Raw genomic sequence first — 72,089 nt, forward strand, 5'->3', positions numbered from 1 at the left:
TGTACATGTTATAAATCCAAATTGACAATAAAAATTTTCTAAACCTCCATGTCTACTTATTTTTGAAAGATGAATAAACAGTAATGTAATAATTTGAAAATTTATGATTACAGATATAAATGTAAAATGTCATGTACCATTACATATATTAAAAATACAAATACATTACATAGGATTTTTTATTAATATTCTTTTTAATATAGAATTTTAACATATATATAACTTAGTATTCCCACTTCATTAAAATTACATAGAAAAATAAAAAGGTGGTGGAGACTTACCCAATGAAATATACTACTCAAAATACAGTCAAATAAATATCAGTGAAGGTGCTGGACACTGACCAAATGTAATTTACTATTCCAACTCCAGTCATACAAATATCAGAGAAGGTGCTGGACAGTCACTCATTATAATTTACTATTCCAACTCCAGTCAGTTAAATATCAGGGAAGGTGCTGGACACTGACCCATTATAATTTACTATTCCAACTCCAGTCAGACAAATATCAGGGAAGATGCTGGACACTGACCTATTATAATTTACTATTCCAACTCCAGTCAGCTAAATATCAGGGAAGGTGCTGGACACTGGCTCATTCTAATTTACTATTCCAACTCCAGTCAGACAAATATCAGGGAAGGTGCTGAACACTGACCCAATATAATTTACTATTCCAACTCCAGTCAGACAAATATCATGGAAGGTGCTGGACACTGACCTATTATAATTTACTATTCCAACTCCACTCAGTTAAATATCAGGGAAGGTGCTGGACACTGATCCATTATATTTACTATTCCAAATCCAGTCAGTTAAATATCAGGGAAGGTGCTGGACACTGACCCATTATAATTTACTATTCCAACTCCAGTCAGAAATGTATCAGGGAAGGTGCTGGACACTGACCCATTATAATTTACTATTCAAAATCCAGTCAGTTAAATAACAGGGAAGGTGCTGGACACTGACCCATTATAATTTACTATTCCAACTCCAGTCAGACAAATATCAGGGAAGGTGCTGGACACTGACCCATTATAATTTACTATTCCAACTCCACTCAGTTAAATATCAGGGAAGGTGCTGGACACTGACCCATTATAATTTACTATTCCAACTCCAGTCAGACAAATATCAGGGAAGGTGCTGGACACTGACCCATTATAATTTACTATTCCAACTCCAGTCAGACAAATATCATGGAAGGTGCTGGACACTGACCTATTATAATTTGCTATTCCAACTTTAGTCAGTTAAATATCATGGAAGGTGCTCGACACTGATCCATTATAATTTACTATTCCAAATCCAGTCAGTTAAATATCAGGGAAGGTGCTGGACACTGACCCATTATAATTTACTATTCCAACTCCAGTCAGACAAATATTAGGGAAGGTGCTGGACACTGACCCATTATAATGTACTATTCCAACTCCAGTCAGACAAATATCAGGGAAGCCGCTGAACACTGACCCATTATAAATTTATATACATTCACCTATTTTTAAAGATATTTTAATTACAAGTAATAAATTGTTTTTTACTTAAATGTAGAAATAATCTGATTATTTGGATACATTTAGTAAAATTAGCAAATGTTTAATTAATTTAAAATGTTGGGAATTTTTCGATATATTTCTTAGAAATTGTATACTATTTCCTCCATATTTTATAAATTAGTGATGATATTATATATTTTTGTATATTTTATTTCTAGTAATATTCAATTAATGTGTTATAATCTTTGTTAAAACATCCAACATTATTTTTATATTTACACTATATTTCATTGAAAACAGTGGACAAAAAACATTATTAATTATACATGCAATATATTGTAGTGATTAATTTAGTTTTGCTATTTAAATATATTTCTAAATTTATTGTTCTAAATCCTAATTTATTAATTATATTTATCAAATGTATATATTGTATAATGTTTTTGTTCATTCATTTTATTAAGATTCGATACCTAAACTAATTTTACAATTTATGCTTATCAAATTTGTTTTAAAATCTTTATAAAATTAAAAAAATAAATGTATCTATCTGTATATTTATTTATGTTATAATTTTTTATTTCTATTTAATTCATTATATTTTGGAATATTTTTCAAATTTAAATATTACATTTATAAATATTTATTTCCCAAATATTTTAATTTTCGAAATTTTAAAAAAATGTGTACATTTTATTTTTTGTCTTTCTATTTAATTCATTATATTTAGTTATATATTTAAAATTTCTATATGAATTTTTGAAAAATTATTTTACTATATTATTTTAATTTATAAATTAAAAAAAAATATTTATAATTAGTTTTTTTCTTTTTCAATATATTATTTAACAAAATGTTTATATTTTTTCTAAAGTATTTTTAACTTACTCCCCACCCTTATCCCCTAATAACCCAACATCCCGCTCCTAAACATTAACGTTCTATTGTATTTTTTTTAAAAATGTATTATTTTAATTATCATAAATTTATTTAAAAAAATGTATAGAATTTTTTTTTAAAATATTTGAATTTCAAAATTATTTTTTAGACATTTTATTAATTACTTTTCCTACAAATTTTTAAATTACTCCCCACCCTTATCCCCTAATAACCCAACATCCCGCTCCTAAACATTAACGTTAACACATTTAAACATTTTTTTTTATTATTTTTGAAAAAACATTTTTACAAACATTTACAAAATTTTCCAAATATTTTTTCATTTTAATTTTTTTTTCAATTTATCAATTACTTTTCCTACACATTTTTAAAGTACTCCCCACACTTATCCCCTAATAACACAATATCTCACTCCTAAACATTAAAATTCCATTTTTATTTTTAAATTTAAAATTTTAAATATTTTGGGAAAAATTTATTAAAAAGTTTGTTTTAATATATATTTTTTTCTTTTTCTATTTATATTTTTATACAAATTATTAAATATTTAGACTACATATTTTTAAATTACTCCCCACCCTTATCCCTTAATAACCCAACATCCCGCTCCTAAACATTAACTTTAACATTTTTTTTTAATGTTATTTTTTAATTATTTGTTTTTAAATTTACAAATGTTTCCTAATTTTTTTATTTAAAAATTTCTTTTTTTCAATTTATTATTTACTTTTCCTACACATTTTTAAATTACCCCCCACCCTTATCCCCTAAAAACCCAATATCCCGCTCCTAAAAATTAAATATCAATTTTTTAAATTTTTAATATTTTTGGAATCATTTTATTAAAAAAGGTATGTTTTATTATTTTTTCATTTTTTTCATTTTCAATTTATATTTTTATACAAATTATTAATTATTTGGACTACATATTTTTAAATTACTCCCCACCCTTATCCCCTATTAACCCAACATCCCGTCCCTAATAGAAAACTTTTTCTAACAAATTACACATTTATTACATTAGAAATATTGACTAAATTAGTTTTATACACTTTTTTATTTTTTGTTTTTTTTTAATTATATTATTAACACTTGATATTATTTCGATATTTTTACCAACACTAAGAAAACGATATTAATACTACTCGATATTTTTGACTAGATATTTTTGTATTCGATATTTTATTACTATTAAATTAAACGATATTTTGCACATCGATATTCTTATTTTCGATATTTACCTATACTCGATATTTTGTACTCGATATTTTGTCCATTCGATATTTTGGAATCGATATTATGACCAGTTATCACAAGAAAGGGCACATACTCTCCCCTCCGGCCACGCACACTGGTCTCCCATTGTGGGGCACTTACCCCGATCCACAATCAGTGGGGGAAGCGTCGCGTTATCCACTGCCCCTTGGAGACATCGTGGTGTGCAGTTGGGTGTGGCGCACTGGCCGGAACACCGCTGCACTTCGCACCCGGAACCTGGGTAGAAGATTTGCCTGATGCGGTCTGTCCTACACGGAGGAACATGGAGGCGGATTGACACCATTTTCTTGATCTATCCTAGGCATTGGAACCCCCTACATCTTATGTAGAGCTGCCTGCGCTATACATTGCCTCCCTGCCTGGTACTAAACATTGTTTCTGCGCGCAGTGTACTCGCCACTGCTCTGGCCATGGGGAAGAGAGATCCAAACCAGAGAAAACTGAGCTTTGACAAGACTTCCCTACTTGCGGCTGATGTTCCACCGGGGCCGTCGACTGGGGCTACCGCGACCACTGATAAAGGGGATGCCATGTCCATGGTCGCCGCCAAGTTGGGCAAAATGCGAGCCGGGTTCAAGGCTCTGGATAGCCGCTTTGACAGCCTCAAACAGAAAATCGCGGATATGGGATCCAAAGTGCAGGCCCATGACCGACACCTGGACGTGGCGGAATCCAGAATATCGGATGTAGAAGATAATGCCACAAACTCACTCAAGCGACTAGAACGAGTCGAAAAAATACTGAAAGAAGTGGAGATCAAAAACGAAGATTTGGAAGCGCATAGTCGACACAACAATATACGCATAATTGGCGTGGCGGAGACGACGGCTAAGGGGTGCTTCGACACTTTTGTTGAGCAACTCCTCATTGAACTGTTCGGCAGGGACACCTTCACGAGTAGCTTTGTGATTGAGCAAGCCCACAGATCATTGGGCCCTAGACCTCGCCCTGGACAGCCCCCTCGACCCATTATCGCCAGAATCATGAACTTTCGCGACCGGGATGCCACGCTGCGTGCGGCGCGGGAAGCGGGAGAAGTGCGATGGCAAGGCAGCACTCTGTCCTTCTTCCCAGACTTTACGTTGATGGTTCAGGAGGCGCGTGGCAAATACTCAGGAATTAAAGCAAGTCTACGCAAACTGGGTTTAAAATACGGAATGCTGTATCCGGCTAGGTCGAAGGTCGATATTGATGGCAGATTCCGCATCTTTGATTCCCCCACTGAGGCCCAAGACTTTTGCCAGAACTGTAAAAAACAGGGCTCACCACGGATGTCCAACTCCGTGCCACACTCTCCGCTTCGTGATGACTCGCAAGCCAGTGCTGACCTCTTTGCTGAAACCGGCCAGGGTTAAATTCTTGACACTATTGGTTCATAGATAATGTTCACTGCTTTGACTACTTGATGTGAACTCTATATAGTCTCATATACTTATTATCACTTCAGATGTCGCTTCTAATTGGGATGACCTATAGGCGTGGCGTTGCTATGCCCTATGGCGAATGCCTTCATGTTTTCCTTATTTGGGGTTGTAAATTTCTGTTTGTTTCAGTGTTTCACCTTATGGCCATTGTTTTGGATATTTTGAAGTTACAGTGTTCGATTGTACAGGGATTGCCTCTTTTGGGGTGTGAGGAGGCTGGGTGGAGGGTGGGGGGGTATTTTTTGTTTTTATGTTCATCCTTTTTTGCGAGTCAATGCTATGCGGTTGAGAGTGGATTGACGGTCACACACATTTCACATCTATGCTCTGGCCTGAATTATGTCCAGGATAGGACTGCAGTATGGGCCGTCAAGACTGATTCTAATGTCCTGGAATGTTCGCGGTTTGAACACCACAAGAAAACGCAAACAGGTCCTAAATTATGCATCACGACACAAGGTAGATGTTCTTTTTCTTCAAGAAACGCACCTGGCACTCATCTTCCATTACCAGGGGATGGGGCGCCCACAGAGTTTTCTCGAATTTTAGCAGGTATGCCAGAGGAGTTGCAATTCTAGTACACAGGCGTGTTCCGTTTGTATTAGTTAGCAGTAACACAGATAGAGAGGGTAGGTATGTGGTAGTCATCGGAGTGCTGATGGGATACAAAATTGCATTAGTGGTAGTTTACGGTCCCAACATAGACTCCCCCGCTTTTTTCCAAGAACTACAGGTGACGCTACTTCATTCCGACATAGATCTGTTAGTGCTGGGCGGTGACTTTAATTTGTTAATGAACCTTGCTATAGACAGTACCTCCCCTTTCCCAGATTGCAAGCCCCGGTCTCGCTCGGCACTTGCAGACATTTGCACTCACTTTTCCCTAATAGACATAGAGGCGCGACTACATCCACATTCGCCCAATTATAAACATCATTCTGGGTTCCACAACACTAGTACTAGGATAGATTACTGGCTCCTATCCCCGGGAGTGGACGGCCTCTCCACACTTCCGCGCATGTTGTCTGACCACTCCCCCATTGTACTGACTCTACAGATTCCCAGACTGGGTGGTTACGAAAGACAGTGGAGATTCCCTGGCAGGGCCCTGGCAGAATAGGCCTTCAAAGAAGAGATCCGCAACGCTATTGATGACTATTTCGACAACAACACAGGTTCTGTGGAAACATGGGCCACGTGTGGGAGGGATTTAAGGCCACCATTTGCGGGGTGTGTATTGATATACATGTGGGAGCTCTGCGGGAGATCCGATCCACCCTGACCCGTATCGAGAGGGAAATCTCCAGGGTGGAGAAAGTCATACTTATTGCCCCATCTGATAGGAAGGTAGCTAAACGCCTGGAATTACTATTGGAATTTTGGGAAACTGCGGACAGGGAGTTAAATTTTTTGAACAAGCATTATACGGCTCGTCAGTATGGAGAGGGTGACAGACCTGGCAAATTGTTAGCGCAACTACTCCGTCCTCCTCGTCAGGCGTCGTACATCACTGACATTCTTGACAATCAGGGCACACAACACCACGCCACCCCCGACGTCTGCAATACCTTCTTGTCGTATTACAAGACCCTTTACACATCCACACTTTCAGGGGAACAGCGTAATCCCGGCCCTTATCTGAATGAGATCGCAATGGTGTATCTAGAGAAGTACATGCAGGAGTTCCTCGCTACGCCCATCCCTCCAGAATATATAATTGAAGCCATTGATGCTTTGAAGGGCTCCTCTGCGCCGGGCCTTGACGGTTTCTTGGCTGATTTCTATAAGGAATACAAAGAGGAACTTGTCCCACGGCTAGTAGATGTTTACGCGGAGGCACTGGAGGCTGGCGTCCTGCCGCCCACGCTCAGGGAAGCGGTTATTGTTCTTCTCCCCAAGCCTGGACGCGACCCCTCCCTTTGCGGCTCCTACAGGCCCCTTTGATTGTTGAATCTAGACTACAAAATTCTGGCTAAAGTTCTTGCGATCCGCCTATCATTATTAATGGAATCTATTATCTCACTGGCTCAGTCCGGATTCGTTCCACACAGGTCCACCTCCTTCAATCTGAGAACATTGTTCTCTGTATTGCACAAGATTGACCCCTCGACCCCAGCCGCAGCAGTGTTCTTGGACGCAGAGAGAGCGTTTGACACGCTGGAATGACCCTTTTTTTATCGGTTATGAGACGGATGGGTATACCTGAAATGTTTGTGGCTACAGTCGAATTATTGTATACTGCTCCTACAGCCCGGCTACGTTTAAACTGCACCATCTCGGAAAACTTTACACTCTCACGTGGCACACGACAAGGTTGCCCATTATCCCCGCTGCTGTTCATACTGGCGATGGACCCTCTGGTTCATCATTTTCAAGAACAACACCTCCATAGGGGGCTTAAGTTCCGCACGGGGCCTCTCCTCCTTTCTTTATACGCGGATGACACGATTCTGTATGTTCGAACACCGCAGACCAATCTGGAACCCCTGTTATTGGAAGTAACCCGTTTTGGAGAGTAGTCTGGCCTTCGCATTAACTTGCACAAATCTGTCGTCTTTCCACTTACCCCCTCCACCTCGCAATGGGAGTGTGCTTTTCCTCTTGAGTGGACCACAGATTCAGTAAAATATTTGGGAATTCATGTCCACCTTGACATGGTGTCCATGATTCACTTGAAATACGGGCATGCCCTTGATTTTGTAGAAGATCACCTGGAGAGGTGGATCCACCTCCCCTTATCCATGGCAGACCGGATCGCCATTATTAAAATGATCATACTTCCTCGGTTTTTATAACTCTTCAACAACATTCCTATTCCTCTCACCAAGATTTATTTCTTGCAACTCCGTTCCTTATTGTTGCATTTGGTGTGGGGTGATAGAAACCCGTGGGTTTCCTGGCGTACCTTAGCGCTTCCTTATGAGAGGGGTGGCTTTGGTGTACCCGACTTTTATCTTTATTATCTGGTCGCGCACTGCTCGTATGCCTACTCATGGTTCCATCCAGATGCTAGAATTTTGTATCTGAGGCCCGAGGCGGACCTGGTGTTGCTTGTTCCGCTTCATGCCATACTCCCCAAGGGGATTCGTCGAGACCCACAGGACATACAAACAGTTTCCACCACATGCTGGGCGTGGGAAAAACTGTGTAGGTTACTACAGATTGAGGTATTATATTCCTCTGCCCTTCCGTTACCTAATGCTCACTGGCTCCCAATCACTGGCGAATCTGTGGTTCAGCATACATTATCCAAATATCAATTACGCACGGTCGGGGACCTGTTCCCGGACGGACATGTGTTCTCCGTGACGGAGGATCAGCGCTTTGCTGATCAATCATTTATGGACTCTTTCATACTGACTAGGCTCCGGTCTGTGCTTCGAGCTGCTTTCCCCATGTTTCCACTTCCCCCCGAGGACACGGCGACTCTCACGTTCATAATACAGAGTCAGACGGGTGCACATGTAGTCTCTAAGCTATACAAACTATGTCTGGCCTCGCTTCCCTCCTCAGACACGGAAGTGCGTGCCGTGTGGGAAAAAGACCTTGGGAACTCAATCACTGACGATCAATGGGCGGTGTGCTGTGTGGCCACCAGGGAGGTATCCATTAATAGCAGACACAAGATAATACATTTTAAGTTTTTGAGACGGATGTATCATACCCCTGCCCTAGCCCACAAGATTGACCCTAATAAACCACACTGTTGCCCTAAATGCAATGCCCCATATGCTGATTTTTCCCACCTTTCCTGGACATGCCATCTGCTTCATGACTATTGGGTTCAGGTTCATCGTATTTTCGGAGACATACTGGACTTGCAGCTTACACCCATCCCTGAGATAGCACTACTGGGATATGTCGTAAATTTTCGCGCGCTACCCGTAGATTGGCAGCCATTGGCTTTTTATTAGCTAAGAGGGAGATTGCACTGCTTTGGGGCTCTAGACGCGCACCCAGCTCTCAGGCTTGGCTTCGTAGCATGGCCTACTGCAATGTCAACAGTGAAGAATTCTCCACACAGGTCCCAGTTGCTTCACGTCCAATCGACATATGGGGGCCGTATCGCACATATATTGCGAAAATTACCCAGGAATCACAGTCCCAATCCATGAATTCCATAGTTCCAGAGGGAGTGGGTTAGGCGCTTGTGCATAGATTCACTGTGAGCGCCTTTGCTACAGCCTGTGCCACGTGCACCTTTACACTGAATGGTGGAGCTTGGAGATTGCAGACACCACGATTGTCACAGAGTTCAAATGCTAGTTCCTAATTGCTGTTATATTCCTATGAGAAGGTATTTATTCTCACACTTGTGTTCATTGCGGACTGTCCTGATTCAAAATTTTATACTGTTTGTCCTTTACCAACAATCTGCTATTCAATGGTTGTTTGTTGTGATGATTGAATTGCTCCCTCTCTCTCGCAACCACACGCGTATACTTTATTTTCTCTCTTTTTAATTTTTTATTATTTTACTTTCTCTTCCCTTTTTTATTCTTTAATTATTTGCATTGCATTTTCATTATTTTGATTTATCTTAAACCATAAAATCGAAATACATCATGTATGTTGCTGTTGATCCCTCTGAAGGATTGTTTACCCTATGTACAATGCTTCGGACATTTGCCAATGCACATTTTATTGATTCTTGTATATGTAAGAGTGGATCGCATATCTGTTTAATAAATTTTTGGAAAAAAAAACCATATTGATTGTAATTTGCTGGATTCATTTTTCTCATTGTTATAAGTATTGTAATATGGATCAATATTTAGAAATATATTTGTAGGTATAAATATATTAATTGTTTATATAAAATATTGTGGCATTTTTTCAACAAAAAATACTTATTTTGTAAAAATCAAAAAATTATTTAGAAACAAAAAACTTGGTGACTTTTTTTTCCCTTTACTGTATTCATATGCTACATACGAAAATAGATTAACAATTAATAATTAAAACTGTAAATATTTGCAAAGTTTACACAGGCCATAAGAGTTTTCGCTCAGGCACACGTACAAATAGCAGCAGCGCTTTAGGGGAGGCATAGACAAAAGCCTGGCAACAAATAAACATGTTGTAGCGGAATTTATAAGCTCCGTAGGGGAAGCGCAAATACAGCAAAGCACGTTATAGCAAGGGAAGACCAAACCGACGGGGAAGATCAGATAGTTAGCTTCGTGCTGTATTTCTAATCTCCCCTCTGACGTAGGGGGAGATCAAACCGATGGGGAAGATCAGCTAGTTAGAACACCAGCAGCCATGAAGCGTTTATTGTTTACATTTACAGAAACGCCTCGAAAGCGTCATGGTAATTTCTCCTTGCAGGACTTTAGGAAGAGTGCCTTGAGTAGCAGGTTGGTTGCTAAATCTCATTGCTGTATCCAAACGTAATTTTTCCAGTACCAATCCGTTTGAAACAGATTTTACACTTTAGTTTGATTTAAAAGAAGCTTTGTGGTTCCATAAATTTCAACCAAATCCACTGGCTTCTTGGCAGCAGCATGACCGAACTTAGGGGTCCATTAGGATGGCGGACGGATCGCCACCGCCATGCAGGCGGTGGCGATCCGTCCGCCATCCTTGCCCGTCCGCTCCTTTCTTCCCCCCCGCCATATTACAATGGCGGGGGGGACCGTGGCGGAAGGGAAGACCGTCCGCCGCTTTTATGGTGGCAGTGTCTATCAGACACCACCAGCCATATTAGGATGGCCTGGGAGGAATGCCTTTCCAGAGGCATACGGTTCCTGCTTTGGGGGCCCATTGTGGGCCCCCAGGTTGAAGGGGGGGTTCGGGGTGCACATGGGGGGTACCTATGGTACACCCCTGCAGTTGCATGCACAATGCGGCAGGCACCGCGCGGTGCCTGCCGCTTTGTGCATGCAAATGCACAGCATGCATTTTTAACTTTGCGGCGGGTGCTGCTTCAAGCAGCACCCACCGCAATGTTAAATATACGGGATGTGACCGCCAGGGTGGCGGTCACATCCTAATTCCAACGGAGGGAACGCCACTGCCCCTGAGGACGGTCCCTCCAACTCGGGGGTGGCGGACGGACGCAGGTCCGTCCGTCATCATAATCGACTCCTTAGACCTCACGATCTTGTGCTATTCAATAGATAACTGAAAACATGAACACCTCAAATGCATGCTTGTCAAAAGTACATTAATACAGGTGGTCATGGTATTCATTTCACAAAATCACTTTTGTGCAAAAGCAAATATATCCTTATAAGTATGTCCTCTTAAGTCAGAATCTAATGATTGTAATAATGATAGGTTTAAATCAATCAAAAATGTAGAGTTCCTTAGTTAATTACATATACCTGAATTGTTGAGAGCACCAATGTAACAAAAGGCATTTATTATTTATTAGTTTTTTTATTTTGCAGAGTTTTATATAGCGCGAACTAGAACGGAACCGAATCAGTTATCAGAGCGCTTTACATAGCACCAGTTACGTTACATGAGGACACACTTTCATTTTAGGCACGGGGAGATTAACAGCCTGATTCATGAAACGAAAATCGGCTCGCAAAGGGCCAGATTCTGAGAATCTGGCCCTTTGCGAGCGCAATTATTGCATTTGGGATTCATCATCCCAAATGCAATAATCGCTATTATAGAATTCGCTATTGTGCGAGGAATTGCATTTAAGGAATCTCTATTAGAGATTCCTTAAATGCAATTCATCAACCAATTTTAAATTGCGAATTCGCTATATTTGGCCGCTATTTACCACGAAGTCTGACTTCGTGGTAAATAGCGAAAAAATAGATTAAAGCACTTTAGTGCATTTTTTTCTTTTGCATGTTACACACACACATGTCCTTTGGACATGTGTGTGCGCAACACCTGTGTAATGTTGCATTTCAGGGGTGCTACAGGGTGTCCTTTGGACACCCCTGGCACCCTTGAAATCGTTTCCTTATGTGCGATTAGCTAATTGCTAATCGCAAATAAGGAATAACTCCCCATTCATTCCTATGGGCCTTTAGGCCCATAGGAATGAATGGGGAGTTATTCCTTATTTGCGATTAGCAATTTGCTAATCGCAAATAAGGAATGTGTAGGAATCGCAATTTATTTAGCAATTCCTACATGAATCCCGTTTTGCAAGTCCTTAATAGCGATTCCTTATGAATCGCTATTAGGGGGCTCGCAAAATGGGAGAATGATGAATCAGGTTGTAAGTGATTTGCCCAGAATGACAGGGGGTTTTTGGCGTCGTTACCGAGACTCGAACCCAGATCCCCAGATCCGAGGTCGAGCGCCTTAGCCGTTAGGCCAACCCCTCTCCCCTTTGTTATTTCCAAGATCATTTAATACCCAGTCCATTCACGTTTTCCTTTCTAAAGCACATGCCAAGAGAAAGTAGCAAGACAGTGAATGCTTTCATCAACATCCAAATTAAAATAAATGTTCTCTGCTTTCGTCTTAATGATCATTCTGGACTCCACTTTCCCTCAAATGTTACTCCCTACTGACTCTTCTACTACATACTGCAAAAATCTCAAAAGGTGATGATCGCTATTGTAATATTGTAGAAAGGACATATCTTATTGGTTACATTTATTGAAGTACTTCAGAACACTGACAGGACATGTAACTTAAGTACTGTTCACAGTTCCACTAATGTAGAATGAACCAGACCTCGTGCAATATATTATGATAGATGCAACTCAATTAGCCAATTTTACTCATATATTTCAATTGTTTTAGTAAACAAGCAGTTGTTCAGCCAGTGCTGAACATCTCCTAACACGTTTAATGCTTTTTATCACCCCTCACAGAAGAACATGCCTTCATTTCATGACACTTAAATACTGTATATAAATAGGTGTGCAGAACTTGCAAAGAAAGGGGCACATTTACGAGAGGCTTACATCAAGGTTGCACCACACAAAATGGTACAAGGGTGACGCAAACCTCTAAGTCAGATTTAGAAAAGCCACTTTCCATGACTCTGAGTGGCTTCATAAATCTGGAGTAATGCAGCACAAGTCGCTGTGTTGTGTTACTCTCCCCTGGGAAGGTGTTCCATGGGCGTTGCATGGGTGTTGCTATGCAACTCCCATGGGCTTGGACGCATTTCCAGATTTACAAGATCTTGTAAACCTGGGGATGTGCCAATATGTTACGCATTACCAGGGGAGGCATAACGAGGGGAATATGTCTATTTCCCCCATTTCTTCCTCTTTCTATGTGTTCTGCATTATGCAGCACACATAGAAATAGGAATATACCTCCAAGGATTGTTTTTGTGCAGGAAGGTGTCCGGTCCTGCACAAAAACAATCATGTCTGCAGAGCAGGCACCCTTGCACCATGGTGCAAGGGTGCCTGCACTGACAATAGGCTGCCAAAAGGCCGCCAGCACAAGGAAAAGGGCAGGAATGTGTCATATTGCCTTAAACATGGTGCATTCCTGTCCTTTCCCTGTGGTGCAGCGCAACGCAGCCAGGTGACTTGCTGTGCAGCACTGTGCCAGTGTCCTACGGGCTAAGACTACAAATTGACTTTCTCCAGCTCAGAGGGAGCTTTTATATATTATAAAAGGAAAATCACACCTACTCTTACCACTGTGTGTAAGTGCAAGAACACTTGGTATCTTCTCAACACAATTAGGGAGGAAGACCTACTTTGAATCATCAGGAAGACTAAACCTTCAAATATTTTGTAGACCCTAACTGGGGTAACATTGCCAAAGACCTTCATACACCCATGCTCCCCTACTGGACAAAATTAGTGAGTCTCTTACTCAACCGGGGAAACTTTCCTTACTGCCTCATGACTGTGCAGGATACCCCACAAAACCTGCAGATATGAACAGCGTTAACAAGTTTTGTCCTGTCTCCATCCTGCCTTTCCTGACAAAAATCATCCAAAGATGTGTAGCAGAACAACTCACTGAAGACATCAAAACATCAAAGATAACAATCTCCTAGATGAACACCAACCTGGCTCCAATCAAGGATACAGCACTGAAACTGCATTGCTTCAACTTTTCAATGAATTACTTTGAGTCCTACATTCAGGCAACTCCTGCCACTTGATTCTTCTCAGCCATATCTGTATTTGGATGTGTGTTGGTCGTCTTCGGGGGCCTGGCACTCACCAATCGGTGCACCTGTTCGCGGGTCTCACAATACCTCCTCTCTCATGGAGAGTTGGAACTCTCTCACAGTCCTGTCAGATCAGGTGAATGGGGATTGAAGATGGCCTGTGCCCCAGGACTCTACATCTCCAGCCAATCCCAGGTCTCCTGTGGTGTTTCTAAGAAGTGTGTTTTCCCATTGTGCACATTCTTCATTTTCACAGTAAATAGGAGCATATTTGTCAAGTACATTGATTGCAGCTTTTCCGTGACAGCCAAAAGGGATCTTCTCATTTGTTGGACTTGCACTACACCATCAGGGTACATAGTGATTCATGTAGACTCTTTGATGAAGTCTGATTTATGTCAAGGTTGTTACATTTTCTGTCTCTATCCATAAAGTATGGGCCCCCAGTGTCCTGCCATCAGACACCGATGGGATCTCTTAATTGCAAAGCAAACAGACAGTTCTTCCACAGGGATTTAAGATCTCAGTCAAGTAGTCAAGAACTGTTCAGGCTTTGACCCCTTGTCTACTTCGATTTTGCTGAATAGTCTGACATAATTCTTTACTGACCTGTTTTCTCATCTTGAACTCACCATTTGAGGCAGCCACTGTATCTTTCAAACACGTGTTCTCTGTATGGTTGCCTTAAAACACCCAAAAAACGGTCACAAGTTTTCATCACGAGCAGACTGGACTGTGGCAGACTCTCTGTACCGGAATTTCTAAACAGCTCCTACACAGGCTTCAGACCATCCAGAACACCACTTTAAGACTCATACTCAACCTCCCATGCCGCACCCACATCACCCCACACCTCAAGAAGCTTTACTGGCTTCCGACTCACAAGTGCTGCTAATTCAAACATCTCACACACAACATCCAAAGCCCTACGCAACATAGGACCAGAACAGCTGCATTCCAAGGGCATCATTTGGGGATAGTCAGGGTCGCAGCTCTGACCTGTAGCTTGCTCAATGCTACTTCTGGCAGTTCCTTTGCAACTGCTAAATACAAGAAAGTAGGGTGCCAATAAAATAGATGTCCATTAGTATCTTTTTATTATATATATATATATATATATATATATAAATACCATTAATATCCATAAATATCAATACCAATATAATATCCATCGAGTACTACCTACTGCAAGTCATGTGGGACTGTTCAAAACAGGGAGGCCATCCTTAATGGAAGAGGATTCCTCACACACATAATAGTGTCAGGCTGCTTCATCAGCATCCTCTCCCAACCCTGGTAAGATGGTGCTAACCGGGGGGGGGGGCATTCAACCTCCCCGAAGACTTGGCAGTATGAGGGAGTTCTTACATAAAACTACAGGACAAAAATGGGATCCAGCTGAATTAAAAATACCTATGGGTTCCTCAGTTATCACCTTTATTCATGAAGGCCCTAGGTATACTAAAAACGGATCAACTCCATGTCAAACTAAACTTGCCAACATGTTTCTGCCCTCAATAATTAGCCTAATAGGTCTGGGGCATTCTTCAGGGCTAATAAATCCCTATCGTATAGATATAGGTGTCTAAGGTACCCTGGATACTAAAGTAAGTAAAACACCTACTAAGTAACCCAAGTGAGTCCTACCTGGGCTACTAACTTTTGTACTCTGTAGTTAACCTGATCCGGGAAATCAAAAAAACAATGCAGTATGTATACATATGTGTTACAAAGGGTGAAGCAACCCAACATACACTTATTAGGACTTAAAAGGAATTGTTCAATTGGCAACCCATGGTTCGTTAAATACCCCAGTAATTCACCCAACACGTGCAAGTAATGAGGCAACATTGACTAATAAACATCGGTGGCTCGTGTAATAGGTCCCCACAAGGATGGTAAGAGCAGCTAGCTCCACATGCACAAAGATGAGTTGTCATTATACCAGTCATATGTGAGACTAACATTTTTGATGAGGCCTATATTATTATTTTATAGTAAGGCACAGGACATTAATTCATGTATGAACCTACTCCTTAGGGGATACCGGTGAATCAGTCAAGGAGGGGATGGCATCCTTCGTAAGCACACAGTGTAGGATTAGACAAACATGGAGAAGGGAAGAAAACGGATGTGCTCACAATTCTATACATGGGAGGTGTGCCCAATGACAGGTGATCTAATGTTATGTCAAACACATGTCCATACCACAGGACGGAATGGTATGTGTCTTGTCAACCATTAAAATTTAATTTTCTTTTTATTTAGTGTACTAAGCTCATTGGTGCCTAGCGTTAACAGTCTCGCCTAGGCTGCGTAAGCTGGTGTCGTAGAAGCACTATCGTAATTATGCCCGCAAACCATGCTTGCTAAACAGTTGTCAATGAGTATGTGCTACAGGGTATAGCCATCTATATCAATATTAAAATTAAAGGTAAAGGGGTGGAGGGAGCCACTCCAAATAACAGTATATCCAAATGCATATCACAATCACCATTCTTATCAATACATCGCATACATGTTATACTTCCTTATGGTATGTTATTTCCCTTTTCTGTACTTAGTATAGATCACATTCTACCTACATATCAAAACACTCAGTACGGCTCATGATTTGATGAACCATCTGTTCATTTTTAACTTATCACTAGCTCATCTCTCGAGCCGACACAACTGTATGATTCGAAGCCCTTTTTTACCTTTCCATGTGTGCATAACAAGAAAGAAATAAGACAGAGCTACGTGTCTGCGGTGTCTTCCCTAGCTCTCCGGGTGTGAGATTACCCAGACAGGGACCATATCATAGGACCCCCTAGAAACCCGCCCAATACTCCTTACTTCTTCAAAATGAACACAACTCGTATCCACCTAGAAGTTTCCACTTCTTGCCACTAGTACACCGCATTGAAGGAGTATACAGCTAGATTCATCAAAGTGAAATCGGCTCGCAAAGCGAGCGCAATTTTTGCATTTGGGATTCATCATTCCAAATGCAAAAATCGCAATTATAGAATTCGCAAATTTGTGAGGAATTGCATTTAAGGAATCTCTATTTGAGATTCCTTAAATGCAATTCATGACACATTTAAAAATTGCGAACTCGCAAATTTGGGCCGCTATTTACTGCGAAGTCAAACCTCGTGGTAAATAGCGGAAACTTAGAAAAATGCACTTAAGTGCATTTTTCTAAGTTGTATGTTACACACACACATGTCCCAAGGACATGTGTGTGCGTAACACCAGCATCCAATGTCATTTCAGGGGTGCAACAGGGTGTCAATTGGACACCCCTGCACCCTTGAAATCGCAAAATCAAAATGGGAATCGCTAATAGTGATTCGCACATTGATATGTCTTCCCATTCATTCCTATGGGCCTTTAGGCCCATAGGATTGAATGGGGAGTTATTCCTTATTTGCGATTAGCAATTAACTAATCGCAAATAAGGAATCTGTAGGAATCGCAATGAATAGTGCGATTCCTACATGAATCCCGTTTTGCGAGTCTGCAATAGCGATTCCTTATAGTTCGCTATTACAGACTCGCAAAACATGCCGATGATGCATCTGGCTGAGTGTGATTAAACACTTCCTGGAGTGTGATGCACAGCCGTATTCATCTGGCGGTGTCGGAAAAGAGCGTCATTGTGTGTGGAGTCATTTCTCCGAAAGTATCAGGGAAATGTGGTCCATAGACCCGGAGTTAATATTACGCCACTATATGAAGGTTAATAGAGGTCTGTCAGACTTGTAATTACACCTCAAAGGTACTTTTTAGTTAATTCTTTATTTGTTTTCTATCATAATTGATGCCCATGTTGATTATACCCCCCATCGTCAACTAATTGGCCTTTAAGTTTAAGTGGCCTCAGGTTTTTCAATACCTAATGCAGTTTCACAGTAGAGTAGTCACCCTTCATTATATTGTGGTCTCATTGTATATCATGGTGATGTGAACATATAGCTGCGACCTGCTGTGAATATTAGTGTGACATGATGCACAGGAATTATTGGTATGTGTACAAACCCTGGGGTTATTATTAGACAGTTAATTACTGTTGCATGTTAACCCATTTGATTATGGGGATGTAGAGCCAAAAGACACCAATACTCGTCTCATGGTCATTCATCTTGCCAGAATGTTCCAAAAAATGATAAGAGAACATGCACCCTTAGTCAATCCCAAAGAGACTTTCAGGGATCATTTAGGATCTTGTTCTGAGATGGAGGACGGTCACTCCCTGTCTGTGTAAGTCTCACTTACTCATCCGGCTGACAGACTTCCCCATGGAATATCATCATTGAGTCCATTCAGGTCTGTACGAAGCCTGTGAACTCCTCTTTGTTCAAAGAAGAGAAGGGCTGTTGTCATATCCGGATTCTTTTGCGTTTGTTTTTCCAGGATAGACCACTCTATCTGATCCGAGCTGTGGCCTTTCTCAATGTAATGTGTAGTAAGTTAAGTGGTGTCCCTCGTACACCTGATGGTACTGCAATGTTCTGAGATACGGACATGCACCTTGAGGGTTGTCATTCCAATATATAAGAAACCTTGTGGACATTTTATCACGGATACCACATTTATGGTATTACTGGTCAGATTTTTCTGTCTCTGTGGTGCTCTCATGCCCAAGAAAAGCACTTTTGTTCTTTTTATAAAGGGGCATACACTGCAGGCCTCACATGGTGAGTGACCGGTCGGTGGTGGAAGGTTCCACAAGGTTTTTTGGTGAGTCTCTCTTCCTTTTTGTCTTGATCTCATATGCACCACCATGTCTTTGATATTTCTTGCTCTCCTGGAGGAATGCATTTGTTTCTCCAGTTCTAATCATCCGGACTGGAGGATACTCCAATTCTTGTTGATTGTTGATTTAAATTTGTTAGAGATAGTGCTGAATGTAGACACACATATCAACTGGTCACAGGACTTCTTTGTTTTGGGCATATGTAGTAGTTCTCTATTATTATTCAGCCCTCACTTGTTGGCTTTTCTAATCATTCTTGTCGGGTAGTTTTGTGCAGTTAGTTTCCAAGTGAGCTTCTCTGTGTGAACTCGATAGTCACTTCTCTCCGAACAGATGCTTCTCAACTGCAAGAATTGTCCCACCGGTAAATTTTCCTTAAGCCTCATGGGTGATAACTCTCAAATCTCAATAGATTATTGCGGTCCGTTGGTTTATAAAACACTTTGCTGCTTAGTGCACCATCCTTTCATCTTATTGCCAGGTCTAAGAAGGCCAGTTCATTGTCTCCTATCTTAAGGGTGAACCGAAGGTAGGGGTTCAGTGCATTCAACCACTTCCCAAAATCTTGGACCTCATGAGTCGTCCCTGTCCAGATAAGTAGGACGTCATCAATGCATTGCTTCCATAATCTAATATTTTTTTATGCCATGGCTTGTTCTCATCTTGAATTACTTCATATTCAAAGGAATGCACATAAAGGCAGGCTAGACTGGTTGCAAACGTGCTCCTCATCGAAGTCCCGTGCACTTGAAGAAAAAACTCCCATTCAAACTAAAGGAAATTCCTGGTTAATGCAAGGTGGGCTAGTACAAATTCCTTAGGTGTGATAGAATTCCGTTCAGTCTCTTCAAGGATTTTGGTCACTACTTCCAATGTTGCTTCCTGTGGGATATTCGTGTACAGGGATTAAACATCTAGTGAGACAAGTAGTTCCTTAGTTTCATCAATTGGGAGAGTTTAAATCAAATGTAATACATCCTTTGTTTCCTGCAGGAAGGAGGGCATCTTATTAACTAGGGAATGCAGAAAACTGTTGCAGAACTTGGACAAAGGTTCAAGGCATGACCCTATACCAGATACAATTACACATCTAGGTGGGGGTACCTTATTTTTTATACTTTGGAAAGGGTGTAAACATATGGAACTCTAGGTTCTCTTTGAATCAAAAAATCATGCTCACGTTTGGTGATCCACCCATGCTCAAAGCCTTTGGTCACCAAAAAGGAAATAGCTTCTTGCACATCCTTTGTGGGATCCCTCTACAGTTGTTTGTAGTGGCAGGTGTCACTAAGTAGTCTTGGACACTTGTGTCTACACATTTCTTTGGGAAGATCACAATTGCTCCTCCTTTATTGGCTGGTTTTATTACAATAGAATCATCATCTGCTAATCCTCTGACGGCCTGTAACTCCCCACTCCTGATATTGTGGAAGCTTGTCTGAGGTTTCTTTTGGATATCCTCTAGGCCAAGATGTACCGCCCATCTTTTCAAAAGCCAGAACCTCAGGGGGCTTGGCAAAGTTCAGAGGAATACATGTTGAGTTGCAACAGAGACCTGTATTCTTCTCTTGGATTTGTTGGGCTTAGTCATGGAGGAAGACCTTCAGTCTAATATTCTGCAGGTATTTAGACATCTCTTGTTTCGGCCAGAAAGTGTTTTCTGTTGGTGTGGGGTCAGATTCGTGGCCTCAGAGGGGGCAAAACATTTTCCTCCTCTGAGGCCAGGGGTTGAAAAGAAAGTAGCAGGAGTAGCACGAAGCAAGCTAAAGGGTACAGCTGCAACCCCTGACTAACCCCACATGCTGTTCATGCCACATACATTTTCACCAATCCACCAGACTACTAAGTTTTGCATTACTCTCACTCACACACATTCTCTGCATCAACAAAATCAAAACGGGAGGTCACTCATTCTCCTGCATTTCACCCAAAACACGGAGCTACCTCCTTTAACACATCAGAACCCCCTCATCACTTCTCAGGTTCCTCAGGAAGTTTAAGACTTGTCTCTTTATATAAGCACCTTGAGGACGAAACATCTACACATCTGCCCAAGCACCAGGATACCATGTTGGGTAATTAGTGCAATATACAAATCAATACAACCTAACATAACATGCTTTATGTTGTGGTTTTCACTTCTGGGACCCATTCTGCCATATTTCTGAGATCTTGTCATATCAGGCTCACCTCGACACTCACTACACCGATCTGTGCCTCCAGAGTTGTTCAGGTGTCACATATGGCTTGAAACATTTGTTCTGCTGTACTCTGTCTTTGCGGGCTGAGTGGGGCATATGTGTCATCATTGTGCTGTTGTTCCTCTGTGGATCTGGTGAATTTAGCAATTTTGTGTTTCTCTGGGATGGTTGTCACCTTTGGCTTTCCCATTTTTATCCTTTTGTCTATTTTGATAGGATGGGTGGAAGAGGGGACAGATCAACACTGTTATATTCCATATAGGTACCCCAATATCGGGTCAGGTACTACATGCACCTTTAACCTACGTCGCCCTCATATTGCCCTACATAACGGTTCTTAGGACTGACCTTTTACCTCGTGGAGGTAATGACTAGAGCACCTGGGGATTTATTCGAAAGACCTAAGCCTCATTCATTCTGCATAAGGATTCTTGGAATCACAGCTGGACAGTAGGTCGAACATCTCCTGCATAAAACTATGTACAAGGGTCATTCCTTCTGTCATCCTAAATGGACATGACACAGTGAGGTATATCCCCAGGGGCTATCACTTGGGTATATATACACCATCTCTTGCTAAGGTACAAAGAGGAGAGAAGGACTTCCATACCCACACATTGACGTGAGACACTGAGGCTCCACCACTCAGACACTCCAGCTCGCAGTGGTCTGACATACCTTGCGGAGTGGCCACCTCGACACCAGAATGGGGTCGCACAGTCTCTCACTTCAGGTAATGGGGTTGACTTTATCATAGAGGGATTCTTGGATTTACACCCACATCCATGCTAGGTACATTCAGGAACATCTAGTTAGGGACGCATCGTAGGACTACGCTTTTCTTACTGTCACGTACTTTTTTACTTGCCTGTATTTATCGTTTTAGCACTTTGGTAGAAATATACCATCCTTTTATTCTGTTAGTGCTTATAATCATTTATATCTGTTACTGTCTAATGGTTGTTTCAGCACACCTATTTTACACTAGACTGACGCTGGTTCAATAAATACTTATTGAGAAACGTCCCCACCCTTTATTCTGTGTATCTCTCTCCAAGACAAAGTAAGCACGAGTGACGTAGCATTGTTTCCACAATCCCTGATGGGACAGAGTTGTCATGTTCGATAGTTGCCATTAGCTATTCTCTCCTTGGTAAGAGGGGTTTATAATGGCACTGTGAGCTAGCTAAGTATGGGCGAATTTTGCGGATCTGCGATCCGCAAATTGGCGCGAAATCGAAAAAAAAATACGCGAGTTCGCGGAAAAATCAGCGAACTCATAGATTTTTAGAGTAGAGTAGAGTAGGGTACTTTCTTCTGGCTAATCAGTAAGTGCTACCTCGTTGGGTAAATGTATAGTACTTTTCCTACACTACAGCTGTGTAAAGTGGCAGAAGAGTTGTCTCCTGTGACCATGTGTGTGTTACTATGCCATCGTGCCGAAGGGCGCAGGGGTCCCTTGAGTGAGCTGTCCATCTTAGAGGGTAAATGGCAGGAAGACGGTGACACTGTGAGTGTGTGGGCGGGGCCAAACGGACGGGCCTTCTATGCGAGTTCACATGCCTCTTGTCTGTATAAAAGCCAAGGGTCAGAGACCGATCAGAACAGCAGATGAGGAGAAAGAAGCTCCTGGTCACAGGAACTGCACGGGGATTGCGCTAGTGAAAGTCAAGGATGCAAAGGCCTCTATCCAGCATCACAGCTAATTTTTGACGGTAGATATGGGGAGAAAGGACATCCTGCCCTGCCTCGACAAAGCTCACAATTGTTTTTGGGCTGATGAATGCGTTACTGAACTTGAGCTTCAACTTGGGCACCTGCTGTAATGCTTCCTCTTGAGGTTTAATTTTTGTGGCAGGAGCATCGTGCCAGAATGAACCCTGCCCTTCATATTTATCCAAGAAGACGCCACCGGTTTGTGCGATACCTCTAAATGCCCAAAATCTGCCCGCGAACGGATTCGCAAATTTTTCGGCAATTTCGCGAGATTCGCGGATTGCGAAATTGCTGAAAATCCACAAAATCCGTGAGCGGAACGGATTTTGCGCCCACCCTTAGAGCTAGCTTGTATACAGGCTGACATACTCGATGGGGGTAACCCGATTCACAGAACTACCTTAAGACAAAATCCTAAATTTACTACTTTTGGTATTCACAGAAGGCATTTAGTAGTAGTAAAGTTAGGATTTTGTCTTAAGTTTGACTTAAGACAAACTTAAGACAGACTTAAGACAAACTTAAGACAGACGTAAGACAGAGTTAAGACAAAACCCTAACTTAAGTCTGTCTTAAATCTGTCTTATAAATATGGATTGGGAATTTCCCGCACTCACTGTGTGCGATTCTTTTTATTGTGTCCAGTCATACAATGAATATCCTCATTACTGGGGTCAGAATGGGTTTAAGGACTCAAAAGGTGGCACAATTAAGCACAAAATGCTATGGGAACAGGTAGCTGAGTTGAAAAACAAAACTACCGAGAGCTCACATGATATACATGCTGAGTCATCAACATGATGGCGCTCACGTTGCAGGGAATTCATTGGCTGAAGAAGCTGCGAAAGGGGCTGTACGCATGGCTTCCGTAGCAGCAATCACTTGTTCAAAAATGATAATAGACAGAGACATGATGGTTGCTGTCATTGCTACATGCATTAACTTGGCTGTACTGAAAACATTTCCACTCAAATACTCCTACAAGTTCAGATTCCTGGAGTGAGGGATAGAGGAATACCAAATATGGATCGCAAATTAGGTTTAACTCTAGCTGCACACGAGGGTCTAAGTTCTGCACATGCAGGAATTACCGCAACAGTTTAATTGCTGAAACAACGCTATTGGTGGCCTGGTTTAACAAAACAGACGAAGAACTTGGTCTTAAAATTTGACATCTGTCAGCAGATGAAGGGTCCCACCGTAGCACGTCCAGTGCAGACACCTTTGCTAATATCAGACAGACCACTCGTGTGTGTCTATCTGGACCACTGCGCCCTGCTACATTTGGATGGGGCTTACAAGTATATCTTGGTGGCAGTGGATTCATGCTTGAGATTCCTATGGGTATGGCGTCAGCGCTCGGCTGATGTTTGAACTGTTATTAAAGACTTGCATGTCTTTATAGGGACATGCGCAGTTGGCCCATTACATTCTGACCGTGGCCCCGCATTTTGCTCTAGGGCTTACCAGGTAGCCATGGAAAGCGTGGGTGTAGCACTGCGATACTCCTCTACGTACCATCCTGAGGGAAATTTGGTTGTGGAGAGGAAAAACCGTGACTTAAAGCAGTCTTTAACAGCTAGAGTATTAGGTTCAGGTGGTAGTTGGGTCAATCACCTTTATGGGTTACAGCGTGCCATCAAAAATATGCCAAGAAGTTCAATAGGGGATGTCACTCCTTATGATGTCCTTTGAGGGACGAGAATGTGGGAACCTGATCTCGATTGTGAAGGCACAGTGGCAGATGAAAAACAATTTGACATCAATGAATGTTTGGCTGCTTTACAGCATCTGAATGAATCCAAAGTACTACTAAGCAACGTGCAGGTCAAACACACTGCCACTAGGAAAGTCAAACCAGTCACAGCAAGACCTATCTGGGTTCCAAACTTCGGGGATCTGGTCAGAGAAAAGATAGAGGACAAGAAAGAATTTGGGCCATCCTTCAGAAAGTCTGTACCTGCCTTGGCTGTTGAGGGAACAAGGACAGTACTTCTTCCGCCTCTTGCCAGCAAAGGTGTGTAGTGCACCCTCAGTGAAAGTTTGGACCCGAATGGACGACGGGTGTGCAAGCGCCAATTGAATGAAGTTTAGCCCGATAACTGCCTGGGTGCCCGGAGGACGCTTGGTGCAGAGTGCCACCCTAGGCAAGGCCGGGGATTGAAAAACGGCGAGAAGGACGTGAGCAGAAGGAGGCGCCAGGCACAGGAGGAACTGTAGTGCTTCTGCAATGCTAGGAAGAACTGAGGTGAACATCCGATCGGACGGCAGCCGGCGTAGCAGCCAATGTAAGTGCGGCGGGACGCGCTAGCTTGTCAACAAGCGAGGGGAGACCCCTGTACCGGGGGAAGGACTGCGATACTATTTGGCCGGCTGCAAGTGGCCACGTCAATGGGAGGGAGAACTGCGTCCCCTGGGCACCTGCGGGTATAGCACGGAGCACAAGCCGGAGGGTGATACAGCACGGGAGGGCGGTCTAGCACAAGCGAGAGATGGCAGTGGTCGGGCAGTACGTAGAAAGCCCTGTGGCGTAGTCAAGACATATCCTCCATTCCCCACTGCACATGTGTGTCCCACAGACGGTAGCGTGGAGGAAGGGGAACTGGGGGCTGCCCATCCCAGTGGGCTTCAGTAGTCTCAAGCGGGAGATCGGAGAGGAGTGGAGACCCCCCCAACAATGAAGGGTGAAAGGTCACGGCACAATAAAAGGCAGTGACACTGGCAGCCATGGAAAAGGCTTGGGATTACAGATACAGTGGAAAACCCTGCGAGGCACCACAGAGAGACTACAGTGACCCGAAGCATACAACACTGCTGCTTGACGACTTGCGCTGGTGCTGGACTATCGGCAACGCAATCGGCGCGCATTAAAGGCCTGGTGACATAGAGGGGTGCGACTGGCGTTGTGTGGTGGAAGACTGTAAAACTGAGCAAGTGAATGCTGCAGATGCACCTGGAGGTGGGTCAGGACAGTGCACGATAGAAGCACCCAACTCCAGTGAATGCTACTACACTCAGTGTGATCCAGTCGGGAGGGTGCTTCACAGCCGTCTCATTTAGAAGTGGAGAACGGGAAGTAAGATGGGAAAATCTGACACAGGGCAACCGAAGCTCAACTTCGAATCAGCCAAAAAAGTGGCCAGAGTCAAACAAGGAGATCAGGAGGCAGGGGAGGAGGGAGGAAGTGATGGCGGAGCCACATCACACAACTCAGATATGAATAATATACTGCAAAAAATGAGGCAAGGATTTGTGACTGTGGTGGACAAAGTGGATCGCATGTCATCTAGGATGGACGCCATAGCACACAAACTAGATGCACATGAGGTGCGTATTAAAGAGGCAAAGAGAAGGATATCGGATAACGACATCACGGCGGGGCATACTTGCGCGCATGGATAACATCCTAAGAACTATAGCGGCTAAAAATTAGGACTTGGAAGCACGCAGCCGATGGAACAACATACGCGTGATTGGTATTCTGGAGTCGACCAACACTGGCAAAATAGAGGAGTATGTGGAGAAATTGCTATTAATAACAAACGGGGCAGAGGCGTTCTATTCACAATTTATAGTTGAGCGTGCCCACAGATCCCTCGGTCCATGACCAACACCTGGTAATCCTCCGTGACCCATTATAGCGCGGCTGTTAAACTATAGGGACTGAGATGTTGCCCTCCGTGCAGCAAGAAACAAGCAGTCTATGACCTACGATGGCAATGCGTTCTCGGTCTACTCAGACTTTACACCAATGGTGCAGGAGGAACGACGTACATTTCTAGATGTGAAGAAAAAGCTACGTGTGGCAAATATAGACTAAGCCCTTCTTTATCCGGCAAAATTGAGGGTCACGCACCAGGGTAAACAATGATTTTTCACCAACCCTCATCAGGTGGAAGAGTTCCTCAGCTCCGTGAAACATATGCAGCATGGAGGCGGCAGCCCTGGAAGATCTCGGCAATCATCCCCTGCGAGAGCTGAAGGTGGTCAGTAATGACTGTAATGAGTGCGATAGAAGTAAGCCATACTGGAAGAGTCGAAGATATACGCCTGACATAGAGACGTATGAGCGAGACACTGCCAGTTGTACCCATTGTTCACAATGTTTGAGTTTCAGGCGAACCCCCCCGGGACTGGCCCCTGTAGTAACGCCAAAAGAGGGTCTAAAGGGGGAGGAGTAACTGTGTAGCCTTCTAGAGATGTCCCCCAGAGGGCGTATCCCTAAGTCTGAACTTAGCATGCATGAAGCAGGGGATTTGGAGACTTTTTAGGTGTTGTTGGGGAAAGGGGAGGGGAGGGTATTAGATACTGGCAACATTGAGTTGTTTCAGTGGGTGGAGGGGAGGATGGGGGCAGGGGTGTTGGTTGTTTGAGAAAGTTTGAACTAATGACATTCACTGTTTGGAGCGCACGGGTTTGGATGAAACATACTAGGCAGCATCACAGTAGCCTGGCCATCACAGAAAGGTGCAGGGCGCTGGGACAGTTGTCCAACCTCTGGTTACTGATTACTACAAAAATGTACACTAGGAGAGTACGGCTAAGGCGACTGTGGGTACGCTGAACATCATATCATGGAATGTGAGAGGCATGGGGGATCCCAGAAAGAAAAGGCAGGTCTTGTCTTATTTAGATAGATATAATGTACACATAGCACTACTACAGGAGACGCACTGCCCGAGAACGGCCCAAAACACATTTGCTAGCAAATGGGCAGGGAATAGAATTTTTTCTTCTTACTCCACATACGCACGAGGAACTGCGATATTAATTAAGAAACAAGCACCATTTCAGCTAGCAGGAGCTTCATGGGATTCGGAGGGTAGGTACTGTATAGCGTGGGGGAGATTGGGATCCCAGTCCGTTACTCTAGCCTACTGCTATGGGCCAAACATAGATGACCCTGGTTTCTTCGACGTCCTTTGGGCAAAACATTTTGAAACAGATTCTACACATGTGGTGTGGGGGGAGACTTTAATGTTACATACTGTCCCCACTTGGATAGATCTCAATCAGCACCGCGCCATTATACGAAAGCGAAGGCTGTAGTGAAGGAGATCATAATGACCTATCAGCTAACAGATGCTTGGAGGCATAAATATCCACATACACAGGAGGGCACACATTTCACTGCGCAGGCACAATCTTGGGCTAGGTTGGATTATTTGCTCGTGACTAGAGGTTTGGCCCCTGCAATAGCTGACATGCGGCACCTAGCTAGGACGTATTCAGATCATGCACCAGTACTGATGGCGCTCTCCTCTACTGATTTTAATATAATGCACAGACCCTGGAACCTGTATGCACCCATTGTGCTTGACTCGGTCTTCCAGGAGGAACTGCGGGAGGAGATAGGTGACTTCTTTAGGAGAAATAAGGATTCTGTCCAAAGTGTGGAAGTAGTTTGGGAGGCATTCAAAGTAACGAGGAGGGGGTATTGCATAGCTAAACAGCTGGAATACTTAAGGATGTACAGGCTACATTACGAACGTTGGAAAGGGACCTCAAAAACTTGAAAACACAGCTTTCTAGGAACCCGGTAGGATCCATGCAGGCTTCCTTTGGGGAGAAACTCACTCTATACAAGGAAGAGGCACAAAGGGAGGCGAGATTTAAGGGTAAATACTGGGTGGCCAGGAATTTTGGGAAGGGGGATAGTCCTGGGAAAATGTTGGTGCTAAAAGTGAAGTGGCCTCTCTGTTCCAAGTACATAACAGAGGTGAGACATTCGAATGGGGAGGTCTACCGGGACACAGCCACTATTCTCAATACGTTCCTAGGACATTACAACACACTTTATACTACGACGGGACAGGACGACCTTGATTTGGATGGATTTCTGGGGGACGTAGCTTTGGGCTGGCTTAGTGACGGACAGAGAGCTTTTTTATGCGCGCCATTCAAACTGGATGAGGTGAGAGAGGCCATAATGGGTATGCAGTCGGGCAAGGCCACGGGCACAGATGGGATACCTATTGAATTCTATAAAACGTACATTGACGTTATGGCTCCTGTTCTTAGAGAGGTATATGAAGACGCATTGGAAGTGGGCCATCTACCTCCCGCTATGAGGGAGGTCCTCATATTGTCGCTATCGAAACTGGGTAAGGCACCAGATCTATGCGACTCATACAGGCCGTTATCACTTCTCAATTGCGATGCTAACATTTTGGCCAAGCTTATTGCAACAAGATTGAGCTTGCTGCTGGAAAACCTAATTCTGCCAGATCAGTTTGGCTCTGTGCCAGAGAGAGCCACCTCTCACAATCTGAGAACGCTCTCTGCTATTCTAAACACTGTTTCCCCGGATCTCCCTTTGGCCGCAATATTTTTAGATGCCACTAAGGCCTTTGATTCCGTAGAGTGGGGATATCTTTTTGGGATAATGATGAGAATGGGGTTCCCACCTTTGTTTTTGTCGTGGATTAGACTGCTTTATACCATGGCAGTAGCGAAGATTCTTGTTAATGGTCACACATCGCAAGCATTTAACATAACGAGGGGAACGAGACAGGGTTGCCCATTGTCCCCACTACTGTTTGCGCTTGCAGTTGAGCCTCTGGCAGCAAAGCTGTGGCAATGTCATAACAATAAGTCCTTGCAGTGTTATCAGCGACAAATATTAGTGTCCCTCTATGTGGATGACAGTACATTGTACGTCCGGGATCCGCAACAAAACCTGAACCCGATCTTGCGGGAATTTATAGTTTTTGGGAGAATTTCTGGGGTCCAGATTAACTGGACGAAGTCTAACATCTTCCTACTCACTGACGCCACTAGACGCTTCCCGTTGGACTATCCCTTGGAATGGTGCGCAGAAGACTTGAAATACCCGGGGATCAGAATCACAAGGGACAGGGGAGAACTGCTGGAATAAATTATGGGACGACCATGACTCGAATAGGGGATAATATATTGCGGTGGGTGACATTGCCTCTGTCCAGGGCCGGCCGTGCCTCCTTAATAAAAATGGTGATACTCCCTCAGTTATTGTACCTCTTTTTGAATATACCCTACTACCCGGGTGCGCATTTTTTTAAAACACTCAGGTCAGAGATGATACGGCTAGTCTGGGGCGGTAAGCAGCCGAGGTTACAGTGGGAGGTGATGACTCAGCCCTACTCAAAGGGAGGGTTCGGAATACCGTACTTCGAGCTTCATTTTGCTGCAGTGCAGGCCCATTTCGTGTGGTTTTGGATTCGGCAGCCGCGTTACATGCCGCAGGTAGAAGCGGAACATTGACTGGCACATCCCGTTCCTCTTGACGGGGCACTATATTTAGCTGGAGGAGCAAGAGAGAGACAGCCCAATGCACTTACGAGCACGGTCACACCATGGCAGCGTATAGGGCGTGCGCTCGGGGTGCCCTTGTTGTATTCCCTGTCATTGCCCCTGACTTACCACCCTAGCATTTTGCTTCTACAGGAAGAAGTATTTGTTAGCCTCAGGCGCAAGGCAAACATCACTACTTGGGGAGATATGTATTATGAGAATAAGTTCCGTACTATTGACCATATGTTTCCCTCAGAGCAGAAAACGCCAATTGATGTATTCTTGTACATTAGGTTACGGCAGGGCATGCGATCACTCACGCTGGAATTCCCAGAGGAGCCGCAAGTGCTGGGCCCTCTTCAGCTTATACTGGTGAAAGCCACACCCAGGAAACTAGTATCACACAGAAGGAGTATTCAGACACGCATTTGCGTATACGATGGGGGGAGGAGCTGGGTATTGCCCTGATGGATGAACAATGGGAGAACTGCTGTTTACAGACAGAACGAGTATCAGCGAGCAGTAGGCTCCGGATTATACACTATACATTTTTGCATAGGCTATATTATACCCCGGCTAAGTTGTGCAGCGATAAACTTAGAGCAGATAATAGATGTGACAGGTGCCACGCTGAGGGGGCTGATTTTCTACATTTAGCATGGAGTTGCCCGAGTATCATGGATTACTGAAGCCAAGTGTTCCATGCACTGCAAATAATGATAGATACCCCCGTGGAACCAGACCCGTTGCTGGCTTTACTCTGGTTTGTTAAACCATTGAGAGCAGAACATCGTAAATTTGTTGCCATGGCAATTCTAATGGCCAAGATGAGGGTGGCCTGCAAGTGGGGCAGAGGACGGGCGCCAAAGTTCAAGACATGGATAGAGGACCTGATAACTTGCCAGGAGAGACTCGCCACATATGCGGAGTTATTGCCTGTGTCATACAGACCCAATGATATATGGGCTCCATTGACATGTTATTTAATCTCCCACTCGGGGGTCTGAACTCGGGCGGCGTGGGAATTTGCATTGTAGGAGACACTGGACGAGAGTCCGTGAGATCTGAGGAGTGAAGAAGGCTCATAGAAGGCGGGATGGTGAAGCCCCTGGGGCATGGAAAGCTGAGTGGGTAGCTGTGTTGCATTATATTGTTGGTATAATATAGTGATAGCTGAGTAGTAATACACGCCCACAGCGAACGCGTGGAGTGCAAGATATATGTGCATTCATGGTCAAGTAAAGCTGCCTCACTAATGTTATGATGTAATCACTGTAATGTTATAAAGTCTTTGTCATGTAGAGATTGATGCTTACAATGTACGACATGTAGCGATGAATCCATATGATACTGAAGTAGAAACTAATAAACAAAAGTTAAAAAAAAAAAAACTGTGCAACAGACTTCCTGTCTTGGTGAGCCAAGAACAAGGAATTAAACACACCACGGTTTCTCTCACCTTTACACATCAATTTTACATCACGTGGAGGGGATACTGTAGTAACCCATGTTATCCATGTTCTGCATTCTCTGTTAGAATTGTTATCTTACATTACCACTGTAACATTCTATGCACTGATGAGCCATTCTCTACTGGGCTCCTGCTGAAGGTGGTTGTTCAAGCTGTCTGTCCTAATAAAGCTACAGATTGAACAACCACCTTCAGCAGGAGCCCAGTAGAGAATGGCTCATCAGTGCATAGAATGTTACAGTGGTAATGTAAGATAACAATTCTAACAGAGAATGCAGAACATGGATAACATGGGTTACTACAGATACAATAGATGACATCATGCAGTACATCACATCAGACCCCAATTGGAAGAGATGGTTAGTTTTACCCACAGACACGATTGGATGTTAGTCAAGATTCAGGGGCACACCCGTTGGGCTTAGTATCCATAGGCCATACCCACAATATGTACAAAGAGAACATCTGGGGAAGTAACATCATATAGTGTAGGGAAGTTGTGCCTTGATTGGCTAAAAACTTCAACACTTTCCCAGGTGAAACAGCACTTATCCTTACTCTCAGATGAGGTGTATTTAAGGGACTTTTTTATTAGGACCCCAAACGTCACATCAGAACCGTTTCTATTATGCAGTATATAATGAAGTATGGAAAATATCTCAACAAGAAGCTGCGGACAGACTCTGTGAGATAGATGGAATTAACCTAGGAAAAGCGTTAGCTGTAGTTGACAAAGGTAAGACTACATTAACATCCATGATTTATTCACTGAGCAGCATTGTATCTTCTCCTATTGATATACTAGAACAAGACTTGTCCATTCTAAAGCAAGGAAAATCACAGCTAGGTTCCATTATGTTTTTAAGCTGGACGCTGCAATCATTGCAGGCTGGTTATGTACCATGATAATTAATCAACAGTACATCTCTATTTTCAGTATACAATCTGACTGAAAAACAGATTACAATGGCACAAAGGAGAGCAATGCTGTGTATTGAAAAATTGGACAAGTTACCTTTTACTGTGGCAGAGTCACTGTCCACAGAATGGTTAATTCATGGCCATATAACGCTACCTGTCACTACTTTCCAGGTTCAATATTCCCTAGAACAACGACAGGCAGGCAGATATGAAGCGAAGGGTAGGGAATTCATCAAAGAATCTTGTGAATTGCTGTAAAGATTTTGATGCAGGATTGGGGACACAGAAGTGTTTCTTAGTTGTACTAACTGTAAGAGCATTTTAAGCGGCTCTCTCGTATACCAGGATATCATGCTTCATGGAACCTTTAATGGTTCAGTTGCGAACATATCCTGTCACTTGAAAAGGGCCCCAGCTGCCGTGATTAATCCGTTATTCAAGTTACTTTCAAATGGGAGTTACTTGATGCTGAATGAGCAAGGTTGTTGTGGGATGCTCCCGAGCATCGCCTATCTTGTCACTGTAAACTCCAAGGTTACTTGCTGTATGCAAGTATTGTTTCCACCAAGCTACACAATCAGGGCGGTGTGGCTATGGCCTTCGTTGAAGGTCCTCTGCCAAAATACAGGCACTGATATGAACAAACCGCCCCTTCCATTTCCCATAAATGGTACACCGTATCTTTAGCATGTCTGATAAGATGGGTATTGTCCACCTTTTTAAGACCATAGGTTCTGGACTGTTAAGTACCTTTCAGACAATCCTCAGAGTTGTTCCCAACTTTATACACTCGGTCTTTGGAAGTATTTTTGGAGGGTTTCTGGTGATCCCATTTATAATAGCAGGCGTCCTGATTGTCCTTTTTCTGCTATGTAATGGACATCCCAGTCACCAAGGAGATGGAACTCTTGAAACTCTGATATCGTGATTGCACAGTACTCCATCTGGACACACCTTGTCTTCGAGAACTAGGCGAGTCTTGGTTCTTGTCATTTAGACAAGTCTGGATTGACTGTATTCTGCATGTCCTCCGATGCCTGTTCTGCAGACAAGAATGCATGTTGGACCTCTGTCTGACACTTCCAACAATTGCGCCACCGGACAGTGATGCTTTACTGGACCCAATAACGGCCCATGTTCTACAGTGTCCTCAGGGTATTCCAATGTTGATGTCTGCATTCTTAGAGCCACCACTGGATGCTTCAGCTCCTGTTGAGATGGATACCAACTCGTCAGCAAATACTCAGGCCTCGGATGACACTAGCGCCTCACCAGCAACGGCTGCGGTAAATACGGAGGAACAGTGATGTTGTGTCTCCAAGCCAGGACACAACATTTTTGAGTCATTGTGTGCTGGGAAAATTCAGCCTTTTTCCACAACATCAAAATTTTGAATTTTAAACAAGACACTTTAGTCTAACCTGCATGGCTTTCAGTCACTCTATGTTCAAATTATATCCTCGAACATACTGTAGATTTCTATTGCCTGCTATACATGTTTTTTTACCATTTCTTGGACTTTTGACATTTTAAGGACTATTTCTATGAACTTTTTTATGCACTATATTTAGCAGTATGTTAGACTTTTTAGTATGTCGTCCAGTCGGATGAGGAGTGGGTGTTATATTCCCATAAGTACCCCACTATCGGCTTAGGAACTTAATGCACCTTTAACCAACAATGCCCTCATAGTGCACTACATAACGGTTCTTAGGAATGACTTTTTACCTAGTTGAGGTAATGACTAGAGGACCTGGGGATATCTCCGAAAAGCCTAAGCCTCATTCATTATGCATGAGGATTCTTGGAATCACAGCTGGCCAGCAGGCTGAACATTTTCTGCATAAAAACTATGTAAAAGGGTTATTCCTTCCGTTATCCTAGTTCTACATGACATAGGGGGCATCACTTTGGGTATATATACACAATCTCTTGCTAAGGTAGAGAGAGGAGAAAAGGACTTCCATGCTGTCAGGACTCGAACCCTGGGTTCCATCCTCTACTATCCAACAATGTTACAAACTGGGCATGGTGCTGAGGGAGATGCTTGGGCAGAGAAGGTGCGGGCCTGGAGACTTAAGATGGGACAGATGCCCAGTTGTTGCTCTAGTCTTCCAGGCCCCAACTGCAGGAAACTACGTGAAGCGCGAGCGCTGGGGAAATTGCGCACTTCACTAACGAACCTGACCTTAGAAGTTCGTGATATTGAGGGGGTTATAGAAATTAAATTTGTTGGTAAAAGTTTAGTTAGCAAAATCGCTGTTTGGCTGCAACGTTTATTTGGAAGCATTTTTGACTCGGAACTCGGCGCGTGATCCAAGCGCAAGTTGTCGAGTAACATCCGAAGAACCGTGTTGAAGTTTGCCGTCGGCGGGCGCTCGCCTGAAGAGAAAGGTGTCGAGCGCCGAGCGGAGGAAGAGCTGCTGACAAGTAAAGAGAGAGGAGTCAACGCTGGGATACGGACTCAAGAAGACGATAAGCTAAGTGAAAAATAATAGAAGTAAAAACTGTTTGTTCTGATAAATAGTTACTTACTGCTCGAAAAGGAATTCAGGCAGTCACATTCCTGTTCAGAAAAGAAAGAAAGAAAAAACGAGTGGTTAATATGGACAGTTCGCTGCCGTGTACAAGCATGTAAATATATGTAAATGTGTCAGTACTTACCAAGAATCCACGAAGTGAAGAGTAATCTGCCATCTAAGAGAAAATTAAAAAGACAAGTTTAGAAACTCAAAAAACATCTCATGAAGAAAAAGGAATAACAGAACCCCATTAGGAAGAGACTCCACTAATAGTGAAGTAAGTGCACTTACTGGGTGTAAATAGATTGGGTAGTTTAGAGCCACTAGAGAGGAAGGTGTTACATATAATTAATTATTTCTTCTTTTACACTAGTGACAACTATAGAAGAGAATAGCACAGAACCACTAATAAGAAGAGGAGCTAAGGTCTAGCATTCTAATGATGGGTGAGAAAAGATAATAGACTAGATTAAAATAGAGAGAGTAGGAGGTTAGGTCAATAATGATGTGTTACTGTTTTTAGGTTTCCATTCAACAAGACAGCGCCAAGGGTAGCTGACTGAGGAGCCAACGCAGGACCAGTCTCTTCTCTATTTGTTATTTTATCCAATTTCCCCGTCCCTTAAGGTAACGAAGGGAGGTTCTGTGTAAGACCTACCAGCGTTGCTGAGAGGGACTTGGGTTCTAGCATCTCTGTTCCTGTGCAGTACGTTGGTAAGCTAATACAAGGTATTTAGAGGTCTGACAGAGTGAAGTGCCCAAGTTGCCTTTGCACCCGAACAGAGATGGTGGAGGAAATTGATGTCCTATCGTTACAAACTATCCTAGACGCAATTCAAAAAGGATTGGGAGCGGTTAGGGAGGAAAATCGAAATCTGAGACAGGAGGTAGTCAGTGCCAGGAAAGAAACTGCCGAATTGGCGCTAAGATTACGCCAACCTAGTAGTCTAGAGAGGGAAGCCATGAACCCAGTATTAGAGACCACCAATATGACGACTACACAAGTAATACATTCTCTCTCCCCAGTCATACCATTGGCAGCTCCAGAGAGATTTAATGGGGACCCACAGAAGGCGCAGGTATTCCTCTCCCAATGTTCGTTACACTTCATGTGCCGCCCTTTAGTCTTCCGAGACGCGCAGTCTAGAGTGGCCTTCATACTCTCATATCTAAGTGGGGATGCAGCTTCATGGTCCATGCCACTAGTCTCAAGGGATGACCCATTGCTAAGAAACTTTGAAGATTTCAAACGAGAATTCTTACGGATATTTGATCGACGGACAATATCTCAAGTGGTGGATAATGAATTGCTTGATTTACGACAAGGAAATCGCGACTTAATCGCATACCTGGCTCAGTTTAATAAGTTAGTGGTGGAAACCGATTGGCCAGAGAGCAAGAGGGCCGCGGTGTTCTATCGTGGATTAAGGGATGAATTAAAGGACACCTTAACCCAAATTCCTAACCGGCCCACCGAGATATCAGCGCTCATAGACCTGGTGCTAGAGATAGATTTCCGTCAGGGAGAGAGATGAGGAGAAAAGAAGAAAGACTTTAAGGGAATACCTCCAAGATTTGACCGGGCTCGGTCAGATGGTTCTAGGACTTCAGAGGCACACTCAGGAGCCGAACCAATGCAGATTGGAGCATAAGAGGCCCTTTGACCAAGGAAGAGAAGGAGAAAAGAAGGACGAATAATCAGTGCATGTATTGCGGATCTGGGAGCCATTTTGTTCGAGATTGCCCAAAGAAACCAAAGAACACCTTCAAGCCGAAGGAAAACTAACAGCACCACCTGTGGGAGAAGTTGAGCGGGTGGGTGCGATTGAAGAAAAGACTCCGCATGAATATCAAGTGGCAAACACGCTACAATCAGCGGCTCCGCATTTGGTTCTGACTATGAAAGTGAAATTCAGACAGACCACCTTAACGGAAGTGTCAGTTATGATTGATTCAGGAGCCACAGGAAATTTCTGTGATTTCAGATTTGCCGCTAAGGTGGGAATCCAGGCAATCCGGAAGGTTAAGAGCGAGCCGGTTCGTGCAGTGGATGGGACGAACCTTTCTTCAGGGCCAATCGTGAGTCACACGGAAATCATCCAATTAACGACCAATGACGGACATCAGGAGAAAATCCAGTTTAACTTAATTGATGCTCCTCAATTTCAACTGATTCTTGATTCGTGGAAGCTGAACTTTTACCGCCACATCGAATTTATGACTGTAAGATTGAACTGGAACCTGGATCAAACCTGCCATGCAGTCGTGTCTATGCCTTGACCGAGAAGGAGCACCAACATTTAAAGGAGTACCTGGATAAATATCTTGCCAATGGGTTCATCAGGCCGTCCCAGTCACCAGTTTCGTCTCCCTTATTTTTCGTGCCGAAGAAGGAGGGAGATTTGCGGTTGTGCATCGATTACAGAGCAATAAACAAGATAACCAAGAAGAATCGGTACCCTTTACCATTGATTTCGGTGCTTTTGGACCAAGTGAAGGGAGCCCAAATCTACACAAAGCTTGATCTGAGAGGAGCCTATCATCTATTTCAAATGCGCGAAGGAGACGAGTGGAAGACGGCCTTTCGGACTAGATTTGGGCTATTTGAATATCAGGTGATGCCATATGGACTGTGCAACGCCCCAGCAGCCTTCCAGCACTTCATCAATGACGTCCTGAAGGAATTCATAGATCAGTGTGCAATAGTGTACATTGATGATATCCTAATTTATTCTTCTGACATAGCAGAACATCGTGAGCAAGTGAAGGGAGTGCTGCGGAAGCTACAGGAGAATAAATTGTTTGTGAAGCTAGAAAAATGCGCGTTTGATGTGTCAGAGGTGGAGTTCTTGAGATTTGTGCTGTCGCCTTCCGGAATTTTGATGGATCAACGCAAGGTGGAGGCGGTGACAAGCTGGGAATCCCCGAGGAGCGTACAGGAAGTTCAAAGTTTTATTGGATTCGCCAACTTTTACCGGAGATTTATTAGCGAATTCTCCAGAAAGATTCTTCCCCTCACGAAATTGTTGAGAAAAGGAACCAAGTTTGAGTGGTCAAAGGAGTCGGAGGAGGCTTTTCAATCTTTAAAAGAAGACTTCACCACAGCCCCAGTCTTGTTACATGCTGACCCGTCTGCGCCTTTTTATGTAGAGACAGATGCATCGGACCAAGCAGTGGGAGGAGTGTTATCGCAGCGACATAAGACCACAGGCCAACTGCACCCGGTCGCCTATCGATCAAGAAAATTGAACCAAGCTGAAATAAACTATACAATCACAGAGAAGGAGTTGTTGGCTATTAAGGACGCCTTTAAGGAATGACGACATTACTTGATGGGAGCTCGACACCAAGTAACAGTATTTACAGATCATCGCAATCTAAAATTCCTGAAAACTGCCAGAACTCTTACACCACGACAACTGAGATGGTCTTTGTATTTTGCGGACTATGATTTCGTGATCACATTTCGTCCAGGAGCTCAAAATGGGAAGGCGGATGCCTTGTCCAGGATTGGTACAGAGTTGCAGAAGACCGTTAAAAACAGTCAACCAATCATTCCAAGCGACAAAATCATAGGAGCCATCAACTCCATTAGGCTTCAAGAATCGATTGCAGACGTTATGTGTCCAGAGGCCATGCAGAGCTGGGCTGAGGAGGATGCTGGCAGGGAAATCATTCAACAAATGTCTTATCATCAAAATGCCCTGTATCTTCCAACCACTGAGTTGCGACAGCAAGTAATGCGTGAATGCCATGACGACAAATTAGATGGGCACAAGGGAGAAGCCAAAGCCCAGGATATAATTAAAAGACATTACTGGTGGCCTAAGATGACAACAGATATTGAGAAGTATGTTAAGTCTTGTGAGATTTGCGCGCAAGGGAAGTCTGAACGGCAGGCTCCAAAGGGGTTATTGCTACCTCTACCCACACCTCCCCACCCATGGTACACCATTACATTAGATCTCATCACAGATTTACTGATTAGTCAAGGATACAATACCATCCTGGTGGTGGTGGACGCATTCTCAAAGATGGCCCACTTTACCGCTTTAAAAGGGGTTCCTTCTGCCAAACGGTTAGCTGACCACTTTAGTTCCCAGATTGTCAGGTTACATGGGATTCCTAAGATTGTTATTTCGGATAGGGGTTCCCAATTTGTGTCCCATTTCTGGAGGGCATTCATGGAAGGGTTGGGGACGGAAGTTAGATCCTCCACTAGTTACCACCCTGAAACAGATGGGCAGGCAGAAAGGGTGAATCAAGAACTAGAACAATATTTGCGGCTGTTCCTTTTAAAAGAAGAAGGTGATTGGTCGGATTATTTGTGGACGGCTGAATTTGCTCACAATAATGCAAAGAACAATTCGACAGGGTATTCCCCTTTTTCCTGAACTATGGCAGACACCCAAATGCTACCATTGGGCAAATGGAAACAGCAGTTCCAGCAGTAAAGAAAGTCATGTCCCATCTGCTTCCAATTCAACAAAGGGCTGTAGACAATCTACGAGCCGCTAAAGAAAAGTACAAAAAATATGCTGATCTGAAGAGACGCGAGGGACCATCCTTGACTGAAGGAGATCAGGTTTGGTTGAGTACCAGAAATTTGAGATTAAAAGGGAACCGAAAGTTTCAACCTCGATTTATCGGCCCCTATCCTATCGAGGAACAAATCAATCAGGTAACCTATCGCCTAAGATTGCCTCTCAAGTTAAGGATACACCCAGTCTTCCATGTTTCGTTGTTAAAGAAGGCTCCTGCAGACCTGAGACACCAATCACCCCTGAAACCAATTCAGCTAGAAACAGGAACTGAATATGAGGTAAAGGAAATTTTGGATTCAAAAAGATCGAGAGGGAAATTGTATTATTTGATTGACTGGAAAGGTTATGGCCCAGAAGAGCGCTCTTGGGAACAAGAGAAGGATGTGAATGCACCTAGGTTAATTAGATCTTTTCATCAACGATTCCCCACCAAGCCAAGAAGTAGAGGATCTGCCTTGTTGGGGGGTACTGTCAGGACTCGAACCCTGGGTTCCATCCTCTACTATCCAACAATGTTACAAACTGGGCATGGTGCTGAGGGAGATGCTTGGGCAGAGAAGGTGCGGGCCTGGAGACTTAAGATGGCAGCCGCTGTCGCCAGGACAGATGTCCAGTAGTTGCTCTAGTCTTCCAGGCCCCAGCTGCAGGAAACTATGTGAAGCGTGAGCGCTGGGGAAATTGCGCACTTCACTAACGAACCTGACCTGAGAAGTTCGTGATATTGAGGAGGTTATAGAAATTTAATTTGTTGGTAAAAGTTTAGTTAGCAAAATTGCTGTTTGGCTGCAACGTTTATTTGGAAGCACTTTCGACTCGGAACTCGGCGCGCGATCCAAGTGCGAGTTGTCGAGTAACATCCGAAGAACCGTGTTGAAGTTTGCGGTTGGCGGGCGCTCGCCTGAAGAGAAAGATGTCGAGCGCTGAGCGGAGGAAGAGCTGCTGACAAGTAAAGAGAGAGGAGTCAACGCTGGGATACAGACTCAAGAAGACGATAAGCTAAGTGAAAAAAATTAGAAGTAAAAACTGGTTGTTCTGATAAATAGTTACTTACTGCTCGAAAAGGAATTCAGGCAGTCACATTCCTGTTCAGAAAAGAAAGAAAGAAAAAACGAGTGGTTAATATGGACAGTTCGCTACCGTGTACAAGCATGTAAATATATGTAAATGTGCCAGTACTTACCAAGAATCCACGAAGTGAAGAGTAATCTGCCATCTAAGAGAAACTTAAAAAGACAAGTTTAGAAACTCAAAAAACATCTCATGAAGAAAAAGGAATAACAGAACCCCATTAGGAAGAGACTCCACTAATAGTGAAGTAAGTGCACTTACTGGGAGTAAATAGATTGGGTAGTTTAGAGCCACTAGAGAGGAAGGTGTTACATATAATTAATTATTTCTTCTTTTACACTAGTGACAACTATAGAGGAGAATAGCACACAACCACTAATAGGAAGAGGAGCTAAGGTCCAGCATTCTAATGGTGGGTGAGTAAAGATAATAGACTAGATTAAAATAGAGAGAGTAGGAGGTTAGGTCAATACTGATGTGTTACTGTTATTAGGTTTCCATTCAACAAGACAGCGCCAAGGGTAGCTGACTGAGGAGCCAACGCAGGACCAGTCTCTTCTCTATTTGTTATTTTATCCAATTCCCCCGTCCCTTAAGGTAACGAAGGGAGGTTCTGTGTAAGACCTACCAGCGTTGCTGAGAGGGACTTGGGTTCTAGCATCTCTGTTCCTGTGCAGTACGTTGGTAAGCTAATACAAGAGCATTTAGAGGTCTGACACATGCCGAGAAACTGACATGAGACGCTGAGGCTCCTGCACCCAGACACTCCAGCTACCAGTGGTCTGACATCCCTTGTGGGGTGTCCTCCTTGAGAGGGGTACCACAGTCTCTCACTTCAGGTAAGGGGGTTGACTTTATCCTAGAGGGATTCTTGGCTTTACACCCACATCCATGCTAGGTACATTGAGGTACATCTAGTTAGGGACTGTTAGATCTGGCACCATCGGCGTGGGTCTCCCTTCCATTTTTAGGTCTCGTCTACGCAGCGCGCAAGCGCTGCTTAGGCAAAAAGACCTTTTCCGATCACTTTGGCTTTTTAGCCAAAAACGTGTATGCATTCCATTGCCATCAATGGCAACGCCTGCATGTGAGGCAATCTACTTGCGGGAGTGCGCGCTGCCAAATGGCAGCAATTATCGCTCCCACAAGTGCAGGCCCCCTCCTCCCCCTGCTGCCGCGCCTCCTCCTGCTGCCGCGTGAGCTTGTTTTGCTTCTTAGATTATCCCTCATTCCTTTTAGTAAATAGTGTTTCTGCCTTCTGTAAGCGTTTCGCCTCTCTCGCTTCCATCTTGTATAATTCATTTGATCCTGATTATGTTTAGCAGTTATTCTTCCTGTTACACGAGGACGAGGAAACTCAAAAATGCTTTGTTTCCCCACCTCGATGCTAAGCGATTTCATTCACTCGCCCCACACTGCAGCCAGTTTGGTTTTGTTCACCTGTCCTCTGGCTCCACTTGGTCAGCGATCTGCCTCGGTGTTCATTAATACTCGGTGGCTGCTCCTCGGCTATACATTCTTTGGTGTCTTGCCTTGTGTTGACCTCGGATCCGACTGCCTTTTCATCTGCGTTACGAAGGTGGCAATTCCTTTGTGTTCCACCAGTTAAATAGATCTTGTTTCTTTGATCTGTTTTTGCACTTAATGTCGGGCGCCGCTATTTTCCTTTCTGATACGATTCACCAAATCAGTTCCACTTACAGCGTGCTCATGGTTGGCGCCAGCGATCAGGATGGACCAATGTTGTGTAAATATTGTCCAGCGCAAGATTAACTCCACAAGTTATTTATGCAGTGGTATTTATTAGTGGTCAACCATTGCCACACAGAACACCATCACCAACGCTTTCGACAAACAAATCCTGATAACGGTTGAGTGAGTCCCTCTTTTGTTTCTCCATTTATACCGAACTCCCACTAGGCTCACCATAGGAGCATTGTGGGATATGTACTATCAGAGACAGTGATAAATTAAAAACAATTCATAAAAAGTATATATATAATACAGAGGTAGCATGTTAACTTCCTTCATATACACACTTGGTATGGGTTGTTACCAGTCCCAATCCTATTTCAATATCTGGTTACAAATAGGAGTATTTTTCTGGGACTGAAATATGTGCATCAGACTCATGGGCGCAAAGCAGCGAGGGAAAAAGACTGAATCTGTGCATCAGAGGCAAAAAGAGAAATATACTTGGTGGGAATATGCTTCAGAGACAGAAAGGGGAAGGGGAAGACACAACACCTGAGATGGCTGGCAAAAGGTAAAGGGATATCATCAAAAAGAGGTAAAAAAACAAAAGCCCAGGAGATGCACATCGGAGACAGGAGGAACAAGCATTGGCATAGCCAATAGGTCTCGCCTTTAGGACCTTATAAGTGTTTAGCCATGCAACAGTTGATGTTGTTGCACCAAGGATATTGAGCTGCATAAGTAAATACTTATACGGTCCCAAAAGCGAGACCTATTGGCTATGCCAATGCTTGTTTGCTGTTGCCTCACATGTTTTTGCTGGTTTTGGGCACTGTGCCACTGCTATTCAGTGCCACAGTGCAAGTGTTCCCTATGGTAAATTGATGTATGGATTAGTGACTCCATGATTGGCTTGTTTGATTTACTTGTCAGACCCTAGTACAGTACACTGCATGTGCCCAGGGCTTGTAGATCAAATGCTGCTGGTGGGCTTGCAGCACTGATTGTGCCACCCATTGGTGAAGCTTGTAAATTGTGTCTCAGGTGTGCCATTGCAGAGCCTGGGTGCAGTCTGGTACTGCCATGTTGACTGGGCAAGTGCACCCACTTGCCAGTCCCTAAACCTTCCCTTTTATACATATTAGTAACCCCTAAGGTATTCCCAAGGGCAGGGAGCATTGTAGGTAAAAGGTAGGACTTGCCCTGATGTGTGTGGCATGTCCTAATGGAGAATTATAGGCATTTTCGTGTTTCACTATTGCAAGGCTACCTGTTCCCTATAGGCCAGAATGGAAAGTTTGATTATAACATCTTATAACCCTAACTGACACAGGGAACTAGGTAGAAATTTGAGAGTAGTATGCCTGAACTCAGAATAATAAAATACATCTTTTAGTGAAGTTGGTTTTAACATTCTGTATTTGAAAATATCACTTCTAGAAAGTAGGTATTTTCTTGCCTAACTGTCCAAGCCTGCCTCTGCAGGGTTGTGTATTGCTTGTCTGGGTTGTGAGTGACAGGGGTTGGGGGATTCCAGGAGACATGGTGAGTCTGCACAGGGCTGAATAGACCCATCAGCATGTAGAGTGGTGGAAGGGGAGCACCTGGGACCTGAATAGGGCTGTGCCTGTCTTCCACAATGCTGGCTCCACCTCCTGTGGTGCGTCTGATGTCCCTGTCCTACACTGTCAAAGGAAGAGAAGGAGTCCTGTAAACAAAGTGCTCAGGGACTGAACAGAACTGGTTTGGAATAGGCACAGACACTCTCTGCCTTCAGAGACAAAGGATTTTGGTATATAAAAGAGGGGACCCAGACCCCAGAAATTTAGATCACTTCTGGGAATCAAGACGAACCTTTGCTGAGGAGAAGAACCAGGAAGCTGAAGGAGGAGACTACCCCAGTGCTGTGTATTTGGGGGTTGGCCTACAGTGGTTGCTTCATTGCCATAGAAAGAAGAAGAGGACTGAGTGTGCTTTTCATCAACTTGAAGAAGAATCTCCAAGGGCTTGAACTTGAGCTTGCCACCTGCCTGAAGTCTCAGGAATACAAGACTTTACCAACCAGCTCCCCCCTGAATTCCCTTGCTGGGAATTGAAGTGCCTGTTGTTGTGCTGGGCCTTCTGAGAGACTGCGTGTCACTGCGAGCAGGAAGCGTTATGCAACGACGAGAAGTGTGTCGTTGCTGCAGCAGCTGTCGTCGCATCGCCGAAGAAGCGAGCCACCGCTGCCTCTGTCATCATCGCATCGCCAAAGCGCGGCACATCATCGGAGAAGCATGCCGCCGCCGCAGAGGTCGCCGTCGCATCACCGGAGAAGCATGTCGTAGGGCCTGTCGCGGCTCCAAAGATCATCGAGCCGCCACACGGCCGTCAGGCTTGCACGCATCGCATCAACGTTGTTGCACCATAACCAAGACACCATTTAGTCGCATTGCATCGGAGAAGAGTATCACATCGAGGTGCCATCTAGTCACATCGTACAGGAGAGCAGTAAGAAACTGACGCATCACCTCCCCACACTGTAAGGAAGCGAGCATCAACTCCCATGCGCAGCAGTAAGGAAACAACGCATCCATTTCCCTGAGTGCAAGGAACCGACGCATCACCTTCCCTGCGTCCCTTTTCTTTTCTTTGCATTACGCATCCCAGGTATTCTTAGAGTAAAGTATTGCATTTACAATCTAAAGTGAACTAGGCTATTTCTACCATTTGGTTTACAGTATTGTGGATTGTTGTCGTATGGTCTTATGTTAAGTCTAGTAAAGATCACCTATTTTTCTAAACCTGTGTGGCGTCCATCTGTAGTGTTTTCACTGTATTACTGTATGTGTTCACAAATGCCTTACACACTGCCTCTGAGATAAGCCTGTCTGCTCGTGCCAAGCTACCAGGGGCGGTGAGCAGCGGTTATTTTAGAAGTGTAACCTCTTACCCTGACTAGAAGCAAGGGTCACTATTTGGTCAAATGTACCTACCTCTGCCAACTAGAGACCACAAATTCTCACAGGGACACATTGTTGGAGTTCGCTTTTATTACTGTAATGTATTTGTTTACTATTCTGTATTTATCGTTTTAGCATTATGGTAGAAATCTACCATTCTTTTACCCTGTTAGTGCTTATAATCATTTATATCTGTTACTGTCTAATGGTTGTTTCAGCACACCTATTTTACACTAGAATGACGCTGATTCAATAAATACTGAAATGTCCCCCCAATTTATTCTGTGTATTGCTCTGCGAGACAAAGTGAGCACTAGCGACTGAGTGAAAAATAGAATTGTTTCCACGATCCCTGATGGGACAGAGTTGTCATGTTCGATAGTTGCCAAGAACGATTCTCTTCTTGGTAAGAGGGGTTTCTAGTGGCTCTGTGAGCTACCTGGTATACAGGTTAACATAACATGTCTAGAATGAGTCTGAACACCATTTGCAAGAAGGTAGTATCTGACTGCATGGTTACCCCCACTTTTTGCCTAGTGTTTTGCTGGTGTTTGACTAGTCTGACTGGGATCCTGCTAATCAGGACCCCATTCTATCTGCTTTCATCCTAAATTGGTTATGCCATGTACTTAGGTACACTCCAGATTGGATACTGCCGTACCATTGTAAGTCCCTAGTATATGGTACACATGTTCCTAGGGCAAAGGTACACCAGAGGCCTCCCATGGGATGAAGCATGTATTATGCCACCCATGAGAGGCCATGCAAAATAGAACTACAGGTCACTATTGCAGCCTGTGTAAGATGGTGCATGCACCACTTACTTTTTATATAAGTTTACTATATCTATAGGCCACTACACTTAAAACCTATAAGTCACCCCTATAGAGGGCCTTGACAATCCTGAAGGCAGGGTGCTGGGTTTTATGTAAAAGGGTGCCCCTTCATGAGCAGAGCATCCCTGCAGCCTTCGGAGACCATTCTTCTGGGTGGGCGGTAACGCAGCCAGACATATAGGTAGAGGTGCATTATAGACTCGCGTAAAATGCTATCTCGAAAACGGCTGCAACAAACCATGTCATGTTTTGCATCAAACACCTTGGAATCATACCTCCACACTGGTAACTGATGTGGGAGGTATGATTCCACCCTTCAGAAACAAGCTTCGAGGGGTCCCTGGTCTTCCCAGTACCAGCCTTCTCGACCAGAGAAGCATTTCTGCCCTCCTGCTGCTGAGCCAAGTTCAAGCATAGGAAGGCAGCAACAATAGACATCCTGTCACAGGGAGGTGGGACCACCTCCCAGACAGGATTTAGTGTATTGGAGCTGGGTGGGTGCACTTCCAAAGTGCCTGAAAGTCTGCACAAGGGGCATATTTGGTGTCCCTGTGCATAGTCCAGTTCAAACCAGTCCTGAGAGCCGTTAGCTCCTGCTCTGGTGTGAAACTGGACAAAGGACATGGGAGTAACCTCCAGACTATCCTTAACCTCCCCTGGGAGGGTTCCCTGAATCTGTCCAACCCTATACAATGGGTACAAAATGGCTTACCTGGCTGTAGGACTCTAGATTCGACATGGACAAGATTCTGATGAAGAAACTACTGACCTTCGACTGTCTGGATACTAGGAACTAGGCCTGAGCGGTAAATTCCGTTCGCAGAATTTGCGGAATTTGGGCAATATAGCGTTCTGCGGAGAATGCGGAATTGCCAAAAATTCGTGGCTTCGTGGAATTTTTTGCTTGTTCGCGCTTTCATAATGCATGTTCGCAATATATTTCTCCCCGAGCACGCATACAGCGTTCGCAAACAGGAAAAAAGCATTGCAAACACGCAGAACAAGCAATTTCATGTATTCATGGAACTTTTGCATGTTCGTGGAGATTTTTTACCATTTCGCTGAGCTTTGCCTAGTGCGACTAAGCATATTCCGCCCACTCTGGACTTTGCTGGTCTTTGACAGGACCCGGCTTCATCTCCCTCTCCGTCCAAACCATCGTCTGTGCCCATGCACCATACAGGCTCCATGCAGGGCCTGGGGAGCATCAAGGACAACTGAAGTATCTCCCTTGTGGTGAAGGAGTCACTTCCCTGTGTTTGCAGGCACCGTAATGCAACTGACCAGTCTGCTTATCCTGAGCTCCTGCAGACTCCTAAGGCTCCAGCAACACAGGAGGTGGGTTCCTTTGTTCCTTTAGGACGAGCTGCCCTTTCACTGAGTTTGAGGCCAGTATCCCTTGTGGAGACTGCAAAACCAAACCCCTGTGCACCGCGTTCTTTTGCAACTGCATATGCTTGTTGGCATTCCCCATCTAAGTGTATTGGGCTATCAATAGCTCCAACATCTGTGCACATTTCGTACAAAGGACTCTGGCCTCCTCACACTCTGTGCCATGCAAGCCGTGACTTTGGGAAACTGCTAGAGGCCCCCTCACGAATTATGTGCCTGTGGGTCCACTTGAGGGACAACACTGCTTTTCTTGGGCTCCCCTGGTTGCTCCAGGCCTTCCCTGACTCCCCTTGCTGTGATGAGTCCTCTGATCTTTGCTGAGCCAGACTTTAACCTTCTTTGACCTTCTTCATGGGTTGCTGCTGCCAAGGCTTGTTGGTGCTCCTGCCAGACACCAACCCCTCAGCACTCGACATCTTTCAGGGGACAGCTTATATCCGGCTGCTGGTCATCTTCAACATCTCCTGGCCCCTGCAGCTGTATAGTCAAGGTCTCCATCTTCACACCTGATGCACCTGACATCGTGGGCATTCATCTACCGAGCCCCTGGTCACTCCTGAGTGACCCAGACTCTATCCCCTCTGCTTTCAGGTTCCTTCCATCAAGAATCCACCTGTAGGTTCCACCGAACACTTTTCTTCTTTCCAGCAGTGGAATTTCTTTGAAGACTCCCATTTAGAATGGCGGCGGTTTCGACGCCACTTCAGCCCTATGCACCCGGCTTCCCAGGGATAGGTAACTCTGGTACTGGGGTATCCATGGGTGGCGTGGCTCTCTAACCTTTTATGTTCCAAAGGGTTTCCTCGTAATCCACTGGGAAGGGTCCCTAAACTTTAAAACTGCAACCGCAATTATCCCATTGAAATGCACGTAGCACGCAGTCGTGGTCTCACACTGCGCCCGTCCTCCATGGGGTCCCTACCTACTCACCTTGGATGGTTCCTGGGGGTCCCAATGATTCTACATCCTCTACACCCTGTCTTGACTCAAGTTGTGGTTCTTATACCACTATTTTAGTATATGGTTTGGTCTCCCCCGGGAGCCCACTGTGTATTAGTGCTACTCAGGATTGTTTCTGTGCTACATTATTGTATGTTTTGTGTTTATCTGCATGTAGCAGATACCGGGAGGTATTTAAGGTGTGTCATAATAATAAATATATATTCCTATAACTACTGTGTGGTTCTCCTTCCATTTAGGCAATACAATAAGATTTAATTATGGTAAAAGACACTGCTTAACACTCCTTAAAGACTAAGCCTGAAGGCTGCTCTCCACAGCTACAACTTGGATAGCTTTCTAAGGTTATCTTTGACCTCTTAAATCCCCATAAGGGTTGTTTGGACTTGTGCAAAGTGCCCACTTTAATTAGTGGACATCATATACCAGGCAAACTTCACAGAGCGGAGTATCTCATCATACGTCAAACGTTGCCTACCAAGTCTTCTCGGATTCATGATATCTATACATATATTAATAACAGAAATATTCAGACAGCAGACGGAAGATTGAAAATATCTCTTCATTCTGGATTTTATCAAAAATATATATTGTTTATTGTAAATATATCCATATGAATATACATATATCCATACAAATGACAAAACAAAAACATTCCGCAAGGTCCATAAATATAAACAAAGGGATAGCTATGCCCTTAAAGACGACCGTGAAAATTATACTGAAAAACGTCACCCATACCCCTCATACCACATTCATTCAGCAAACAATCCTTTCACATAACATGAACTCCCAAACCAACCAGATGAAAACAAAAAGGTAGCAAATCAAATGCGGGGCAAGAAAGATATATTCCAATATTCAATACTTGTAGTGAGGTTGTTTCTTAAACATCATTGCCCAATATATCATCCCATGGATCTCCTAATGATCGCGTCCTATTTATCCAGAATGGCCTTCTGCCCTGAAATCACAGAAGAAGGAAACATTGTACCATGTGCAACATCAGCACTTATTTTAGCCTGCACCTCCATGGGAGACACCTCCTATTTCTGATGGACTTGTGCACAATTATCCCAGTTGAGATCAATCAACAGCGATTAAACACCTATTCCCCAAACTGGATGAAGTCTTTAGCATCTTTGGTTTGGCAGGTGTTACAAAAATTGACAATGGATTACCTTTCCAGGGTTTGGAGTTCAGGGAATGCATCAGTGTGTTGGGCATCCAATACCAAAAGAATTACATTCTGCAATAGACACAAGCCAAATATGAATTGGAAAGATTGATGAGAACACTTAATAAATCAATTAGAATATGTGTGGAACAAAACTGTAAGGATGAGGTTAGGATGTACCACAACATCCCAAACTGTACTATAAGGGCCCTCGCAACCATGCTGTTTGGTTGACCCCTGGCTGATAACATTCCAGCGTCTCCACAATGGACAGCGAGCCCCGCACCATGATATAGCCAACAAAGGAGAAGGGACAACAAAAAGGCAGCCAGTAGGTTGAGGAGTACCAAGCACAAGGACCTCCAAGTGGACGATGTGGCACTAATCAGAAACCATCAGTCAGGAGGAAAGTGAAAGATGTTTTTTGAAAGTGAACCCTTGACTATTGTGATCACTGCCCAGTGAGGAGATGACTAAGTCATATGCAGTATATCCTTTACCACGAAATGTCAGGCGACCTCTGCCCTGCAGGCAAAAAACAGAGCTGCATGATTGAACTGGTAGGATAGGATGAATAGGCAACAAACACCAACATGCTTGCCACCTCCAACCCCTAGCCAAGAATCACAAATATCCCCCCAATAACCCCAACCACTTTATCAGAGACCAAGAAACACCACCAGCTCACAGTGAAGGATGCTACGGCCTAAGACTCAACCCCAACCATCTCAGAGACTAAGGTTAACAGCAGGAGCACCCAAAATGATAATTATAACTGGTACTACTCCTAATCCAGGTTGGGGAGGGACGTAGTGAGCCATTTGGGCCCTCATGTACCATGCAGCCACACATCCTTACACCTTGATGCCATGCGTGGAATAACAGAATAAATAAAAGCCACCTGAGTGCATAAGCTCAGGTGGAGTACTGAGCATAGCTTTGTCTCTGTGTCTTCTTTTGGACGCACAACTTGGGCCTTCTACAGCTGTGTCCCCAATGCATTCCTCAGATTGGCTGTGGCACTGCTGACTGCCTACCGAGATTCGATCTCCACAAAGGTAAGGTGAATGCCAAGAGCAAAGCTTAAAATTAAATAACCTGCTTGGAGATCAAGCTACCTTTCAGTCTCCCTGCTATTTCTTCTAAGCTGTTCTTTTGAAAATATTAATTTGTCAAAATACTGCATTTTCTAAACCCTGTACACAGGTCTCAGAAGTACTGTCCAGCATCGACTAGCAAAAAGCAGCAAAGCATCGGCTTCGGAGAGTTATTTTGTTGAAAAGAATTTCAATCATCAGCCCCCTAGCAGCCCATGGATACCTGGAGTTCTCCGATAGATGCCTAGAGTTCTGCTGAAGTCTTTAACAATAAAGAGAGATGGCGGGAAAGAGCAGTAAGTTCAAGTAGACCAAGTAACATTGAAAAATGTCTGGCAAAATTCACAAGTACTTTCAGAGTACCTAGATCTATTGATTGCTTGTGCTATGTCCACCCTGGAAAGGAGGACAAATATGTAAATATGTAAGGTGCAGTCCTATGCAGTGCTGAGGAGCCAGGCTTGTGGCACGGGAAAGGATTAGCAAAGTAGTGAGAGAAAGTGGTACCAGGTCCCTCTGGGGGAATGAAGCAATGGCAAATGCAAGAGAATGGGTAAGGAAAAAAGATGTCCTGTGTGGTTGCCTATCCGTCAATGACAAAATAGACTTCCAACTTGGCCTTGGCAGCTTGTAAGGCCTTACCAATGGCCACAACCATGCCTCTGATCCCTATTATGAGGTCCAGGAGGACAATTCCAGAAAGTATTTTAATAAGGCAAAGCAGCCCGGCACTAATAAGCTAAAGGTACAGAGAATGGAGGATCTGTCAGCATCCCCAAGCATATCTAAAGTGAAAGCTGCCTCAACAGCAAAGTAGAGTTCAGGGGGGCTAGTTATGCCAACGAGGGCAGGTAAGAGCAGCAACTTGTCCCAGCTGTCAACTGATCGATTTATTGCTCTCTTAGAGTGCAGGAAAGGAAAACGAGTGGAAGTTCTTTGAGCAATTTTCCGGGCCGAAGGCCCTGTGATTTTGTGAATCTCATGGTGTTCAGTAGCAAAATGGCTTTGTATATCTGGCCCTAAGCCCCTCCGTATAGTGTCCTTTTCAGACTTGACCTTTGCAGTTTTCTCCCGATAGTCCAGCATAATCTTGGCTTGTGCAAATGACGCCGTTATCTTTCCTGGATACCGCATTATTTAAGATATCATCCCACTTAAGAGTAATTGTGTGAGTATTCATAGCACCCTTACACCAGCCCTAAAAGAGCATCACACCATGAATAAATACATGTCCAGACTCCAAATTTATGGTGAGATACCCTCTAATAAAATCTGTTATATAATATATAATACTGCTGATCCAATATTAGGGATCTATTGAACACACACCATGACCTGGTGAAGGAGGGCTGGTTACTTCTTACTACAAATGTGATCTGGTTTCTGACCTCATGAATCCATTACATATATGCATTCTTGGGTAAACCCACTCATCTCAGCGGAGCATACAAATGTCAATACATGAATACTGTTTAGTGTAGTTATGAATAAATGATGTGGCAAGCAATCATCCAGCCCCAGAAGTTCCATCAATCAAATATTGTATGACCGTATTAACCTGACTAACCTGAGATGGTAAGTACTAACTAGGTTTGTGATACCTCCAGCCCTATCAAAAACAGAATAAAATCCCTGCAAAAAATGACTGGTCAGCTCATTGAGGTTTGGTTCATATAGGGACAGAAAACTAGTTTAAGTATCCTACCTAAGATTTGTGCTACGGACCAGTCATAAGGCATCAGCTAATTTAAAATCTACATGGCAAGTTCATGGAAAGACTAATATTGGGACCCCTCAACCATGGATGTCATTTAGGTGTTGCCAGGCGTTGCTTGCAACTGCCACCCCTGACAATACCTTTTTGAAGAAAACACAACCTGAGCAGTAATTTGTTAATCACATTCAAGACCAAGTTACCAGGTTGCTACCAGTAGGAGCACATTTTTCTCATATCAAGAGATAACCTTATTTACACTAGAAATTATTCCCTATGATAGGGTTCAAATCTGATAAAGGTATCCCACTTCTACAACCTCAACGACCCCAATTCCTCCACCCTTCTGGACAACCTCGCCAACCTCAAACTGAAACAGCTCATCACCAGCCCCACCCACAAGGCAGGACACACCCTCAACCCCATCTTCGCAGGAGGAAACAACTTCCACTTCACCTACCCCTCTGGTCAGATCACCACTGCCTGCACTTCCACGTCGACAAACCCACCGCCCCCAAACCTGCACCCCACCCACTGCGAAGGAACTGGGGCAAGGTCACAGAGGAGCACCTTAACTCCACCCTCAACCGAGATGCCCCCTCCACCTTGACCAACGCCAACCTCGCAGCCAAAGAACTACACAGATGCATCTGCAACTGCGCAGAGGAACTTGCACTCTTTCGCAACTTTGACATACAGCGCCTCAGAAAGACCACCTGGTTCACCGCCGACTTCCAAGAATCCAGACGCACCTGCAGATGTCTCGAGAAGAACTGGCAAACAACAAAACTTAGGAAGACCCCACCACATACAAGAACGCCATGACAGAATACCACCAACTCATCAGATCAACCAAACGAACATTCATCCAGAACAAGATCACCACAAACTCCAGCAACTCGAAGGAACTCTTCAGCGTCATTGTTACATTTAGATTACAAGATTTTGGCTACGATCATCGCTAATTGACTCTCCCAATTAATGGAATTCATTATATCCGGCACAGTCGGGCTTTGTCCCACATCGCTCCACCTCATTGAACCTCAGGACACTATTTGCAGTGATACATAGAATTGACCCAAACGTCCCAGCGGCCGCTGTCCTCTTGGACGCCAAGAAAGCCTTTGATTCCCTGGAGTGTCCGTTCTTCCTTTCGATCATGCGCCGTATGGGCATGCCTATGGGTGTACGGCCGGACACGGACTGCTGGGGTTGCCTTTCACACTTCTACAGGAGCTTATCACAGCACCCGAAATACTGGACCTTTCTTGCTTCCCAATCTGACTAAGGAAAAGATTACTACTTTACGAATGGTTTTACGATGACACACTAAAGATCTGGACCTTTTTCTTTGTTGGACTGGCAACCACAACATAGATCTGAACTTTTTGTGAATTCTCTGCTAGCAACTTTACAATATGTAAGAAATCTGAGTTTTAAATCTTAAGACAACTCGAATTAGCAGAATCACAAGTTGATAGATTGTATCTATCTGTTGCCCAGCAAATAACCAACCTCAATGTTCTGTGCCCAGGACAGAACAAAACAAGAGAGGATCTACAGCATTAGGAATAGGCTTCTTTAGTTTGTCTGCTATTAGTTTTGACAAAGGATTGTCAATAGTTCAAGATTGCTGAAATCAAAATAAGAGCAACTTCGCAGGCTCCAATGACACTACAATACAAAGCCTTGAGGAAGTCACGGTGGTGACGAAACGCGCGTTGGCTGTTTTCGTGCTACAAAGACAAGGAACTGGATTTCTATTTACAACACAGAATCTATCCTTTGTAAATGTCAAGACTGTTTAAAAGACAATCTATGTTTCTGAGGAAATAAATAACTGTTTTGTATGCATAATTCCTGTGACAGAACGTTTCTCTCATTATTTTTTGGTGCCTTTATTGCTGTAATAATTTATCTGCAAACAGCATACAAAATATTTAGAGTGCCGGGGTTCTGTCTCTTGTGTATTTTGAACGAGTCACTTTATGTCTTGTTCCAACTGATACTCTGGGTAGTGGGGTGTCTTACCCTGAATGGCACCTACCAGAATTGTTGAGATATATAGTAAAACTACTTAACTTGTACCTGTATCTGATTACATTTTTTGAAGTGCGACATTATATCCACCACTACCTTGTGTGGTTTCTTGCTTCATAGCCACCACTGCATTGCTATGTTGCCGACCATTAGCCAGACTTCGCTTAAATGGCATGTTATCCCGGCCCTTCTCACTGAGCCGAGTCACCCGACAGGGCTGTCCCCTTTCACCCTTTTGTTTAATTTAGCCATGGAGCCGCTGATCTGCCACTTTCAAGAGCGCCATTTAGACAGAGGCTTACAATTTCGCACAGGACCTTTACTGGTCTCTCTATATGCAGATGACACTATCCTCTACGTTCGCAACCCCCAGACTAACCTAGAGCCCCTCATCAGAGAAATTCTCAGATTTGGTTGCTTTTCCGGACTAGGTATTAATTGGCAAAAATCTGTGATTTTTCCATTAACAACGAGCACGGTACAGTGGGATTGTGGCTTCCCTTTAGAATGGGGCACGGACTCGGTTAAATACTTGGGCATACACATACATTTAGATGCTGCACACATTCTTAGCCTGAATTATGGACGTGCAATCAGAGCATTAGAAGCTCAGATAGAATACTGGCTCCGTCTGCCATTATCAATGGCTGGAATGGTGGTGATTCTTAAAATGGTGATTCTGCCTACATTTTTGTATCTTTTTAATAATATCCCATTACCCGTCACCAACAATTTTTTCTGACATTATGCACACTCCTCATAAGGTTGGTATGGGGCAAGAGAGTGCGTGTCCGCTGGCAGATACTTACCCTGCCATATGGGAGATGAGGATATGGGGTTCCTGACCCCCAACTATACAAATTAGTGGCTCAATGTAGGTATGCATATGCATGGCTCCACCCTGATGCAAGAATCCCCGTTGTGAGACCTGAGGGCGATTTTGTATTGCCAGACAAACTGGCTACTATCCTGCCCGTTAGCGTGCCTAGAGATCCACATAACATTCAGACGGTATCTACCACAAGCTGGGCATGGCATAAATTACAGTCTAATGGGCTCTTCCGCATAATACGCTTCTGCCCTGCCCCTCCCCAACGCCACTTGGCTGCCAATAACACAGGAAAAGCTGGTGCAGTGCACCTGTAACAAATTTAAGACTTCAAAAATTGGAGACTTCTATCTGGCTGGACATATTTTTTCGATCACTGAAGATACCCGATTCCACTCCCGCGCGTTTATGGACTCCTTTGTCTTAGGACGTATTCGCTCTGCACTGCGAGCTGCCCTGCCCGCTTATCCAGTAGAATCAGAGCCCTTTGCCCCACTAACATTGATTATCTAGCAAGAGTCCGGCACCCATCTAATTTCTAAGCTGTACAAGCTCTGTGCTAGATCCCGGCAGGTCAACGATGACAAGGTACGGGACACTTGGGAACGCGATCTGGGCCGCACTATAACAGATGAACAATGGGCAAAATGCTGCACTGTTATGAGGGAGGTGTCTTTCAACAATAAACACAAGTTGCTACACTTCAAATGTTTACGCCGTATATATTGCACCCCTGCAATGACGCATAGAATCTACCCTACCAGACCACACACCTGCCTGAAAATGCACCGCTCCATATGCTGATTTTGCTCACCTTACGTGGACATGCCCCAAATTGCACCATTTTTGGATGCAGATACACACAACACGTGGCAACATGATAGGTTTAACACTGACCCCCATTCCAGAAGTGGCCTTACTAGGCTATACGGTCAATTTTCCCCAAAAGGTGAGAAGGTTTGCATCCATTGGACTATTATTGGCCAAAAGGGAGATAGCCTTACTGTGGGGAAGCAAGCATGCCCCCACTCGGCAGAGATGGTTGCGTAGCCTGGCATATTGCAACGTAAATAGTGAAGTTTATAGTAGCACAATGCCTAGCACTTCACGCCCCAAAGACATATGGGGGCAGTACAGGGTTTATGTGACAGGCGCTGAGACAAGAATCATATTCACAAGCGGAGAATGGAATTGTCCCGGAGGGAGTGGGTTGATGGAATAGGCTTTTCAGACATGCTAATGCCTTGCTCCAGACACCAATCACTTGCCAATGCTCCACACTGGAAATGTCTGATACCTCTGTATCACTGATGTTCATATGCTAACCTTTGCTGATTTTGATCACTATTATTATTCATATTGTGCTGTGACTTATGATGGTGTATCATTCAGTATATGATGTTACTACATTTGAAATTCTTGAAAATAAAGTTAAAAAAAATTAAACTCTTTAGCGTCATCCAAGAATTCCCCAAACACCCCAGCGAGGTCACGGACATCACCCCCTCCCAGGACCTATGCAACAAGTTCAACTCCTACTTCCATCTGAAAATCAAGTCCCTCTACGACAACTTCAATGAACAGACTCCGGATTCCGAAACCACTTCCCCCTCCAACAACACCAGTCAACCCACCATCTCCGACTGTGCTCCAGCCAACACCAGAGGCACTGAATCAACCATGAAAGGCATCCACTCAGGAGCACCCACAGACCCCTGCCCGCCGCACAGAGCCGCCTTTGCAATCGCACTGGAACTACGATGCATCATCAACACCACCTTCGAAACGGGCACCTTCCCCAATGACTGGAAACACGCACAAGTCAAGCCCCTGCTCAAGAAGCCCTCAGCAGACCCTTGGACCTCAAGAACTACAGATCCATCTCCCTCCTCTCCTTCATGGCCAAAAGTTACTGAGAAGACCGTCAAAGCCCAACTAACGAAATTCATCAAAGAGAACTCCATCCTTGACCCCTCCCAATCTGGATTCCGCAGCAACCACAACACTGAGACGCTCTACTCGCCGCTACAGATGACATCTGCACCCTCCTCGACCAGGGGCACACCACAACACTGCCGACCTCTCCCCAGCCTTCGATACCATCTCCCACTGCACATTCACCGCCAGACTCCACAACACTGGCATATATCGAACTGTCCTCAAATGGCTCCACTCCTTCGTCACCGACAGAACCCAAAGAGTCAGACTGCCACCCTTCCTCTCCAAACTCACAGAGTTCACCTGTGGAGTACCCCAAGGATCGTCACTCAGCCCAATGCTCTTTAACATCTACATGGCCCCCCTCGCCGCCATCGTCAGACAGCATGGACTCAACATAGTCTCCTACGCCGACAACGCCCAGCTCATTCACTGCCTCACCAAGGATCCTGCGGTACAAAAGGGGGTGGTGATGGACGGAGCATCTGAATCAATCAAACACTCACACCCAGTCAAAAGATCTGGGTTTAATCCATCACCGTTCTTTAGCCCACTCTGCCACCCCAGTTCAGACATGGCTATATGCAAATCAGTCTGACCCTGTGCCTCATGGGAACAGTCCAGCCCGAACTGCAAAGCCATGTCTTCGCTGGACCGGAAACAAGCTTCCGAGGACCGGTTTCTGGCATTCCAGCCGTCTTCAGCCCGGCTTGCTGGAATCCAGTGGCAAAGTGAGCAAGGGACTCACGTCTGAGCATACCCTGCCACACTTATGGCGGCCAAAAGCGGTACAAAAGGGGGTGGTGATGGACGGAGCATCTGAATCAATCAAACACTCACACCCAGTCAAAAGATCTGGGTTTAATCCATCACCGTTCTTTAGCCCACTCTGCCACCCCAGTTCAGACATGGCTATATGCAAATCAGTCTGACCCTGTGCCTCATGGGAACAGTCCAGCCCGAACTGCCAAGCCATGTCTTCGCTGGACCGGAAACAAGCTTCCGAGGACCGATTTCTGGCATTCCAGCCATCTTCAGCCCGGCTTGCTTGAATCCAGTGGCAAAGTGAGCAAGGGACTCACGTCTGAGCATACCCTGCCACACTTATGGCGGCCAAAAGCGGTACAAAAGGGGGTGGTGATGGACGGAGCATCTGAATCAATCAAACACTCACACCCAGTCAAAAGATCTGGGTTTAATTCATCACCGTTCTTTAGCCCACTCTGCCACCCCAGTTCAGACATGGCTATATGCAAATCAGTCTGACCCTGTGCCTCATGGGAACAGTCCAGCCCGAACTGCCAAGCCATGTCTTACCTGGACCGGAAACAAGCTTCCGAGGACCGATTTCTGGCATTGCAGCCGTCTTCAGCCCGGCTTGCTTGAATCCAGTGGCAAAGTGAGCAAGGGACTCACGTCTGAGCATACCCTGCCACACTTATGGCGGCCAAAAGCGGTACAAAAGGGGGTGGTGATGGACGGAGCATCTGAATCAATCAAACACTCACACCCAGTCAAAAGATCTGGGTTTAATCCATATCCGTTCTTTAGCCCACTCTGCCACCCCAGTTCAGACATGGCTATATGCAAATCAGTCTGACCCTGTGCCTCATGGGAACAGTCCAGCCCGAACTGCCAAGCCATGTCTTCCCTGGACCGGAAACAAGCTTCCGAGGCCGGGTGGCAGAGTGGGCTAAACAACGGTGATGGATCAAACCCAGATCTTTTGACTGGGTGTGAGTGTTTGATTGGTTCTGATGCTCCGTCCATCACCACCCCCTTTTGTATCGCTTTTGGCCACCATAAGTGTGGCAGGGTATGCGCCGTCATGAGTCCCTTGCTCACTTTGCCACTGGATTCAAGCAAGCCAGGCTGAAGACGGCTGTAATGCCAGAAACCGGTCCTCGGAAGCTTGTTTCCGGTCCAGGGAAGGTATGGCTTGGCAGTTTGGGCTGGACTGTTCCCATGAGGCACAGGGTCAGACTGATTTGCATATAGCCATGTCTGAACTGGGGTGGCAGAGTGGGCAAAAGAACGGTGATGGATCAAACCCAGATCTTTTGACTGGGTGTGAGTGTTTGACTGGTTCTGATGCTCCGTCCATCACCACCCCCTTTTGTACCGCTTTTGGCCGCCATAAGTGTGGCAGGGTATCCTCAGACGTGAGTCCCTTGCTTACTTTGCCACTGGATTCAAGAAAGCCGGGCTGAAGACGGCTGGAATGCCAGAAACCGATCCTCAGAAGCTTGTTTCCGGTCCAGGGAAAGCATGGCTTGGCAGTTCGGGCTGGACTGTTCCCATGAGGCACAAGGTCAGACTGATTTGCATATAGCCATGTCTGAACTGGGGTGGCAGAGTGGGCTAAAGAACGGTGATGGATCAAACCCAGATCTTTTGACTGGGTGTGAGTGTTTGATTGGTTCTGATGCTCCGTCCATCACCACCCCCTTTTGTATCACCAAGGATCCTGTCACCACCAGACTCAGCTTCCAGGAAGGAATGAAAGATGTCACATCCTGGATGAGCAGCAGCTGCCTGAAGCTCAACTCGGAGAAGACAGAGGTCCTAGTCCTCGATCTTCTCCCACTGCATGGGAAAACACCGGGTGGCCCACCACCCTCGGAAGCCCCCTGACTCCCAAGGACCACATCCGGAACCTCAGCATCGTACTCGACTCCTCCCTCTCCATGACCTGCTAGATCAACGCCGTAGCCTCCACCTGCTTAAACAGCCTCCACATCCTTCGCAAGACCTTCAAATGGATCCGCCCGAATCAAGAAAGACCATCTTCCACGCACTCATAACCAGCAGGCTGGACTACAAAAACACCCTGTATGCTGGAATCAACAAGTATCTGCTGGCCAAACTCCAGACCATACAGACCACCACAGCCAGACTCACTCTGGGCATCCCTCAAGAAGAATACATCACCCAACACCTGCAAGACCTCCACTGGCTCCCTGTTGAGAAGAGAGTAACCTTCAAGATACTCACCCACGCCTACAAATGCCTCTACAACACTGGACTGCAATACCTCTATGAGAGAATCTCCTTCCACATACCCAAGAGAACCTCCAATCCATTGGGCATCCACAGAGCCAGAACGGGTGGAAGAGTCTTCTCCTACAGAGTGGCCAAAATCTAGAACAAGCTCCAGATCAGCATCAGTCGCGCCCCCTCTCTGCACATCTTCAGGAAGGCCCTCAAGACCTGGCTCTATGACTGAACGGAGCTGGTTCCCCCTCCCACTCCCCTCCAGCGTCTTGAGACCCTCACGGGTGAGTAGAGTGCTTGACAAATCCCTGATTTATTGATTGACAGCCTACATGACTAAGTATCCACCTATATTTATTTTGTTGAGACTGTTCAATCCATTGACATTACAAGTCTTAGTACACAGTCATTTAAAAGACAATGTGCCACCACGTTTCTACACTTCTTTGCATTTGCACCATGGGAAGAAAACATTCACTTCACTCTTCCCTTTTACTGCACCATCCTCAATTCGAGAAGATGTGACAATAGCAGGATGCTCGGAAGAGAATCTCCGGGAATCATAGGAGACACACTGTACCCTGTAAATTGTGCGGTAATGTTGAATACTGGAATCCAGAAAAACTACATAATTAGAAGTTATGCACAAAGCCTCAACGGCGCCTTTTGAGTCATTCAGGGCATTAGCAGCAAAAAATTAGATCAAAGCAAGGAACACCTGCAGTTAGCTTTTTTCATGCGGCTTCCATGTTACCCTTCATTTTGGTATGGAGACCTTGCAACCATTTCAGAGCCCTTTGTACAGTAAACAGAGATTATTAGAGTTAAAGCTATTCACCAGAAGGCCCATAATAGGAGTACCACTTACAGTTTCAATAGAAAAAAACAGACATGCTTTCTGTTATTTTTTCTTTGTCGAAATGAGTCTAATTTATTTTAGAGTGGTACTTGTGCTGAAGTTAAAGTGGTTGTTAGAATGTTGGTGAAATACCTGCAGAGTGAAATGTAGCTTTACTGAAAATTGAAGAATAATTATGTAAGTAAACTATTACTTAAAATATCCTAACGTAGACATTCCTTTCATCTTTTAATGTGCTGTGCAGGACACGCACCAACCTCTACTCTTTATTCTTTGCTAAATAGGCATTCTGAGGTAATAATTGTAGTGAAAATGTTAACTCCTCTACTTTTCAGATTAGACTGATCTCATCACGCCGCATAATTACGTATTTTAGGTAATTTAATTACCCATTTCAAAGTTTAATCTGCATTAAAAAAATGTAAGTCTCGGAAATTTTAGGAATACTCTATACTCTTTTCTTTTACTATGGGTGTAGAAGAAAACAAGCTTAACTCTGGTTGTCTGAGACTATGCCACTAATAAGTATAAAATAACATTATTTGTTCTTTAATATTCATTTAAATATGCTTCTATACAAAATGTAGGAATGTACTCACACAAGTCTCTAGCAGCCTTCAATGCCCACGAAAGCACAAAGGGACTGACACCACAGAACTATATCCAAGTGGTTATTATAGAAATGAAACAAGCTCACTACTTTGAGAGAACATCTACCTTAGTTTCTACTACTACTCTGACCTTGGCGCTTTTAGAAGCTACTCATGCTAAAGTGCTCATGCGCCTAAAGAAGATGGGAAATTGCATCTGCCATAAACACTCATCAGTCTGAAACCCTCCCCAACCATGTGATAGGGCGCAGCATATAATCAGATGTACCTCAGTCTGAAGGCACCCATCATGGTGGAAGCAACGTCAGAAATCAAACTCCAAACCTGAGGACTGACCTGTTCCCACACTCTGCACATTTCCAAGCTTCAAATGAATCAGAGTACGATTCTTGCGAACTGAATTTTCTCATTCTTGCCATGGCAGAGAAAGAAAAAGTAGAAGCAAAACAAACAATATGTACTGGATTTCCCACAATGCAGGAGGCATGTTTTTAATTTAAGGGACGAGAACAAAATCAACAAAAAGGCAGATCGGTATCAGTATCCTGATGGCCAGGATTCTGGTGAAGGTAAAAGGGAAGGAAGAGTGGGGGGGCTGAGTATCACAGAAAAGACGAGAACGCCAAGCAGAAAGGTGAATCAGGACATGAAGCTAAAGTTAGCATAAAGAAGGAAGAGCAAGGGTTGGACTCAAAGACTCACTGTATAAAGAAGAAAGTGCCTGGTCAAGCAAACAGACATCCCCTGCATACTACAAATACTTCTGTGGAGCTTGACTTGGACGGTAGCGCAGAAGTGACGATAGCTAAGCCCGGGCGGAGTTTGAGGAGCTCCGTGTAGCAGAACTCCGTGAAGTGCATAAAAAACTCTGCCTCGCTACACAGAGCTTGGCAAGTTGTGGAGTGCGTTAGATAAGTGCCGCTCGCTGTGATTTTCAGTGCCGGGTGTTTTTCTGCACTGTGCAATCGTCACGAACAGCACCATGCACAGCGCATGCAGGCGCCGCTTCCTTTCAGCCACTTGAGTACATTTTTTATCCCTTTACTAACATGAACAGACGGTTTCTTAACGTGAGCGGTCACAAGCATACACGGCCATTCGCAATATGAAATCCGCCCACCCGTGTTGAGAAATCTTGCTGGGAGGTTGATTTTCTAACCTTGCGCTCGTCAACTTGACTTTGACGATCGCGAACAAGGAAAAATATCCCTGGGAGGTGGATTTTCCTTGCTTGCGCTCGCCAACTTGGTGTTAACGAGCACGAATGAGGAAAAAACTTTGCTCTGCTACGTGGAGTGGAGTGGAGTGTTCCGGAACTCCGCAAGCTCCACATAACGTGGAGTGCTGAAAACTCTGCAAACTCTACGAGCAGAGCAGAGTTCACTGCCCAGACTTAATGATAGCTCATCAGACTTTCAAAGAGCACCTGGTGGTGACAGCAAGTGAAAAATACATGTAGGTTGTGAGGCCAGATGAAAGTGTGAACCCCCTAGACAGGATTCAAATATAGAAATACAGATTGAGGGTGATATAGTCTGCAGTATAAAAACGATATACTGGCCTCATTAACCATAATGCGTAAGACATCATTCTGCACAGGATGACTGGCCTCTGGTTTTTGTAAGGGGTGCACCTCGATGTGGATAGGTGACAATGCAAGCATTCTCTTCCTTAGTACCTGAAGAACTGAGGGAACAATATGCACATGAATTTGCTCTAAAGTGGGCTCCTGCATTGAATGGAAACCAGGATATTTTCCACATGTAATGTATTTAAGGTGTGCACCCAGGCACATGCTCACTATCCTTCGAAGCCAAGGCTAAGCACAATACAAAACACATTTTATATCCACTACAAAAAGGAATAACATTGCCTATTAGAACACCCCTCTTTCTCAGGTATTGGAGCCTAATTACAATAGACTTAGATTTTAGAAATTAAAATTCACATACACACACCCATGATGTACACTCACAATACTCAATTAATAAAGAGGTTAGATAGAAAAAAGTATAACATGACTCTAGATATATTGAATATGAGTTCCTGAATCACAGTAGCTAATTGCTTTCCTCTTTGGCAGAACTCGTATACAAGATTCCTTATGGGATATAAAAATAGCCTTGGGCTCTTTGCAGCAAGAATAATGGAAATCTTGCAAGAATATCCAGAGGTGCTATCATATATGATGATACAAATACATTACAGACGACGACTTGTCCTCACACTTGACTAGAGTGGAAAGGATAATGACACTTTTGACCTGATACAGGTATACGGCCACATGCATCATTGTTGCCGTTTGCGATTTCTTAATTGCGAAAATTAAGGAATCGCAATTAAGAAATCGCAAAAGGCTATGCATTAAGAAATCGCAATTTTTTATGCATTTTCTTACAATTCCTTAATTGCGATTCACAATTTGCGAATCGCAATTAACCCCTTCGGGGCTGATGACGAGCTCAGCTCGTCATGGGCGTAACCTGCGCTACGCGGATGACGAGCTGAGCTCGTCACGTAACGCGGGTTTTTTTAAAACGCAGCGCGCAGCGGGAAAACCACTAGCGCGCATGCGGTTAAAGAATCCCTTCCCATTGATTCCTATGGGCCTAGAGGCCCATAGGAATGAATGGGAAGTCATTTTCAATTTGCGATTCGCAATTTGCGAATCGCAAATTGAAAATGCAATTTCAAGGGTGCAGGGGGGGTCCAAAGGACCCCCCTGCACCCCTGAAATATAACTAAGTGCATTTTTCACACACACATGCCCCAAGGGCATGTGTGTGTGTAAAATGAAACTTTCAAAAATGCACTTTTGTGCATTTATGAAAGTTTTCGAAATTACCATGAAGGTCAACTTCATGGTAATTTACCTCTCCCTATTTGCGAATTCGCAAATTTAAAATGTTCATGCATAGCATTTAAGAAATCTCAAATTGCGATTTCTTAAATGCAATCGCAATTTTAGAAATCGCAACATGATTGCGATTTCTAAAATTGCGAAAAACATGATGCATCCCAATTTTGTCAATTGCATTCGCAAACGGCCGAAAATTGCAATTCGCACCGTTTGCGAATGCAATTGACAATGATGCATGTGCCCGATAGAATACATTTTAAGAAATTTAAAACCAAATATTTAAAGGTTTATTTCCTTGGGCATGAATTATCCGTGAGGGTAAAGTTTTGTCATCTGACTTCGTACAGAAGTGTGCTACTTATTGCCTCTGAACCTTTGGAGAAAGTTACAAGCCCCGATGCGATTTCTTAACTTCAGTAGAGCTTTTCTTGCCACATAATGCTGAGCAAGTGAAGCCCTTGTATGATTTAATGACTCCCACGTTTCCTTGAAAGCACTGGGCAAAAACACACACGGCTGACTTACATGGATTACATGCAGATATGTTAGAGACTAAATAGTCACAGACACAGGATAATAAAACAAACCTAGTAATTAGAGTTGTTCCTAATACGTTAGGCTACACTTTTGTAGTTTACAATGAGGGACAGATAACCTCCATAGTGTACAGATCACATCTGTACTTCTCTGCTGAGGATCATTTCACTCCTGAGAAATTCTGCACTGCAGTGCAGCCACCCACATTGAAACAGCACCCTTTGGTGCTGGAGATGCAAATAATTTTAGTTTCTATTTTACCTATACTAGAAGCAGCGACATAAGCAACTGTTGCTAATGCTTGTTTTTTATACTTGCGTTAGGTTCAGTTTCCACCTTCTTCTTTCAATGTTGCTGACATCAAATCTGGATGTGACCCTACACTTTGCACACAAGGACTTTTGCAATGCACACAAAATATATATAGAAAAACTCTGAATATTTTAACGATAATTTAGTATAGAAGGGGTCGTGCTCATCATAAGGAAACATTGTTGCATGAGTTTGCCTGGGGCCAGACACCATCCCCCAGGGATCTGCAATGTGTGGAGGGGGTAACTCCTCATTGAAACGCTGAAAAGCGCAGAAGGTTACCTGCAGTTTGAGATGCGCTCACCATAAGGAAACATTGTTGCATAAGTTTGCCTGGGTCCGGACATCATCCCCCAAGGACCCGTGCTGTGTGGAGGAGGGGAAACTCCGTGTTGCTGCACTAAAAAGCGCTGCAGGTTCCCCTCGGATGGGACACGCCTAGGCATGTGCCCTGGCAAAGACCCAGCCAAGAGTGGGCCCATATGTGCCCATCCGAGGCGACCAAGGCTGGGCTGGGACCCCTCTCTTATCTCTGCTTTATCCTAGCAGAGCAACCTAGTTTCTGATGGAACCCTTTAATTGATTTGATCCTCTGCTGCAGTTCGCTGAACAAGAAAAGTAAGTGGGGCCTGTTTTAGTGTAAAAGTTATACTCAGGGTTGCTCCTCTATTCCTCCGCTCAACTTGACCCAATGCCTGAGGCATTTATTCTATACCTGTTTGTCGTTGGTGCCATCATGAGAATGCGAAAACTAGGCAATGCAAATTCAGCTGTGGACACAAGACGTGCTATAGTTGATTCCTTTCTTGCACAAGCTGTGGGAGTTATTCCCAAACAAATTGACCTAGTGGAGAGTCGACTATCTATGAGATTGCCAGGGCCAAGTGGGGCAGTGGAGGCGAGTGAAGGGTCATTGATAGCACCAGTCACAAGCATTGGAGGGGACGTAAGCTAGATTGAGAGGTTAAACAATAGTGTGTACCTGGAGGAATTTCCCCCCCCATTTTTCTCCTTCGGGATCAATGATAACAACCTATGCCATTGCTCCTGCCTCTACAGTTTGGTCCCTAGTCCAAAAACTGAAGCAAAAAAGCTGGAGGGTTGTTGCCATTAATCCAAGCCCTGTAGTCGATCCAGGTCCAGTTTGTCCAGGAGGGGATATTCCCCATGTATCTATTGATGAATCTGTCTGGGCACCTTCGCTCTACAAATTGACAAAAAACCATCAAGGACCTATTACTACCATTGAGAGAAAATATGGATAGGCTGAAGGGTAAGATTGAGCAGGGTATCTTTAAGTGCCAAAATAAGATCAACCAGAGAATAAGCAATGTTATCACTGAGGCCAATTCCTCCACACTTTAGGGACAGGTTAATCCCACTACTGTCTGGTTTGCGCTAGACCCTATGCTAGGGCTGGTACTGCATATAGAACAACTTGGACACTTCTACAGGTGCTGATAGGTGAACGTAGGGACGACCTGGAACCTCATATTCTTCAGTGTGCAGCTATGCCGTTGACAATTACCATGGCTAATCCATATCTAAACCAACCACCACCAGTTGTTGCCCAGGAAACCATTCAACAAGGGACCTCTCATACCGAACTGAATCCTTGTGATCCTGTGACAATTAATCTTCCACCGGCCAGCAGTCCATAAGTGGCTGATATGGTCAACATCCCCTTCTTGAATCCTAGATTGAGTGAGACTGCAGCCTCTTTGAAGAATAAAGCCATACACTTGCTCAATAAGAATCATATTTTCCCAGCTGACAGAGCACATCAAATTCTATTAACTGGGATAGTGGGATGGTAAAGAGCCACTGAAGAAAACTTTCAAGGGAGATTGTGTTGTTAATAATTTTCAGCATCCAAGCGTCACATGTGAATCTTTGGCCAGATCAGTGTCATTCTCACCATTCTCGAGGAATGTGGCCCTTCTTCCATTGTTTTTCTTTACGGCCATCTGTGTAGCATTGATTTGATGTGTCATGCCAATCCACTATCGCAGTGAATGACTGGGCAAGAGCTTTCCTTTTTCTCCCCTCTGGATATAAGGAATAGGTTTCAGGTTTTAATCTCTCTACAAGAAAATGATTGACTTAATAATACCGAATCATCTTGCCCAGAGATTTGTGGGGGTAACAATCTGGGTGATAACTTGATGGACGTTGTTAAAGCTATGCCCAACGTTCTATCTGTAGGGGAAGGTGGCATTAAGAGACCAGTTGTAGTTACGAAATTGACACTCACAATATATTGTGCATTGCAAACCCTAGCCATGATGAGCAAAACTTGTGTAATGCCCCTCCAGTATTGGATAGATGTTATAAAGTTGCCACATGGGAAGTGCATAGGTCATCTAATAAGTTGAAAACACTAGATTGGGCTAACACTATTTCTGGCTTTGATGTCATTTGTTTCCAGGAAACATGGTCCTCCTTTTATCTAGGTGCTATTCCTTCAAATGCTGAGTGGGTGAAAGGAGGGTTACAAATACTTTATTATGAATAAGCTTCCAGCTAACAGTAAAAATAATTCTATGGTAGGGCCACATACTAAGCTGTGGTGGTTATCTTATAAAAGGGGACCTGACCTGGTTTTGGTTAATTTTTACAACAATGTCTTCGATTCTACTCGTTGTAAGGTAGTCAGTGCACTTGATTTAGGCCTCAATGTTTTTTTGCTCTATATAAACTAGTTTTACTACATTATGGGCCTGGGATTTTAAAATTCAGTCTTGCCTTCTCCCAGCCAAACATGCATGTGGTTAAACTATTAAAAGAGAGGCCTTTGCTGTGGTCTGGGCACTGAAGAAGTGAAGGCCACACCGGTTTGGCACTCACTTCGGGTTCAGACAGACAAGTTCCTCAGATGGTTAATGCAGATGAGAGGTGAGAATCCTTTTGAGGTGGTCCATCTCCGTACAGGGAATAGACTTTACTTTGGAACACGGTCCTGGAACAGACTACACCAATGCAGATTGTCTATCCTCTTTAGTGAATAGGACTCCCAAGGGGTTGGGTAGCTCTCCCCACCTGCAGCTGGAGGGACATACGTTAGACCTGGCATCCTTGGTGTGGTGTCCCCAGACTTTTTGGCTTCTGACCTCCTGTTTTGCTGACTTAATTTTCGCTGGGTTTAGGATTCTGGGTACCATATCACAGCTAACCAGTGCTAAAGTGCATGTGCTCTGTACTCAGAACATGGTAACATGGCTTATCCATAACTGGCATTTTAATTTACTTATAAGTCCCATGCACTATATGTGCCTAGGGCCTATAAATTAAATGCTACTACTGGGCCTGCAGCACATATTGTGCCACCCACTCAGTAGCCACTGCAGAGCCTGTGTGTGCAGTTTTAAAATGCCATTTTGACCTGCAAGTAAACCTACTTGGCTGGCCCAAACCTTCCCTTTTATTACATATAGGTCACCTCTAAGGTAGGCTCTAGGCAGCCCTTTGGGTATGGTACAGTGTATTTAAAAGGTAGGGCATGTACTTTTGAGTTTTACTTCTCCTGGTAGTGAAAAAATACAACAACAAAATTCACTACTGCAAGGCCTATCTCTCTGATAGGTTAACATTGGGATTGCCTTAAAACATCTTTTAAGTGTAATTTCCAATTGGGATAAAGTAGAGATTTGGAGTTTGGTGTCTCTGAACTCACAATTTAAAATTACAACTCATGGTGAAGTCGGATTTTAAATTGTAAGTCCGAAAATGCCACTTTTAAGAACGTTGGCATTTATTTACCTTAAACATTCTGGGCTTCTGCTTGTCTTTGACTACATGTCTGGGTTGTGTGACAACTGGGTTTTGTGTATTTCCTCTAGGAAGTCACACAAAGGGAGCAGGGGTCTGACATTTGCATCTTGATGGCCCATTACCAGGCATATTCGCCTATCTGAGGCAGATTGGGAGGGAAGGACTGACCCTTGCAACTAAATAGGGCTGAGGATGTCTCCATACAAAGACCTGCATATCCCCCTGTAGTGAGTCCGGGCGCCAGGGCAGGAAAGGCAGGGACCCTGAGATCTTCAAAGGCCTCTTTGAAGTCTCCTCCACTTCAAAGGAACATTAGGGTTTAAGTACTGGACCCCTAGCACTACCAAAACATAGCTTTGCTGGAATCAAGGACATTCTGCCTGGAAGAAGAGCATGCATCTCTGTGTTTTGGTTTTAGCCATTGTCATTGGCACTATTGGCAGCACACTACATTACTTACCTGATCTCGTTGTCAGCGGTGGTTGTCCCGGTTCCACCACAGCTCGTGTCGATTTTGCGGAGAGACGCGTCTGGGCTTTTTCCCTCACTTCCGGTGTTCACCAGATCACACGTTAGTGCACTAGCTGGTAATCATGCGTCCTCCCCTCCTACCTACTTAAGGCAGGAAGGGGCATGGATGCGCCGCGGACTCCTGGCTGATGGTCAGTTTCACTACCTCAGCCATCCGTTTTATGTGTTTTTCAATTCAATTAACTGCATGCATCTCTGTGCTTTATTTTAACCTGTGTTTTGGTGTTAGCCAGTGTCATAGGCGCTATTGGCAGCACACCACATTACTTACCTGGTCTCGTTATCAGCTGTGGTTGTCCCTGTTCTGCCATGGCTCATGCCAATTGTGCGGAGGGACACATCTTACCTTTTCCCTCACTTCTGGTGTTCACCGGATCATAAATTAGCGCACTAGCTTGTAATCACGCTTCCTCCCCTCTTACCTACTTAAGGCAGGAAGGGGAGCGGACATGCAGCAGCATGCTTGGTGCGCCAAAGGCAAGCCCGTCTGCACCCGTCTGCGCCAGACCTCCGCCAGCCACCAGGACCCCTGCTAGTTTTTCTATGAAATTGCAGGTAATTCAACCTTGCCTAGTTCAGATATGGTAACACTCTACAGCCCAAGCCAAGAGCTTAAATTAATAAATAAACCTTATACTACCTCTCTACCCAAATGCCTTTTAGATACCTTGGTGTATACTGCCATTCCCAAAGTATACACTGAAACCATTCTCAAAAAGTCAATTCCTTTCCCAGCACTTCAATTAAAAAAATATTAGACATATAATTGAGACTCCAAAACAACTAAAAGGGCTTTATTTTAATGCCCGGTCGATCCCAAAGCATGCATTGGAAATATGGAGCCTTCTCGACCTAGAAAAGCCAGACATCTTTTTCATTACTGAAACTTGGCTCCATGAATATGCCTCCCCTGATGTGGCAACTGCGTTTCCTGCAGAATATCATCTAACTAGATTAGATAGAATTGCCAAAAGAGGAGGAGGGATCCCAATAGCCACCAGGGCAGGACTAGAAATCACCACACTAGACACCTCTACCACAGAAACGTCCAAAATACCTATTTTCTAAATTGAAACTCAATCAAAAGGAACATGGAGAGGTGCCCTAGTGTACAGACCTCCATGCCAGAAAACTAATTTTATAAACCATCTTCTTGAGATAATTATCCACATGTATTAGCTGCCGATAATGTTCTCCTTATTGGAGATTTCAATTATCATGCCGAGCTGTTATCAGACCCCGCATCAAGTCAAATAGTGAAGAATCTGAACACACTGGGACTAGTCCAGATGGTGGTAGGACCCACTCACCTGGATGGCCATACTCTTCATCTTTTGTTTACTAACTCAACTAATGTTACATTTGAATTATCCTTCCCTCTGCTCTGGTCTGATCACTACCTGCTAAAATTCTCCCTACCAATAGGCACAACAAAAAACTGTCCTGGTAGTGAACCCACCTGGAGAAGGCCATGGTGTAAAGTCACTTCAATGACCTTCTTGGCTCATTTTAACCCCCGCCTCTAGCCCACATTGAGAATATTGATCATGCAGCAACAGCCTTTGAGGATGCAATCACATTGGCCCTGAACACTGTATCACCTCTGTCAAAAGTCAAGATCAAGCCTAGGGCATCACCCTTGTTCACAGAAGCACTAAAAGCCGAAAAACTGTCTAGTAGGAATGCCGAGTGTAAACTAAGGCCACTGAAAATCGTCAAAAATGTAAACAGACCCTTTGAGGCTACTTAGATAACATCAGACAGGCCAAAAAGTTGTAATCTACCAACAGGATTAACAAAGCTGCCACTTCCAACAAGGAGCTTTACAAAATAATATTGGAGTTTACTACTCCTCTCGCTGACCAGACAGTAATTCATCTTCGCAAGAATGGGTTGACAGGCTGTCTACTTTCTTTGATGAAAAGACTAAATCAATAATAGGTCCTTTCCTTACCAAGATATCAAAAATCCTGATTTTGACCCAGTCACTAACCGTGACTCCACCTTTCCTCTGTTACTGGAATTCACTGTGTTTACGTCAGATTTTGTCTCCACTGCACTGGCTAAGATTAAATCAAGTTCCCCAGTAGACCCACTTTCACCCGCTTCTTTTCAACTATTGCTCCTTTGCTCACGGATACACTAACGTACTTATTCAACATGTCACTAGCACAAGCAATGGTCCCCGTTAGATAGCAGCAGCCCAATTTAAGCCAATTCTAAAAAAAACTTCTGCTGATTCTAAGGTACTGTCCAATCTCTCTGCTTCCATATTTTGGAAAGGTACTTGAGTCCTTGGCAAATGAACAGCTTACCACCCATCTGGAGAGTCATGGACTCTTGGATCCATCACAGACGGGGTT

Source organism: Lissotriton helveticus, chromosome 6, assembly GCF_964261635.1.
Source record: "Lissotriton helveticus chromosome 6, aLisHel1.1, whole genome shotgun sequence".
NCBI classification, from domain to species: domain Eukaryota; kingdom Metazoa; phylum Chordata; class Amphibia; order Caudata; family Salamandridae; genus Lissotriton; species Lissotriton helveticus.